This window comes from Antechinus flavipes, chromosome 1 (genome assembly GCF_016432865.1).
Source record: "Antechinus flavipes isolate AdamAnt ecotype Samford, QLD, Australia chromosome 1, AdamAnt_v2, whole genome shotgun sequence".
Lineage (NCBI taxonomy): Eukaryota > Metazoa > Chordata > Mammalia > Dasyuromorphia > Dasyuridae > Antechinus > Antechinus flavipes.
In genome coordinates, this window is record NC_067398.1 from 128,169,142 (window position 1) to 128,220,068 (window position 50,927).

General features: G+C 33.5%; 2 protein-coding genes across 6 annotated transcripts in view; both read right to left on the bottom strand.

The window, feature by feature from the left end:
- The window catches only part of TMEM267 (transmembrane protein 267), a 16,252-nt gene extending 7,260 nt beyond the window's left edge, over nt 1-8,992 (bottom strand). The window contains exons 1-3 of one of the 2 annotated variants that reach the window (XM_051990531.1): nt 7,420-8,991; nt 4,571-4,687; nt 2,067-2,454 (exon numbers count right to left, since the gene is read on the bottom strand). In XM_051990531.1, the coding sequence (XP_051846491.1) occupies nt 2,067-2,378 (312 nt within the window). In that variant the 5' untranslated portion in view covers nt 2,379-2,454; nt 4,571-4,687; nt 7,420-8,991. Of the gene's footprint in view, nt 1-2,066; nt 2,455-4,570; nt 4,688-7,419 lie in introns of both variants that reach the window. The other variant, XM_051990535.1, reaches the window with a different exon arrangement.
- Nucleotides 8,993-15,552: 6,560 nt separating this feature from the next.
- C1H5orf34 (chromosome 1 C5orf34 homolog) lies at nt 15,553-43,053 on the bottom strand. 4 transcript variants are annotated; one of them, XM_051990515.1, is made up of 13 exons: nt 42,869-43,048; nt 39,269-39,546; nt 39,026-39,115; nt 31,889-32,520; nt 30,859-30,948; nt 30,543-30,666; nt 28,300-28,391; nt 27,169-27,238; nt 24,039-24,194; nt 22,830-22,924; nt 21,906-22,007; nt 18,828-18,868; nt 15,553-15,790 (listed from the first exon to the last, which is right to left on the bottom strand). In XM_051990515.1, the coding sequence occupies exons 2-13, from the start codon at nt 39,461-39,463 to the stop codon at nt 15,591-15,593; spliced, it is 1,887 nt and encodes a 628-aa protein (XP_051846475.1). In that variant the 5' UTR covers nt 39,464-39,546; nt 42,869-43,048; the 3' UTR covers nt 15,553-15,590. The 4 variants fall into 4 exon arrangements, with proteins under 4 accessions (XP_051846475.1, XP_051846471.1, XP_051846486.1 ...); XM_051990511.1 differs by having other exon boundaries at nt 39,269-43,048; XM_051990526.1 differs by lacking the exon at nt 42,869-43,048 and having other exon boundaries at nt 39,219-39,307.
- Between the last annotated feature and the right edge of the window lie 7,874 nt (nt 43,054-50,927).

Here is a 50,927-nt window from a genome sequence, read left to right on the forward strand (position 1 = left end):
AAAAACTAAATCAATATTCGAATATTTGCTTGATGCAAAGTATTATGACAGGGATCACAAATTAAAAATAATTTCTCTAACATGTAATTGTTAAGAAATTAATCTATCATATTACTTTTAAAAAGAACAAAATCTCCTCATCTCTATCAGTCTTTGAAATATATTATAAATTGGCTATCATCAAAATAAGTATTAGACAAAAAAAAATAGAAAGAAATCTATGAGACCAAACAAAGATATCATATAGCTAATCAAATGTATATAAAAGATTAGTCTTTGATAAATTTTAAAAAGATTGAAGAATTCATTATTTAACAATTATCCCTGAAAAAATTGGTTAATAACTTATTTTAAAAATGTTTTAGATGCATCTTTTGTTTCACATGTTAGTGAATTTTAGCTGGATAATAGACAACCTTTTTAAAAAAAAACTATAAAAAGAATAGGAGAAAATGGAGCAACATATGCAAAGAACATTTTTTTCTATTAAACAAAAAGAAGAAATTACTGAAGGCAAAATGGAGGTCCTTAAAATCTGAATAAACAATTCTGTAAAATAAAAGCAAAATAATCAAAAGAAAAACAGATTGTCTATTTCAACTCTAATAAATGAAAATCGGACATCTAAAATATATAGAAAGGTGTCAAAATTTACAAATGTAATTAACTCCAAGTCTAAAATGGATACTCAAAGGATATAAGCAGACAATTTTCAAGAAGAAACACAAAATGACAAACATTATTTAAAAAAAAATTCAATCTTACTAATAACTAAAGCTGTTCATATGGAGGGGGAAATGTCAAGAATTAATAATGAAAAAAAAAAACCAAGAATGATGGAGGTCTGAAAATGTCAGATTTCAATTTATATTATAAAATAATAATTATCAAAAGTCTTTAGGAACTGGTTAAAAGCAGAAACAACAGATTAGTTCTATGACACCCAGAAACAAAACAACATAGTATTATTGTGTTTGAGAAGTCTAAAGACATCAATTACTAAGGTTAGGATTTAAAAGATGCTGGAATAACTTGAAAGCAATCTGGCAGAAATTAGTCTTAGGCCAACATATTATCCTATATATAGCAATAAACTCCAAATGGATATATGATTTATTACAGAAAAGTTAAGAGAAGAGATATTTTTAACAGTGTTTGCTAGGGACAGAATTCTTACATTACAAAGAACATAAATGATCACAAAAGAGAGAATGAGCAATCTGAATTACATTATTAAAAATGAAAAGCTTCTACACCAGCAAAATTAGAATCAGAAAGGGAATGATACAGAAAAAAAAAAAACAAAACTTCACAACAAATTTCTCTGATATATCTGGAATTTATATAAATATAGAAAACAAGAGCCATTCTCCGATAAAGGGTTAAAGAACACAGAGAGTTTTCAAATGGAAAAAAAAAATCAAAATAACAATATGAAAAATAACCATATATTTAAAAAGCTCCCAATCAATAATATGAGAAATGAAAACTCTCACAACATTTAGAAGACAAATACAACAAAAGAAGAAAATAACATATGTTAGAAGAGTTTTGGAAGGGCAGACAAAGTAACAGACTGCTTTAGAATAATGAATTTGTCCCATCATTACTGAAATTAATTTGGAATGCTATCCAAAAGTTACTTCACTGAATGTACATATCTTTTGATCCACATATACTAGTATTTTGTATATACTCAAAAACTGAGGGAAATGACCCATCTAGTACAAAAAGGATTTTTAGCAATACTTTTTGTTGTAGCAAAGACTGATTAGGAGAATAGCTGAACAAATTGTGATATGTGAATGTAACTGAATATAATTGCATTATAAGAAATTCTAACTATGACAATTTCTGAGAATCTTAGGAATGTCTATTGCAGAGAAAAATGATTAGGGCTTTTACAAATGCTATGTAATAACAGTTTTTATAACTGCATGTCATTAATATAAAGTAACTGAAAAGAAAAAAACAAGATAAGTGTAAAATTTTTAAGAACTGATGGGAAGAATATTTGGCTGAGATTATTTGGAAAAACAACAGGAAAATCGAAATATGTTTCTTACCTTTAAAGATAGAGATCCAGCTAGAAAAAAGTGGTCCACATCAATAAAAGAGGCTAGAAAGCCAGCCAAAATTATTTCTCCAAAATCACTCTTCTTCTTGAGTCCAATTACTATTGCCCATGACCACATTCCAATTATACCATGCACTGCATTATCAGAGAGGGCTCTAAGCCAGTCATTTTGCTGAATGGAGGAAAACTGAAAAAGTCTGTCTGCTGCAAAGCAGAATAAACCTAAACCAAGGCTAGAAATAACAGACAGAGTACTAAATGTCTGGAGGAGAGCAAAGGTCTTTTCCGTCTCAGTTGCCATCACAATTGAAATGTTGCTGTATTTTAAATGCCATCAGAGAACTTATAGTCTATTGTAGTTTACATACTCACATATCCTGTAACAGAATGTATAAAACATGATTAAGATTTGGTCCAATATTCACTACTTACACATAAGATAATATTACTAGGTTAATCTCATATGTGAGAGAGGCAACATGGAATATAGTAAATAGAGGGCCAGTTCTGGGAGCTAAGAGGCCCTGGGTTCAAGTTCTGTCTCTGACACATAATGGCTATAAGACCCTGAATACTTTTTTAATCTTAAAATGTAATTTTAAACTTAATCTCTCAGTGCCTTCAGGAAATATTCTAAGACTATATATATTGCATGATTGTTGTTGGTATGCATTGATAAAGGCAATGTCCTCACTGGAAGCTCCTTTTACCAATGAAATTACAGGTCCATTAAAAAATATTCATATATATGAAATATATACACCTATTATAAGCCTCTATATTGCCCTCTGAGTTATATTCAATTTTATATTTCAAAGATATTATACTCTATATTTTACTGTCATATAACAATACTGATTAATACTAAACAGGTCTTTACTTTTCTGGAAAACTCAGGATTAATAGAGAAGATTTATAATTACTGGAAGGTAATCTAACCTATTCCACTCCTTTCTATTCAACTCTGGACTGAACTTATTGTCTATCCATGCCATTGTCCCAGATATACAACAGCTTTACATATTGTTCATCTCTATATATGCTGATATAAGATATATCCATCCAGCTAGCTTTTCTTGTGTGAATTAAGAGACCAAATAACTATAAATATGAATAATTTTCTAGAGGTACACAGAACTCTTGGTCCCAGCATGCAGAGTTTGGGAAGGGCACTGAGAGTAACTTACTTATGAGACATTCTTACAAAAATACAGCATAGTATAGTGAAAAGGGGTGGAAGGAAGGAAGGCAATAAGCATTTATATAATACCTACTAAGTGAAAGGAATTGTGCTAAATGCTTTTATTTTTTAAACAAATATCTCATTTGATCCTCTCACCAACCATAAGAAATGGGTGTTATTTATTATCTCCATTTTTATAGCTGAGGAAACTAAGGCAAACAGAAGTTAAGTTGGTAAGTGTCTGAGGCTGAATTTGAACTCAGGTCTTCCAACTTGAGACCCAGGATTTTATCTACTGAATCACCAGAAGAATCTAGGTTTGCATCTTGCCTCTTCATATGTCATCTATGTGACACAAGTACTTAATATATAATAAAAACTACTTAACTTCTGAGACTTTAGTTTCATTATCTATAGAGGGACAACATAAATTAACTTAACTTACTGAAGAGTAATAACACCTGTGTATATAAAATACTTTGTAAAATTTAAGGTACTACATAAATATCCCTGGTGATGACTCCTATTTTCAAATACCATTAACTTGGGTTAAATATTGACAAAGGGCTGCTGCATACTTTGAAGATTAATTCATTCTTTATCTAAAAACAGAGTTTATTATTGCTTCAGATTATGTCCCTGGCTTTTACTTCAAATTAATCAGTGTAATATATGTTGTGAATATAACTAAATTTGAAATATGAATGCATAATGAAACCAAGAAATACATAAAAGTTCCATTGCATATATGGAAAGTTCATGATACTTTCAAATGGGTATCAGAGCTTTAACTACAAAATTTTTTCACCAGCGACAAAAACATTTTGGGGAATGGGAGGAAGTGGCAGCAATAGTGTCACAGAGGACAGTCTTACTAAATGAGAGTTGTATCAGGAGATAAGGCAGTTTAGTTCAAGTGTCTTAACTTGTATCTAGAGGAGTGCTAATAAGGAAAGGAAGAAGGGTCAGAGAGGAAGAAGGAAATCAGGGACTTTATGGTGATGAGACCTTGAGAATGGTAAATAGGAACAGTGAAGGGAGTAGGGTCTTGTCAGATAGCATAAACCAGCACAGAACCATGAGGCTTGGGGGACAGAAGTGTCTAGATCTTTAGGAGAAGAAATTTTCCTCCATGTCAGTGACCAGAGGCAAAACCTCAGTTACTCAATCCTATTAAGATCTGTAATTTATGTTAGACAAACAATTTAAAATTTTTTGATAAATTTGTAAAGTAATCGCATAAATCTGTTTCATCTCATTTTCTTTTTACTATCAATTATTTAACAAACTACAAAACTTATCATACTAACCTTATATATGTGTGAAGGTTGCAGACACCAAAAGGGTCTGGTAGCCGATGTGATGTCATGAGGGCATGAATTAGAACATCATTTACCATAAGAAATTGAGACCCAGTTTAATGGGAACTAAAAACATAAAAATGCTTATTTATAAGAACTCAGTGACAGAAGATATCTGATATCTGTGTTTTATATATGGAGATAGAAATGGCTTTTCCTTGCTTACATTGGCTTTCTACAATGATTTTTGTTGGCTGCCCTTAAGGTGAACAGAAATTCTAAGGAGCTTTAGTTGGACTGGTTAGAGACTGGCATTATTATTGGAAATGACAGTTCTAATAACATAGGAATTTAAAAAAAAAAAAAAAAAAGGGAAGAAGTTATCTTTGCCCCAACTTTCCCTTCATGGATGGGATAAGAAAAGTGAAGGATACTAGGAAATTGAGGGAGAGATCTGAATACCTGAATACCTGTCAGAAAGTGTGAAATTGCAGCTGTCAAAAGAAGATACAAAGACACATTAACTACTTATTAAGTATCTACTCTCTGTGATGGGCTGTTAGTAGTGCAGAGAGAAAATTAAGGCAAAGCTTGGGCCTTTAAGTACCTTATAATCTAAAAGTAGACACCAAATACTATATATATATGTATGTATATGTGTATGTGTGTGTATATATATACACACACACATACACATATATGTATGTATATATGTATATACAAACATACATGTATAATGATAACTTCCTTTATGATTTTCAGTGTGGAAAAAAGTTACCTATTCAACCCCATTCCTGTCTTTTCTCTCTGAAATGATTACTGGCTTAGACAGTCTTTCTGTGACTCTGAAAAACCCAGAGAAAAGTATTATAATAAATTTACATGAGCCAAAATCTCTGACCCATTAACCAAAGTATCAGGCATGATAATCTTATGTATTTTTTAAAAGACCTTTATTCAAGAATCTTAAAAATTTTTCTAAAGTACCAATTTAGGCAAAAAGAGAAATTATGGCTGGGGAATTTCCCATAACATAGCTAATCATTAACTATAAAAACAGTAAAAATAAATTAATTGGTTTTATTTTCATAGAATTATAAAGCCAGAGATTTAAAAAAAAAACCCTTATGATTGATCTGAATTCCGATTTCTGATGAATTTAACATGTCTGATTCTGGGGATATGTGTTTCTCTGAAAAACAATGTTAATGCACATTTCCTCTACCATGAATTGACCTTGTCTTTTTTACATTAGTTCAGCAATACATCTTTTTCTCTTCCTAGTCTTTATCATGCTTTTCCTATTTTTCTCTTTATAATTATTCTCTAGCTGATCCCATTACCTACCATGAGTTAAAAATATCAACACTATGAAGATGAAGTCTATATGCACTCCTAAATCACTGTTGAATATTTCCACTAGGATTTCCCATCAGCATCTCATTTTAAATGTTTAAGATGGAATTTCCTTGATAAAACTGCCCCTCCACATTTTCCTAATTCTGTTAAGGCTATCACCATCCTTCTAGTCATTCTAGTTCACTTCATCAAGGATATCCATAACACTTTTTTTTTTCATTGATGTCCACAGTTCCTAAGTCTTTCAACTCTATCTTCTCTTGCAACTGTCATCCTTTTCTTTCTACTCTGAGTTAATCACCCACCCTAGTTCAAACCTTCATTATCCTTTTTTTCTGGACTGATAGAAGAGTCTCCAATTTGTTTTCCTGCTTTTAAATACTCTTTCCCCACTCCGATTCGTTCTTCACATTACTGCCAAAATAATCCTAAAGTAAAAATCCAATCATATCATATATGACTCTACGCATGAATAGCTTCCTATTGTTTCTAGAATAAAAGGCAAATTATCCAGCTTGGCACTGAAGACCCTCCAAAACTGGATCTAGCTTTCTTTCCCAGATTTATTTCAATTATTTCTCTTCACTTAGTCTACCTTCTGTTCAAACCAGTCAACATTTTTTTTTCTAAATAAAAATTACCTTCTACTTATTTATACATTACAACTCTCAATAGAATATAAGCTTTTTGAAGTCAAAGAGGAAGGCAGCATAGTATGTCAGTACAGGACATGCAGTCTGAGGATCAAAAATGCACCTCTGACACATATTACTTGTGTGACCTTGTGCCTTGTCACCTAAGCTTCCAAGGCTTCAGTTGTCTCCTCTGTAAATGAAGGAGTTGGACTAGGTGGTTTTTGAGGTCCTTCAACTCTAGAGCATCTATAATGCTATTGGTTGTTTTTGGTCTTTGCTTCCAGTTTGTAGTAATATTTAGCATATCAAAGGTGCTTAATAATTGGTGAACTGAAGTTTATAAATATCTTTTTCATCAGTTGCTCCCAAAGGAATCTGAAAGAAGGTTTTTTGGATCTAAAAATTTGATAAACATGTCATCTATGTACCTTTACTAAGTTATGCACAGTGTCCCAAAAGTCTTAGTGCAGTCAAGCTCGAATAATTTTAATAGTTTAAAACTGCACAAAAACTTTTGAAACACTCTGTATATAAACAGCACAGGGTCAAATACAATCCTTGGGAATTCTAATAGAGAACGCCTTCCAAAATATTCCTATTAGTCCTAAACTACTTTCAGCCGATTCCCGTGAGAGTAACTGTTAAAAGGATATTTATAAACTTTGTGATATTTCGGAGTGAAACAAATTCTTAAAGTCAGTCCTCCAGAATAGCAGAAAACTTCGATAACCAAGTTTGTTTCTTTTTAAAAGCCGTGGGGTGGGGGGGGGGGGAAGGGGAGAGAAGGGGGGACACGAGGAAGTGTCAGGATTCAATTAGAATTTGAGCTCCTAGGAGAAAAGAGGACCCAGGGGATTCCCATACCTTGTACTCAGCCAATTAACTTCTGCAGCTTCTCCCGCAGCCTGAGGGGATGAGAGGCAACTGGAGATGGGGGAAGGGGAAAGTTTTCCCCGAACCCACCCCCCACGAGGCTGGAAGGGGTGGTGGTGGTGGGAACCAGCAGTCTCAAGCTCAGCTCCTTAAGTGCTGGACAGCTCCCGGGGACCTGAGGAGCCCAGCCCGCCCGGACCCGAGCTGGACCCCACTTAGACCTCCTTCTCCGAGAGGCAGAGCCGAAAAAGTAGGAAAGGCTCAGATGCTGCCCCGCGCCACTTGGGGCTTTCCCGCCCTCCCAACCCCGGGAGAGGCTCTGGGACCTCCAGCTCCAACTTCTCCACCGACCTCCCAGCCCTCCTTCCGCCTCCCAAGAGCGACCACCGAGGTCACCCCAGGTCCGTCCAGCTCTGAGTTGACGGTCCTATAGGAGCCGCCCGCCCTCCCGGCCGCGCCCACCGACCGAATAACTCCGGCGTTGTCGGTCCGTCTGTCTGTCCGCGGCCCCGGGTGCGAGAGCAACCTCGAAGGTGCGGAGCCGAACCCGCGGCTCTTCAGCTGCCCACCAACGAGACGTGCGGAGCCGGATAGAGAAGCTCCAGCAGCAGGCTGACGCTGCGCCGCCCAGGGGCCGACGGGATACCTGGCGGGACTCCAAAGAGGGAGGAGGAGGGAGGTGGTGAGTGAGAAGTAGTGAGTGGAAAAGGAGGCAGAAATAGGGGTAAAGGAGGAGAAAGAGGCAGAGAAGAGGAGTAAACTGAATTAGAGAGGGGTAAGGAGGAGAAGAGAGTAAGGGAAAGAGGATGAAAAAGAGGAGAAAGAAAGAAAAAGACTAGTGGAACGAAGTGAGAACCTAATTACTTTTAACTCTTCTTTCTAAATCACGAAATCCTCCTGTGCCCTTTGGAGTCTTAGCGGTTCCAGATTTGACAGTCCACTCGAGCATCTGACTTTTCAGTTGGGGAAATGCTCTCCGAAAATGAAATGAAAGCTTCCGAGATGTTTTGGCTGTCTTGGGGCTTAAGTGATCAGGACTCTTTGGGACCGTGATGAAAACAGCTCTGCCGGCTTTATTGTAGCAGGGAAGGCTTTGAGGAGAACCTATGAAGCACTGACCAAGAGCATTTTTTTAAGTGATGCTCTGAGCCAGGTACTCTGCCAAGCCCGGAAGATTCAAAGAAAGGAAAATAAAGTCTCTACATTTCTACCTCTTTTAGTTTCATCATATTGGATTGTTTTCATTGTTCAACCCGTGGCGCGGTATTTTTGGATCTGTCATCTCATATGTTAACTATTACTGCTAGTTAAATGTAATTTACAAATCTGACGAGTATAATGTCTAATATGCTTTCATCTAACTTATTGATTAAAAAAAAAAAAAAAAGAGCAAAGGCGTAGTCCTCTTCCAAGGTAATTGGATCCATTTAACCAGTTCCAAAATTATCTCACTGTACTATCAATCACCTAAATCCACATCTTTTCTTGAAATCTAGATTCTTAAAATGTTTGTCAGATACATAAACCTTAGTTAATGTGATCTTTAAACCAAGAGACCTGATAGCTTAATACTTTCAGGTTATTTTAAAAATGACTTTTCACTTGGTCTGAGCCCTTATTCAGAAAACAATGATTTAATTGTACAGTTCAAAAAGCTCTTTTTAAAGCATCCCAGGCAATCAAATATTTATTCTTACTATGTACCAGGCAGGTAGTTGGCAAAGTGGATAGATTGCACACCAGGCCCAAACACTTATCTTTCTGATTTCACCTCAGGTTTCAGATACTTACTAGCTAGCTGTGTGACTCTGGGCAAGTCACTTAATCCAATTTGCCTTAGTTTCCTCATTTGTAAAAAAGAGCTGGAGAAGAAAATCATACATCACTCCAGCATATCTGTTAAGAAAACCCCAAATGGAGTAACAAAGAGTTGGGCAGGACTGAAAAACAACACAACTACAAATAAAAACAGTTCCTGCCTTAAAGGAGTTTGCAAACTAATTGAGGAAGACAATATACAATTTTAAAAAACAGCTTAAGGAAAAATTCCAAAATTAGCACAATATATTAGGATGTAATTTTCCTCCAACGGTCATTTATAGATGAAAACCAACAGCTTCTACATACCAACCTTCATTGTGTTTCAGTGTCTTCTTGTTTGATGACGTTTTTGTATCTTCAAGTAGGGACTTATTTAAGGCCAGTCTTTTTGTCCTTGTTTTGTTACCGAGTTATGTGTGTGGATGGGTGGGAAGGGTGGTTATACAGATCCTGGACCCTATAATCATCTCAATCTGATATGTCCAAATGATCTATATATCACATCCTACTCAGATATGTCCTCCAGAGGGCCACACCCTGATTCTGTAAGAGTTGCCAGACCATCTCGATTCTGTTTACTTCCATGAGATTCTGGGAATGTTATATAAATAAAACAAATGAAAATAATGCTTTCTGATAATCATCACTTATAGACAGCTACTCAGAAACTGATTTCTCAACATGGGCAAAAAAAAAAAAAAAAATCGATTATTTTAGCCTGCCCCCATTGGGTGAAGGATGACTTCTAATAAAGATTAGGAGCTACCATATAACTCACTCTTTTCAGGAAGAGGAAATCTTTCTCCTTCCATCAATTACCTAGATATTGTCTATCTTCTCTGGGGAGGGAGAAAGTTTCTTGGAATAATTCAACAAAGAACCAAATATACTAGTAAAAGCTTCTTATTCTCTAAGGCCAGATTCATTGTGGTTCATGATTAAAGGGAACTTCTTTACTAGACATACCAGAGTTTGCCCTAGGAAATTCAGACAGACCTTATATGATCTTGGGTACAGGGACAAAGTTCTCTCTTATAGAAGATCTTGAGCCCAAACCCCTAGGCTTAGGGTCAGATATACAGGTCTTTGGGTGTGGAAGTGACTTTTTATCTAGCTGTCTACTCTATGCATGTGGCATTTAACTGTTTAGCTGGAAGTTCCCTGATTCCCCACCTCCAGTTCTAAGGATTCCCTTCAACTTCAATTCATTCAAAGAACTCTGACATACATCTTCAACAGATACAGCTTTTATCAAGTCATTAATGGCTTTGGAAACTCGTCCTTGCTTACACAAATCTGAATTCTCCTGTCTTGGCCCTGCCAAACTATCAAAAAGTATCATGGTTTAGTGGAAAGATGCTAGTCAGGGAACTTGGGCTCTCAGAGCTTTCACTATGTGCTACTTTGGTAAAATGTTTCTACCTTTCTAGGTCTTCATTGCTTCATCGATAAAATCAGAGTTGAACTATATGATATCTAAGAAGTTATCTTTAAGCTCCTGATGTATGATCTTATGATCAAGAAGAATTTAATCCTCAGCATGTATTCTAGCCTATGGAGTTGTCCTTTTCCTTGGGAGGACTCTGCTCACACAGATCCCATCTAACTTGGCAGGGACAGCCCAAATCAACCCCTTTAGGATGCCTTCTTTGGTTCTCCATTTCTCAATTCAATAATAAATTCTGCCTACTATGTATAAGACATTATGTTAGATTAAAAAAATGACATTGCCTTCAATGAAAACTCATACTATAAGATCCTTAAGAAAATTTGAGCAGGTTATGGCTTTTAATTAGGGGGGGATTAGGGAAGACTTAGATGGAGGAATGACACCTGCACTGGGTCTTGAACAGAGAGAACTATTTTAAGAGGAAGAGATGTGGAGAATGTTTCACATTAGAAAGACAGCCTGCATACATTTATAGTAGTGGGTAAATGCAGAAGATAAAGCAAGAGTTAATAGTCCAATTTTGCTAGATATGATATGAAGTCCAAAATTAAGACTAGAAAGCTAGTTAGGAGCCAGATTATGTAAAGCCTGAAATGCCAGGTTAAAATGTTTGCTATAGGCAATAGGGAAGACACTACAGGTTTTTAGTGGCAAAGTGACATGATCAAACTTGTGTCTTAGAATATTTTGGCAACTATTTGAAAGTTAGACTGAAGGAATGCCTAGAAGCAGAAAATCTAGGGAAATAGTCATATTTGACTGGGAGAGAATTGGTAAGTGCCTCAACTAGAACAAAGGCACCGAGAGTAGGGAATATGGGGAAAATTTTTATTTTCCCTTCTCTACTCTTAAAGAACTTAGTCATCTCCCTAGATACTAAACTCTGTCAAAAGACTTTGTCTTCTCAATAACTCAGAATGCTAAGCACCTAGCATGGTAGGTACTCAATACTTTGATCAATAGACAAGTTCCAAGGGCAACTGAAAGAAAAGTTGCCTTTATCTGTATTTGTCTACAATGTGCTATCAAGTTCTTCCTTTCTAAATGACAATTAAGAGAATTTTTACATGTGAAGGAGGAAACGGAGTCAGAGGTGAAAAGTCAACAGAATTCAGAAAGTGGAAGCAGATGTAGTAATTATAATTAGAATAAAAAATTTTAGAGATGAATGGGACATTGGAGAATTAGAACCCTGGGTTCTTCAAGTGCTATATTACTTCAGGCAATACTGACTTAAGAGGCCTCCCCTGTTTGGCTGAATTCCCCTTTCAGGCATGAAACATCATTTATTGCTTGTCTATTCCTTGATTTTCTGTCAAAATCAGTTTATTCTGTAAAGAAAAAAATGTCAAACACAGAACATTTTAACTTAAACAATTAAGTTGAAAAAAGTCTTGGACCAAATTCCAATTTGGAATTTATTAACCAGAGTATGTACTTACATGGATAGACAGAAATGAGCTAATTTACTAAAAAAACATTTTCATAATCAATTTGTCACTGGCCTAATGGCAATTTGGCATGATAATTATTAAGGGTAAGGAGGCTGAAACTAGAAAATTCCAATTGAATTTGAGTATCAAGTCCAGAATTCAAGATAGTCTGTTACTGGACTTCAGAGAACATATACAATATACATAGATGTTGAACTTGACTGCCTTTTGATGTCTTAGTCACTTAGTTACCTCTGTTATCATCATAATTACTGTAATTGCCACCTATGGGGTCTCTCTATATTGAAACTTCTGCCCTGAAAAGTCACTTTTGGGGACAACTATTGCAGTAAAAGTAACTATATGTAATTTCTGGCACCATGAAGCCTTTCTACTTCACCCAAGGAGTAGCAAGAACAGTGTAGCAGAGAAGCTGGTATCCACAGCTACTCATTAAGGACCAGGGCCCAGGTCTAAATTCCAGGCAACCTACTGCATATCCAGATGCTATTCAAAAAATAACAAGATTAAAACTTATTTATGAATACTCAATTTTCATAGGAAAGACTTTTACAAGGTTCACTACTCAATCCATGGGTATTTGTTGATTCTACTTAGCATAAAGTTTATTTCTAATCCCTTTCATTATTTTTGTCATTGTTGTATGGCTTCTGATTTCTTCAAATTCCTTTTAAAATTGCTTTGTTAAATCTGGAAAATAGACAACAAATTTATTTGGAAAGAATTTTCCTAGGTATTTTGTCAAGATTGTGTTGTTCCTAAAATTTTAGATTTGGGAAAAAACCCAAAATAAGAAAAGTATATATTAACCAAAAATGACAATCTAATTAGGATTAATGTTACCCCCAAAACAGAAATGTTACAACATTTCACTGAAAGACCTTAGACCCAAATGAGGTCATCTTTGCATTAATATAGTATAAATCACTTACCACATCCAAGGCACTAGAGGTATAAAGAAAAAAAACCCTAAAAGTGCTAACATTTTATTGAGAATACACTACATACACAGGCAAGTGTTATACAAGGTAATGTAAAGATGGAGAAAGTATTTAGAATGGATAGGAGTGAAGGACGGTCAGAAAGGGTTCATGATAAGAGTATACCTACTCAGACAGTCTCCAAGGAAAATAAGGATTTGCAGAGGAAGCTATGGTCGAACTTATATCCTATGAAGATTATTTTAGTAATTGTATAGATCACAAATTGGAAAGGGGAAAAACTGGAAGCAGAGAAAATCGATTAGGTTGTTATAGAACAGATGAAAACTCATAAATCTAAATTAGAACAGTGGTAACATGCAGATAGAAAAAAAGGGATACATGCAAAGGCTACATAGGTAGAATTGATAGGACAGGGCAGCTGATTTGTTATGAGCGAAAGGGGTAAAAACAAGGATTATTTTAAAATACCTACTACATACTGGTCACTGATAAATGCTTAAAGATAACTGGGTAATGAACCCGAATGACTGGCAGGATGATTATCATGTCCACACAAATAACGGAGTTTAGAGAAAGGGAAGATAGCTTTTTAGGGGGTAGGGAAAAAAGATTAGTTCAATTTTAGAGATATGTTGTTTGAAATATTACCTTAGGGTCAACTAAATTGTGTAACTATCACTAATCTAAATATGATTAGAGTTGCTGGGCCCTCTCCTCATAGGAATGCTTGTTAGCATTTCTTTTTCAATTGGTATTCTTCCTTTATGAATAGGTAATTGCTAGCTAAAAAAACATCAAGGGAAAGCTATAAATTTGTGATGGGAAAAGCCACACTGTCTTTTCACTATAGAACATGCCCTCAAGACTATTTTCCTAACCAGTGGTCATTATTTAAACAAAAATAATTCCTTTATGGATTCTCAAGGTCATGCTGATTTTTTATTTGTTCAATTTAAGTCCTGGATTCTTATGATCTACCCTGGGAACAAATGACCATTTTATGTAATGTATAATCTTTTTACTGGTAGTCATTTCTTCTTCAGTTATTTAAATTTTATACACAAAATTTGAGTACATCCTTAAAAAAAAAATAGAATGTTACAAAAATTAATTTTTAAAAAAATTGCCTCCTTATGTATTTTATATGCTATCCTCTATTTTTAAGTGGATTGTTCTCCAAATGTTTGTAAGTTGGTTGTTTAGAACTTAGAACACATTTTAACAATAAAATAAGTGAGAAGTGGTGGGTAAGTTTCCGGTTAAACCAAAGAAACCTATAATTTATGGTATGCTTAAAATGCTATACAAATGCAATTAAAAAAAAGTAGAAAAGTACTCTTGAAACAACATTAATAAACAAATTCTAAAACTGAATTTGAATTAAGAATTGTTTTTCTTTAGTTTTTTTTTTTTTGGGGGGGGGTGGGGGGAGAAGGGTGAAGAGGGAAACAGTCTTATCAAGAAAGGTAAGGCCATAAATAGATTCAGAAAATGCTTGTTGGCCACTTTCCAAGGATATCAGTAGTGACTAGTTCTTTATTATGCTAAATTTCAATCCCCAAAATGGCTTTCTTCCCATCCTGGCTATAGGGTGTCACTGGCATAAAACATTGAGACCGCTTTAGTTTTTAAAAGGAAATAAAATTCTGGCACTGAGGTATTTCATAGGGAATTTGCACAAATAGGACTGAATGATTTTTTCTATACTGAATTCTTTCCCACTGTTCTCTAATACATTTACAGGAAAAAAATTCACTGGATCAGCAAAATTAGGTGTAGGTAAATAAATCCTTAGTTCTGCTTATTTTGAATAAAGAAATATTGCAGGCTAGAAATATACTCATTCTCCAGTCCCAGCAGATAACAATATAATCACTAAATACATTTTCCTTATATATTTATAAACTTACTCAAGGGTAGAAACTGTCATACTCATCTTCGTCCTTCAACATGTAGCAAAAGCACATGCAGGCTATTCTTAATATCTGTTGCTCCATAAACAAAAGCTAAGTGGGAAATCAAACAAAATTATTTGTTCAGAAATTTCAAAGTTACTACTTGAAACAATATGATATTCATGATTAAAAATGAAAATTTCAAATATAACTTACATTGTCACACATTCATACAAAACTATTTATAAGCAGTGTGAAATACACTGACATTAAATTAGAAAAATTTTCATATAAGCCACTAGCTCAAGAGGAACAAATTTTCCTTTTTTTTTTTTTTTTGATGAAGTAATTGGGGTGAAGTGACTTACCCAGGGTCACACAGCTAGGAAGTGTTAAGTATCTGAATCCAGATCTGAACTTAAGGTCCTCCTGACTTTAGGACTGGTGCTCTATCCACTATGCCACCTATATGCCCTCCCGTTCAATTTTCATGATAATTTTGTGTACAAATAATTGAGGATAATCATTTGTACCAACAAAACACAACTTTAAGAATACGATGTAGTTAAAACCTTTTATTAAAAAAAAATTATTATTTTTACTTTTTGGAACTGGCTATTAGAGATTCAATGTCCTGAAGGATTTCTGAGGTTTTCTTCAATGCTAATGATACACTCTTTTGATTAACTTCTTCACAAAAGCTACAGGGTTCCGAAGATTGTGGTTTGGAACTACCAGAAGACTGCTTGGTTTTTTTAGTAGAAATCTGATTTAGGACACTGTTGTTCTCCAATAAAACTAAATTGCTTAATTAAGGAACATATTCTTTTTTTCATTTTTAGAAGTCTTTTGACTAACAAACTGCCTTTGAAACTTATGCTTTTAACTGTTATATAATATAGAAACTGCAGAAAAATTTTAAAGAGGAACATATGAAATCTATATAATTTTTATAATGTAAAGAAACATTAAAATCAAAATTTTGGATTAATGATTTGTTTTTTTTTAATGAAAAGATATTTTCTTAAATGGGAAAAATGTGTAAAGAATATGTTTACTTTGTATGAAAAAAGTCAGTATATCTAGGATAAAGGAAATAATGAGTTGGAGAGAGAAAAAAATCTTTGAATCATATGTTTCTGATAAGGTCTGATAGCCAATAGTTATTAGGAACAAACAGATCCGTAGGACCAAAAGGCATTCCCCAATATGGATATAGGGGTAAAAGGATCTGAGAAAAAAACAAAACAAAACAAAATCAAAAACAACTTTCAAAAGACCTACAAAGTATTAATAACCATATAGAACACTAAGATTCAAGTGTTAGCAAATTACAGCTGGCAGGCCAAAGCTAGCCACCTTTTGCTCAGGAGTTAAGAATGGTTTTTATATTTTTAAATAAGTCACTAATGATATTAAAGAGGAATGAAAATTAAATCACCTTTAAGTTTTACCTTACACCAAACAAAATTATGAAGCAGACATAATATAATTAATGCTGATTTCAAACTCTGCCCAAAGGGCTATCAAATTGTGCATATCCTTTGATCCAGCAGTCTCACTACTGCTTCTATATCCAAAGAGATCATAAAAGGATCATAAAAGAAGGAAATGGACCCACATGTGCAAAAATGTTTGTGGTAGCCTTCTGTAATGGAACTAGAAACTGAATGGATGTCCATCAGTTGTGGCACATGAATGTAACGTATATGAATGTAATGTAATGTTATTGTTTTGTAAGAAACAATCAGCAAGATGATTTCAGAAAGATGGGGAAAGACTTACATGAACCAATGCTAAATGAAGTGAGTAGAACCAAGAGAACACTGTACACAACAACAAGAAGATTATGTGATTAATAAGTGTGATGAACTTGTCTCTTTTCAACAATGAAGTAATTCAGGCTAATTCCAATAGACTTGTGATACAGAGAGCCAACTGCATCCAGAAAGAGGAATATGGGTACTGAATATGGATTACAACATAATATTTTCACCTTTTTAAAAATTGTTGTTTGCTTCATTTTTTCCCCTAATTTTTTTCCTTTTTTAATCTGATTTTCCTTGTGCAGCATGATAAATGTGGAAATATATTTAAAAGAACTGCACATGTTTAGCCTATATTGGATAACTTGCTGTCTAGGAGTGAGGTGGGGAGAAGGGAGGAACAAAATTTTGAACACAAGGTTTTGCAAGGGTGAATATTGAAAACTATTTTTGCATTCATTTTTTAAAGAAGCTTTTTACTTCCAAAACATATGCATAGATAGTCTTCATCATTCACCCTTGCAAAACCTTGTGTTCCAATTTTTTTTCTTCCTCCTTTCTCCTCATCTCCTCCTCAGAGAAGTAATTCAATATATGTTGAACATATACAATTCTCCTATACATATTTCCACAATTATTAATGCTTTGCATGTATTTTGAAAATAAAAAGCTATTAAAAGAAGAAAAAAATGAAAGTTGAAAACTATCTTTACATGTATTTGGAAAAATAAAATACTGTTGAGAAAGAATTTTTTTTAAAAAGAATAATCATTGCTAAAAGAGCTATATAAAGAGAAGCACACCAGTATATTTTGTTGATGAAATTGTGAAGCAGTTCATGCATTCCAGAAAGCAATTTGTAATTATGTGATACAATTAAAATAACTATTTCCTCTGATTTACAAATTCTCACTGTTAAGGCACATGCTTCAAAATCAATTGACTTCAAGGTCACAAAAATATTTGCAGTAGTACTTTTTGTAGTGGCAAAGAATTGAAAACAATCTGAGTGACAACTATTGACATTGGAATAACTGAAGTTGTAGAACATGAATGTAATGGAATGCAGAAGAATGAATTAAATATGATAAATACAGAGAAGCATGGAAAGATTTCTATAAATTGAAAAGATGTAAGCAGAACCAGGAAAACTATGTACACAATGTACAATGATTAATGTATATGGAAGAATAAAGATAAAATAAATGAATGTTGTGAAATTATACCGAGTATACCAAATACAAGATAAATGGGACTTTCTTCCCCTGCAGAGTTGAAAGGATATGGATGTGGTAAATTACAGATAATGTCAGATTATTCTCATGTGTTAGTTAATTTTGCTAAATTGTTTTCTTTTTCTTTTTAATTCTTTGTTACAAGGGAGAGGGAGGAAAAAGATAATTTGGAAAATGTAGGTAATGTTAAAAGACAAAAATTTCTTTTAAAAGAAGATTGTGCTCATTTTGGTAGTATATCCATTCACTGAAGAATAACACTTCCATGAAACGAAACGAACAGGGGAGCAGAAACCAACTGCATGTCTTCAAGGACAGTTTTCATCATGAAAAGTTTAAAATGTGTGTGTGTGTGTGTGTGTGTGTGTGTGTGTGTGAGAGAGAGAGAGAGACAAATTTATAGTAGAGTTAACATTTACTTCTGAGTACAATGATTCTGCTTAACCTGAACCTAAAGAAAGGTATAGTACATGTAGCTTTCATAAGGCCAAAAAATGTCTGAGAAAAACAGGTACAATGTGCACTTTACAAAAAGAAAAGCTGTTTGCTTTTCTTTCATCAACCCTAACAATGTGGTGCTGTGGAAAGAATACTGGATTTAGTGTCAGAGTTTGTGGATGTGTGACAGACAAATTACTGTTTCATCTGGACCTTAGGTTTCTCAAAATCAGGAAATTATAATACTATATGACCTTCAGAGTCCTTTTCAAGATCATAAAGTCCAATAAAATGTTAGCACTGGCATTAGAATGGAGAGTTACAGTCACAAAGTATTAACTCCTATTTTAAAGAGGTAATAGTGATGTACAATAAGAATTTACTTTGAAAGGATACAGTTAAATTTTCGCATTTTTTCAAGTTCAGAAGTAACAGACCTGCAACAACAACAACAAAGAATAAATTAAGATCAAGTGAAGTAATAGTTGTAAATGTACTTAACACAGAAGATATTTAATAAATGGTTTTTTCCCTTACACCCTCCCCTTAAAAGTTTAAAACTAAAAGGTTATGTGGTTATTTCACTAATGTATTTTTGCTCAATTTTACTAACAGAAAGCTTGCATATGTGATACTATCCTTATTTTTCTAATGAGTCATATGTACACAATCTTGAATATGACAATTCTATTGTCATTAACTGCTACTTAATATATCTTTTATTATTATTTAACTTTTCCAAATTAGTTTTTCATCTTTCCAAGTGGACTATGAGTTCTGTGAGGTCATGTTTTTATAAGCCCTTGCATCTTCAGGCGTGATTTATACAGGGGTTTGTATGAACAATGAATGCATTACTTTGAACAGTAATTGGTTAAAGTGTCAGGACTTTTAAAAACTTTTTTGATGGAAATCTTTCTAAAAGGTACACTTTCTTTTTTTATTAAACAGAATTTAAGAATCTTTTTGTTCTTCTTTTCAAGGTTTCAAACCACCAATTACTATGATGAAATATTAATGGAGACAAAGTGAGAATTAAGGATGAATAGATACTGACAAGTTATCCACTTGAATTTGATTTTATAATAAACCTTAATTTCAATATTCCTATTCAATTATATGCTGCTTTGTCATAAAAGACAGAATGAAGGGAAACCAGATCTTTACACAATTAAGTGGGAAAATCCTATGTAGAGCAAGCACAAGGCATCATTTTTTCCCATGAAATGTCTTCTGTAATTACATTTAACATTCTAGATAAAACCCAGTTTCCTGGTTGGATCAGTAAAGAAATACTGAGAGGTATGCAGATTGTAACAATATTGAGACACTGCCAAGGAGATCATTTGTCCTTAACTTATGCAGACGAGATTTCTTGTGCCTTCAAGCATACTGTTACATTCAATTTGAATAGTTATATACAATGTTGGTGATTATTTGCCTATTATTTCTCTTGGGCCTTCTAAAATCAGCAATAGGTATGATCTTAAAGCAATTATTTGAGTAGAAATTCAGGCAGCCATTTGCCTACATTCTATTTCTTCATTCCTCTCATGTTTCTCCACAGCATACAGCTGGTACTCCTCATTACTGCTCCCCACACTGGCCATTACTGTCATCTCTAAGACAGCTAGATGGTGCCAGGGGATACAGCACTGAGCTTGGAATCAGGAAGGCTGAGTTTCATGAGTTCAAATCTGGCCTCAGACACTTACTGGCTGTGTGATCTTGGGCAAATTACTTAACAGATTAGTTCCTCATCTGTAAAATGAGTTGAAAAAGGAAATGGCAAATCACTCCTGTATCTTTGTTATAAAAATCCCAAATGGGGTCAAATAGAATAAGACAGGGCTGAAATGACTCAACTATAAACTGCAATCTCTGCTGATTTTTTTTTTCAATTTCTTTCCTTATCCCCCTTGTCTCCTGTAATTTTTCATTATGTGCCCCCCAGTATCCTTCCACAGGTAAATTTTTTTTTTTTTTTTAAAAAGATTTGGTCCTTTAAACTATCCAACGTGAAGGATTCTTTTTCTTTTGAATGAAAGAAATTTCTAATATTTTGATTGTAACCTCTGGGTCTATAGTTTTTGTTTCCATTTTTTTTTGTTGGTTGCTAAGGATGGTGGTGGGGAAAATGATAAGAGGAGAAAAAGCAGGTTTGTTTGCTACCAAAAAGGTTTTTTTCCCCCAGTCACCTCTGGATTCACAAAACCTGCAGAACATTGCATCCTGAGTAGTCAAGGTTTTATTGGATGAAAACTCAATAAATTTGTTGGTTTTTATTTTGATCTAATAAACATGTGAAAAGAATTATGTCTGTTTGCACTCACTATCACCACTGTAGGCTAGGTCCAAAGAATCTCATACTTGAATTACTGTGTAAAACCTTCTACCTGGTGGTGACCATTACAACGTCACCATTACAACTCATTTTTCATTCTTCTGCCAGAATAATTTTCAACAATAAAATCTTCAATAACAATAAGTTCATCTACAAATACTACTCTTTTGCTCAAGAAACTATACTGATGACATTTCATTCAAATTCTCTATCTTACTTTTAAGGTTTTCCATCATCTGGTGCAATATTTTCTACTTAATTTTACCTCCACCATGATTTGACTCCAGTTAAGTTCTTCACTTAACTGTTTTTAAGGCAAGCTCATCTTGTTCCTCTTACTTTCAAAAGAATTTTTTCCACTCCATCTAATTAAAATCTTATCTTCAAGGCTAGGTGAATTCTCCATAAAACTTCATCCAATTAATCCACTGCTGATTTCCTCTTCTCAATTTCTAGTGCACCTAACTTTTTTCTAACAGTTCTATTCGTGTTTGTCTTGTTTTTCTAACTAGAAAAAATGTGTAAGAAAGAGGACAGTAAGAAGGACTCTCTCCTACTTCTTTTGCACCATTGAAAGCTCCTATAAAAATGTTGGGCAAGGAGCCCAATACTTGTGGATTTACTCATTTATTTTAGACAAGACAATCACATCAAAGTCTCTAAAAACACATAGTACTTCAGCCTGTATTTAGGATTTCCCTAATGCAGTCACAACATATGTAAAATCATATGATCATGGGATTTGGAATTGAAAAGAACTTTAGATTTCTGGTCTAAAACCTTGGCCTGCAGATTATTTTTAAAGTCTCTTAAATTTTGGCATAAAAGTGATAACTGAGTATGTCACATAGTTTTTTTTGCTATCAAGCATTTTAGTCTGAGGACTCCACTGCTAAATTATATAAAATGTCATTAGTAACACTTCTGTTTAAAATTCATTCTATAGTTTTTAGGTTCAATGAGCTATGAAAAATAAGACAACCACATTTAAATTACTCTAACAGATAATTTATTTAGGGAAAGGGGGAAAAAAAAAACTTCCTCTACATTCACAAATGCAGCTTTTTAAGCTTTCACTATTGATTATGTTCCCTACACACATAAAGTAGATAGAAAATTATTAAGAATACCAGTTTTCTTCAGTAATAGGTGATGATGGAGGATATGTGAAAATCTCCTGAAGATTAGTCTGAGTGAGACTCTTGCACCAAGCTACTACTGTTGTCACATACCTAGGTTGAATATAAGTGATTAGGAAAGGAAATCATTTAAATCACCTATTTCAGAGAATAGAAACTTACTCTTGCAGACTATTGGGGAAAAGACTAGTAATAAAAAAGCAGATAAAGTGTTAAGTGGTAACTTATCTAAATTTAATTCAACTTTCATTTTTATGCCATAATAAAAGATCCTTATTCACCAGGAGAAAAAAAAATAACTTGAAATATTCAACAAATTTTAAACAGAAAATCCAATTTCATTTATAAGATCATCCTCCCCAAATAAAATGAATTTCAACTTAATTGCTTTTTAAAAAAATATATTTTTATAAGTTTCACACAAAAAACTTTTAATAAATTTTAACATATTATATATGTGTATGAGATATATGTATATTTTAAAAATTAAAAATTTAATCAGTGCATATATAAATATCAAAAATGCCTGCTTCAGTCAGTTTGTCAAATAAATGTGAAAGTTGTGGCCTTAAAGGCTGTCTGGACAAGGTATTAAATTTGTCAAAAAAGTAATGGCATCTAGCTACATTTTTTTGTTGTTTAAGGTATGTTTTACCTTAGACAGTAATAATACTGTCAATATGAAAGAAAACTTTGCTATTTAATGAAATGTTTTCTTTTACCAATATCTAGTTTGGGAAGCTGTTAACAATTAGATGATAAAACTCAATTTTTGACAGACAGACAGACAAATAAATTTTAAATTTTTAAAATTATTTATATTTTTAAAGTTTTAATTTATACTTATATAACTAAAATATATTTATATTATAATACATGAATACATGAAGGAAAAGATAAGTTTTACTATAGTACCTTTCAAATTGTCCAGGATGTTCCATTTGAATTAAATGATCCTGTCCATCTGGGAGAGTTAATTTACACCAACCTAAGGTAACACCTTGATTTATCTAAAGAAAAAGTGAGGAGAAAGGTTTTTTAAAAGTTTCACAAGTCTAAATCTGATAAAATATTCCTATTTTATGCAAATAATAGAGAAATATTCAGCAAATAATTGAACCAGCAAAGAATTAGCAGATAATTTAAATGCAATTAATACTTTCACTTGGGATGTGGACACTACTTTGACAAATTATCCTTACATCAAGATAACCCAACAAAGAGAAATAAAATGAAGTTAATTAAATTATTAAAAGATATCAAGAAAACACAGTCCCTTCCAGATCTGAGTATTTTGTCAAGAAAGCAGAGTTAACATTACAATGTTTCTTCATTTTTTTTTTGTATTCTGGGGAAGAATGGACATCCATATTTCAATTGCAAAAGTACATAGTTCCCAACTTAGGAAAAACAATGATAAAAGTTAGCATTTACAGAGAACATTTAAAAGTTCACAAAATACTTTAACAAATAATATTTTTTTTTGATTCTTTCAAGAAATCCTGGGAGGGTGGGTACTATTGTTATTATCCTCATCTTAGAAATGAGGAAATTGGGGCAAAGAAAAGATCAAATCTTGTTCAAGATTATACCACTAATATAAAGATGAAGTCAAAGTTGAACCCACGTCCAATGTACTGAAAACAATTTGTCAAAGAAATAAATTACAATATTCAGGTTTTCAACTAACCTACAGAAGAATGTTTAACCTGTTGAAACACAATACTTTGGTTTCTCTAATGGGAATTATATCTTGGAACCTGGACTGTCCATCCCATACAAAAATTGATTCCTTTTTTTTTTTTTTGGCTGCTCAAGACAAATAAAAGGGACTCCCTCCCGCCCCCATTTTTTCCAATGTGGTAATGCTAAGCTAAGAAGGGATTCAACAGCATTTGCTAAAGACTAGGATGGCAGAAGCTAGAGGTTTTTTGATAGGTTTTATTCAATTCTTTATCTTTATCAAACTATTCAATTCAATTTTTTGATAGGTTTTATTCAATTCAATATTGAAAAATAATAGCAGGAAAAGATGTTTCATATTTTTACACATATAATGTTGAAGAGAAATACCTTGTTGGAGAACCAGAATAAAAAAGGCAAATTGCCCTGAAATACATTTACCTGTGTCTTTCTGAAATTCCAAATTAGGGTTAGGGAAACACCATCCAAAAAGATAGCAAATACTTTATCATCAGAATACACAAAAAAACTTCCTATCATGGGAATGAGTGTCTCCCTCAAAAGCATTGGCATATTCCCTTTATTTGATCCAGAAACCTAAAACCAAGTAAGATGAAAAAAGAACATTAGTTATTCATAAACAAGATTTAAATAGTCAACTAAAAGCCATTTTAAGACTCTACCCCTCCATGCCCAACTCTGATTAAAAAATGGCCAATCATGATTCCAAAGAACTGATGAAAATGGTAGGCTCAAGATGCAGAATGAAGCATTAAACACACACACACACACACACACACACACACACACACACACACACACATACACACACACACCCCAAAACTAACATGGAAATTGGTTTTACTTGACCAAGCATATCTGTTACAAGGCTTTTTCCAGAGATGAGGTTTGTGAGACTGAGAAATTAATCTTCTATGCAATCTCCAAAGAAAATCCATTAAACTTTCTCAGTGCCTTCCATAGATTATTTTTAGTATTTTGTGACTCTAGGTTCTTTAAGGCTATTGTAGCAAACTATAGGGCTTGGCTGATTTCAACAATGGAAAAACTTTGATATGGCCTGGATGAAAACCTGCTCTCTGAAGACCAGATCCACTCATGATGGAAAGGCTTAATTGTTAAGTACAAAAATATTTATAATAGCTTTTTTGGCAAGGGCAAAGGATTGCAAATTAAAGGGGGATTCATCTATTAGGGAATGGCTAACCAAGTTGTGATATACAAGTGTAGAAGAATGATACTATATAATGAAAAATGATATTTCAGAAAAACCTCTGTATGAACTGACAGAGGTTTGTGAGATTGAGAAATTAATGCTTATTTGTTAAAAAAATATATTTTTAAAAAGAGGCTTAACAACAAAAGACTGGTTACTCATGTAATACATGAAATTCAGGAAACAAACTTGTTTTGTCTCTTTCTGCTTCTACAGTTAAGAGTGAGGGGGGGAAAAGGATACTAATAATAATTCTAAGACCATCAATGAATGTTACTTTATCTTAATTTGTGACTTTTGTCCAATCACAAAATTTCAAATATAAATTATAACTGAACAAAATAATATCATACATAAATATAACGGAACATCCAGATTGAAATTCTTGCTATAAATGAAAACCAAAGACATGAATTAGTTTTAGTTAAATTTAAGTGTCACATAATAAGTTCTTCTCTGAGATAAAGGAGTTGATAGTATTGGATTCATTGAATGTTCAAAGATAACAAACATAATTTCATGGGACATTTAACTATTTTGGAAAGCAATTTTCACAATGAACTTCCAATGTACAGAGATCATAACAATAATTACTTTTAACCCAAACACAATACCATATATCTAGGAACCAACAAGAGTTTACTGAATTTGCCACAAAATTTGCCACACATAGAGTCCCCGAGGGAACAGAAAGGCAGCTTATATAAGTTTCAGTTTAGCCACGAGGTGAATTAGGTATGGGATACCTTAGGACTGGAGTTATTCCTGCAGGAAGGAAAACAGGAATGGGAATGTAATATCCTTTGATAGAATAGGCTTATTGCTGGCTAATAACAGAAAAGATTCCTTTTCAGATTAGCTATCTCATGTAATCTCACCCCAACAGATAATATCATTTCTGCTGTTTCAGCTTTAAGGGAAAAAAAAAAAACAAAACTCAAAGACAGGATGGTGATTCAATATAAAGAGGGCCAAAGCCAGTATAGAAGGGGACAAAATGCTGGTGTTTAAATATTTTTTCCTGTTATTCACAATTCCTCTCTTACACTGTCATAACATTTTTAAAAAATAGGTTTTTATTTTGTTTTCCCTCTTTCTCACCTCTCCAAGACTAAAAAAGCAAAAAGGAAAACCATTGTAACAAATGTGTAAATGGGATTGCTTAAAAGGCACAGTTCCAAACTGTCCTTCAGAATGGCTCAATTCATGGTTTCACCAATGTGCAATTAATGTACCTGTTTTGCTATAGCTTTTCCAACATCTGTCATTTTCTTTTTTTGTCAACATCACCAATATATGATTGACATGAGGCAGAAGCACAGAGTTTCTTTAATTTGCATTTTTCTAATTATTAAAGCTTTGGAGCATGTTTTCATATGACTAAATATGTTCTCTGAGAATCAGAAGGTATTAAAATATGGCAAGCACTAAAATATATCACAAAATATGGAATGAGTACATCATAACAGACAAGTTAACTGGTAATTAGTTATTAGTTATTAGGTTATTAGTCATTTACAAATAAGATATCTGTGTGAAGTTAAGACCAGCAATTGGCCTTGAAGGTCAAAATCTAGTCTAAAACAAGATAAAAATGAGAAATTACTAAATTTGATAACAATAGTTCCTATTCAAGTCTACTGAAACAAGCTGCAGATTTTGAAAGATGGAAAATATTCAAAAGATTTCTGCTAATACTTATAAGGGTGAAAAATTTCAAACATTGTGTCTGTCTGTCTCACACACACACACACACACACACACGTTCTCCTTTGCTTGGTGGAGGAACATGGAAACCAAGAAAATTACACATTTGGAGCCTAAGTTTATCTGTAAAATATCATGGAAGAGTATGATTGAAATATGAGCATTATCACTTTAAAAATAGCAAAAAAAAATTGAGAAAATGACTTTGAAAACAACTACATATAAAATACAAATAAGTTAGATTATCCTAACATGATTGTGTTTGAAATTAGAATAAAAACTAATGTGAAATAATAGTTTCATTAGCAATTCTAGGGTTCTATTCTTAGTAATAGTAATGATTATCACCAGCAGGCCCAGAAGCTATTCTATACAGACTCTACAACTCATTATTTGATATACTAGGTAAAGATATGGCAATAGCACTTCAAAATATGAGACCACTGCTCACACCAAACAAAAAAAACACAGAAAGAATCTGAACTGGAGTTGAGTACCAAGAGATCTGTTTATTTTTAAATTATCTCCAAAAGAAGAACATTCTAAAAGAACAGAAGAGATCAGAGGTGGTAGATGGTACTTTGAGGATTAAGGCAATTATTTTGTTCTGTTGAGCCAAGTACATACCATTTTCCAGCAGCATATATTATAATTATGGCTTAAAGAAAGTCTAATTTTGACACAATGTTGAAGAATTCTGAAAATATGAAAAAAAATAGTTAAATATAAGCAACTCAAGTTGCACATTTTAGTTCTTAATAGTACTTCATTCACAGGATCAAACAATATTTCAGATCAAAAGCAATATTTGCTTGCATTAGAGTTTGCCATAATCTTTTATTTTCCCCACGATTGATAATTAAGACCCAAGAAGGGAGTTTTAGTTGCTGCCTTTTCATCTAATATTTCAATCAGGAGATGTTCCTCTTAGATTGTCATAATTATTAAAAAAAATGGTTTGGATCTGTGATTTCTTTAGTATGAGGAGCTTCTGATATAAAAATTCTTTTCAACAATGCTGACTGTCTACATAAATATAATTTATAAACTTGACAGTTTTCTGGGGGTAGTGAGAGGTTAAGTGACTTGTCACTTGTCAATCAATAATTACACAGCCAGCATCTGTTAGAAGATATCAGGTTCCTCAGTCTTTCTATCTCTTATGTCATGCTACCTCTCAATTCCCTTTGATAGCTATGCTAGAGATTTTAGTTTCATCTATGAAATGATTCCAAATTGGACTGGTCAATCAGATACCTATCTCTTTAAGGAAGAGCCACAATCAGCTAAAGAGAAGTCATGAAGCACAGCAATGCCTGGAGACAGCGGAAATAATGTCCTCAAAGGACTTTTAACCTTCTTTATGCTAGAGTTTACTTACTAGGAGGAGAAAAATATTAATGTGAAACATATATCTCTGAGACTTGTATTGCTTAGGTTTTTTTCCTGGTTGAAGCTCTAAATGGCAGATAGAAAATGTAAAGATATACTTATGTCCTAGGCATGTAAGTATTTTCCTATTGATATGTCTAACAATGTATTTTTTTGGTTCAAAAATATACTAAGTCATTGAATTTTAGAACTCAAAGATCAGAAATTAGTGACTTTAGACTTTTACTTATGGGAAACTAAAAGGTAAAGTTGTTTACTCAAGATGAAACCATTTCATAGTATCTACCAGCTCCAGATCTTATTCCCTAAGTAACACAAAAATGTCTTAGTATAGTATTTCATAAAGCTGAAAAGTAGATAGCTTACCTGGTGGCCTGTGTAATAAGGGAGCAAACAGAATAGGAATTCCCTGGTCTATCTGGAGGAAGGTTTTTTATTGAATACATTTTCTCTTCTCTCTGAAATGTAGTTAGAAATATATTAGTTCTAAATTGGCACAATTACTGACAATTAAAAAGCATGTGATTATTAGGCCATTGCACTCTCACTGAATTTTACAGAAAATGAAGTTTTTAATCACAAATAACAAGGCATAACATTTCTATATCATTATATCTCTCCAATTACTCAACTGGAAATTTCAAACTCTTTGCCCCAGGGACATCTCAAACTCAACATGTGCAAACTTAATTATCTTTCCCTCTAAAACTTTTCCCTCTTCCAAACTTTACTACTTCTGTGGGAGGCAGTACCATTTCCATTCTCCTCGGTTCTTAATTCTCCCTCACTCTTCACATACAATCAGCTGTTAAATTTAGAACTTTCTGTCTCCACAACATCTCTTCTAACTGATCCCCTTCGTTATCTTCACAAAGCTTATTGCAATTATTAGACTACTGTAATAGTCTACCTAATTCAAGCTGCTTCCCACTTTTGTTTATCCAAGATTGTTAATGATTTTTGTACTTTGAGTATATTACATTTCTACTGAAATCTATTCCAGTACGTTCCTTTTATCTTTAGGAGAAAACCTAAACTCCTTTGGCTCTGAAAGACCTTCACAGCCTGTCCTGAACTTATTTTTCCAACCTCGTTGTACCTCATTCTTCAACCTGCTCTATGAATAGCCAAAAAAGCTTTTTTTTCTGTTCTTCATTAAAATACTCTATACTTCATGTTTCCATGCTTTTGCATTGGTCCTGCCCCTATGTTTGAAATAAACTCTCTTCTCATCTTGTCTCATAAAATCATCAAATAATGACAATACAAAAAAATCATCAAAAAGATCAAATTTAGATAAGTATTTGTCCCCTGAAGTTTTCTTTTGAAAATGTAGTTTCATTTTCAGTGCTTTAAATTTAGTGGGGGAAATTGTTATACGATTACAGCATTATATTGAATTTTTCAGGTAAACATACGAAATGCTACTATAAATTCAATATTTTTTCTTCAAGTAGCTCAAACATCATCTTCTACATTAAGTCTTTCTTGTTGTCCTCTGTTAGTATCTTCCCAAACTAATCACTTTGTATTTATATTTTTGAATAATTTTAAATCTTAGCTTACTAAAATCCAATTATGCCTTAACCCTTTCCATTTAAATATAAAAGTAAACTTAAACAGGGAGAATAAAACTTTAATTGAACAAGAAAGCAAAATTGCTTTGTTATAGCTGAACTTTGCATAAAAGGGCACATATTACTATTTTATAGACTAGGATACTCCTTACATCTATGGCAGCTACTGATACTATAGATAAAGAATATTAGACTTGGATCAAATCCTGTTTCAGAAACTTCCTAGCTGTGTAGAGAACTTCAAAACTTAAAAAACTATACAAATACTAACTATTATTGTTATTATATGTCATAATAATATTTTACTTTTATATTTGTTTACACTTTACAGGCTAAGATTAACTTAATTTTCAACTATCTCTCCCGCTGGTTTTATTAAGCAATTTATCCAATTTTCCATTCTACTGTAGATAGTAGGAAAATTCTCTTTACTATGATTGCAAAGAAAAGTAGGACAATATAATGATATCTCTTAAGAGAGAGATGGCAAATGTCTCCTGGGTAAATTAAAGTCTATTATTTAAATATATTTTATCATTCTATGTCCACTATAATCTTCTACAAGTACTAAGCACGATCTATCACATTCTTCATGCATTCATCTGATCAGAAAATTCAAAAAGAATAATTTTAATTAATATTTACTGATATTTTAAAAATCGTGCTAAAATGATACTGGTTTATAAACTTTTATCATATGCTAGAGGAAAATATATGTTTTCAAGCAAGACTGCACAGACAAATCAAGTACAGTAGGGTGAAAGGATACTGTCAGTGAGCTGCCTAAATCTATGAAGAACAACTTATATCCTATAAGAACAACTTATTAAAACAAAATTTTGCAATTTGGATGACAATGCAGTTTGTGCCATGACTGAGCAATATACCACAACACAATGAATTGTAAGACAATTTATTTCATGAAGTATATCTTTACAATTTAAAAAGCCAAACAAAAGTATCAGAAATATCAGAAACACCTACTCAACCAACAGTATTGTTGTGTGGAGATAATGATTATTAAGACCTTACTTGTCCTGATTCTTTGTGTGCTGGAGAGAATGTGAAATAGTTCCCCAAAAAAGTTCCTTCTGATTTGAGAATGGATCCATCACCAGGAAAAATTTCTATTAAGTTCACAGTTTCAAGAGTTAATCTAAAGAAGGATCAATGTTAAACCAAAATTAATTTTTTTTTCTTATATACATAAGAACATAAAGATAACTATGAAAAAATATAAATCCTTTGCTCAGCTGGGATGAAATTTTTATTAAAAGGAACATTTTTTCAGTTTAGTTCAAATTTAGTTTTTTAAAAAATGAACAATGTTACTACATGAATATCTTACCTAAATAATGTACCTTTATACCATACTACTTTTGCAAGTTCAGGATAGGTATATTCTTGTTCCTGCAAAGATGAATCAGAGAAATTCCATCTGTTACAAAGTAAAAACAAATATGGAATTATTTATAAGAGTACTCCATATGTTTACCTGAAAAAGTCAACATAATGTTATAATCATATAATGATTTCCCCTATGAAATTTAGAGCATGAAAAATCAAACTACATTTTCAAAAGAAAATTCCAGGAGACAAATACTTATCTAAACTTAACTTTTTTGATGATTTTCTGTATTATCGTTATAATAAATTCTAATATAATTAATTATACAGTCAAGCCAAATCAGCCTGGTGGAAAATTGGCCCCAAAGACATGAGAATGCACCACTTTCTTTCTTTATAGAGGTGAGTTGACTAGAATAATGAATCAGACTTGCTTGAAAATGAAAATTTCCTTCCTTTTTTGTATTCTATATTTGAAAGAACAACTCTCTGGGAGGGAGAGAAATATACAAGTGATATGAAAGGGAAATACAAGTAATATAAAAAATAAAGATAGCAATAATTTTAAGAATCAGTTTAGATGTTTTAATTATTTTAAATTTCTTTTGATGAATTCTTTTATTCCAAGAATCTCAAAAAGTTTTGGTACATTATTGTCATAAGAACTAACCATATTTAGGGGCTTTAAAGTGGCTTCTATATTTTTTTCTGCATTAAAATGATAAATCTTCAGGATTTACCATCATTATAGCATGTCTTTTTTAATATTGGTGATAGGTGATAGATAAGATTTCAACCATCTACTAGACATCGTTTTCTTGTGAAAAGAGCATTGGATTACTAAGTATGAACGGTATGGAATAATTGTTGGCTTGGGATTTTTTTTGGGGGGGTGCAAAGCTAGAACTTTGAGGGCAGATATAAATTTTATTATATCCATTTTAAGATTTGAAACTTAATATTTAAGAGTTTTAGAATTTTTCAAAATATGAATATGGTAGAACTCTTCTGAAAAGCAATTCTTTCATTACCTGTGCAGATGTGGATTATGACAACTGAGGGGAAGAGCTCTGGGAAGAACAGAAACCTCGTCATCTTCCTTTGAAATATCAGATGCTGAAACTGGGATCTGTTTAACATTCTGATCAGCTTGAAGAAAGTCAAGTGCCAAAGATAAAGGATATTTCCATTGTTCTGGACATGACTCCACTGACCAGCACTGTTTCACCCACGTGTACACAAATGTGTATTTCTTGTGAGACAAAGGTGTCATCTCTTTCCCTTCAGATTCATTTACAAAATTATTTGCTCCCAATAATTCCTTGGATTTCATGATATAGCAGTGTGAATTATTTTCCTTATTCTGCAAACTTTGTCCATCAAAAGTTGTTTGAACCATACAGTTTTTGCTTGCTTTTTCCCATTGGTGATGTACTTTTTTAAAATCATTATTCTTTTTTTCTGGTAGTACCATTAGTGAGTGAGACTTCTGGCTGATTTTGCATAAAAAATGTATAGTAAATTCATGCTGCTGTTTAGGTAGACAAAGATAAGCATAACCATCTAAAGATGAAATCTTCACAGTGCCGTCATCCATACAAATCACTGCATCATGAGTATCACGACTGGGCCACCTGACTTCTGAGATATCAGTATAAATAGACTGTTTTTAAAAAATAAAAGAAGGATTATAATAAAGATTTTCTATAAACAATTCAACTCTTCTACTTAAGTGTTGACAATACACTCAATATTAGAATTAGAGCTTAGTAGACTAAAGACCTTGGCTCTGTGACAAATGATTCCTCTGAGAGATGCTTATAAAATTAGCTTAAAACCAATTCAGCTTCCCTTTTAGAGCTCAAGTCACTGTCCCACTCCTGGTAATATAAGTTAGTGGAAGACAACTAAAACCTCAGGGCTCTAAAAAGTCTCTTCCAATGCTATACTCTCATGGCTTAATTATTCCCTGTACTTTCATTCCAACTGACTCCAGATCCTGGCGATATTGTCCCTTTGATTATTTATTTTTCCTTTGGGATCCCCTTCTTTAATGTCAGCATACTCTTCCATTCCTATAGTCCTTACATTTTCTTATGGTAACTAAAATTTTACTTTTCAAAAAAAGTTCTCAAATCTTTTCTTATATCAAAGACCCAGAGTTACAAGTCAAAAGTGATCCAGTCCAACCCCCTATTTTACAGATAAGAAAACTGAGGATCCCATAATAATAACCTGAAAATAGCAAGTAAGTGGTAGATCTAAGATTTTAAATTGGGTTCCATAACTCCATTCTACTGTCTTATAACACCACTGGTTCTACAACTTTTTTCTCAAATTTAGTTCCTGTTATCTACTGTCTCTGGAAGACTCTTCCTGAATTCTTCACTCTTTCTCTTCTTTCTGAACTTTGTTGTCTTTTATGGCAACTAATTTTCTCATTTCTAAGTCCCTTTTAACCCCCTGGCCTTAACTCCTACAACTGCTATTATTTCCATCTTCACCTTACTTGTTCCACCCAACAAAGTAAATCACATTCTAGACTTCATTATCATTCAAACTGCTCACTGACAAGATTTTTAACTTTGAAAATCCCTTTTCAGAGTACTGCTTTTTAAAAAGTCCTTTACTTCTGAACCCGTACTTTATCTTAATCATAATGTCAATTTTCTCTATTTCTTACTCATCTCAGTCCTTCTCATATGCCTAACTTCTAGCTTCTCTTCCTTCTCTCTCTTCAGTCTTAAATGGCCAGTTGAACAATATGTTCTATTGTTGAACAATATTAATATTGTTCTATTCTTAGCAATAAAGTAAGAACTCTAATCTTAAATGCTTCATCCATCGTACCATGTTTTCTTTATTGTTTAACCAATTCCTACTCCGCTTCTCCTTCCAAATAACTTAGCTAATGTTAGAGATATGATCCTATCTTTTCCTGTTTCCTCTGAACCTTTGCTTTTCTGTCTCTTTCATTTTTAATTTGTCAACTCTTTACTAGCTTGTTCTATTCTGACTATCATATGTAGATGATGAAGGTAAATAAGACATATTAAAAGCAAGGAGACAAATCTAACCTCATGGATATGAATCAGCCTTAGTGGGAAGGGACTAATGAATGGAATATGGCCCTGAAAGGCTTATTCATTGGGAGCAGAAAAAAAGGGGGAGTGGAATAGAACTGAGTAATATTAAATATTTCTGCTCATATGAGTAATTCAAAAAATTCAAGTACCAGTAAAAGCACTTGGGAAAGGATCAGCAGAAGGAAAATACAAATGATACTGTTCTGATAAAACCACCAAGACAGAAGGAAGAAATACATGAGTTTAATAAACAGATCACAAGCCTGCAAAAAAGTGACTGGATAATTTCATTTTATCAACTTCTGCTAAATTACTCCCTAAACAACTGATTTTCTTTAAATGACTGAGGAAATGGGAGGGGGAACAAGTATTTATTAACTACTATGTGCCAGGAACTGTGCTAAGCACTTTACACATCCCACCCATTTGCAGTACTCAATAACTTTGTGCCATTATATCATATCTATCACATATACTATCTTTTATGATCCTCACAAAAACTCTGAGTTATAAGCTAATATCTGAGCCTAATCTAGTCTGAAATAGTACCTGAGGTTGGATTTGAACTGTTCTTCATCTGCTTTAACTGCTATTCTCAGACCAAGAAGGAAAAAAAAAAAAAAACTGGTTGATAAAGTAGAAACATTAACAATAGTTGGGGGAAAAAGGAGAAATGACCAAACCATCTTATAGTTCATGAAGTAAAAAGAAAGAAAATCCTAGTCTGATATGTATCCTAGATTTTTGGGAGAATGGATTTCAAAGGGTATATTGAAAGGATAGTTAAAACTCCAATACATAAGATTGTATTAGGGAAATCAATGAAGAAAGGGCAAGAAGCTCTCAAGAATTAAAAGTCGGAATAAATGGAAATAATTTCAATAAGGAAGAATATGGAGATGTGTAAAAAACTGATATGCGTGCATGCAGAAAGTTATTAAACCCTGGAAATTTTTAAAAAGACTGAAAAGATAGAAGCAAAGGAAAAATGCAAAAGCAAGGTATGATTATATAAGAATGTCTAGAATACTAAAGTAGAAATTGGTGATGAATGCTAAGGACAAAAAGAAGATATTAGATTTTTTAAAGCTTTGTTGAGGGAAAAAAAGGATCAAAAGGGATAGTGGAAATTTTGGTAGATGCAATGATAATAACAGACACCAGTCATAATAATTCCTATTTTCTCTGCCACCGAGAATGATTATCAGATTGGAAATGACAGGACACAAATGGCCTATTGGGAATTGTAACTCAAGATAGTTAATGATGAGAGAATTATCTAATTAGATTATCTAATCCTAAATAAATTTGTTACCAACTCTACATCCACAGATATGGAAAGAACCAACAGACAGGATTCCTTAGGTAATCAGAGTAATATTTACAAGATTGAATCATTTTGGACTTATTCATAAAAACTTCCAGATCTTTTCTAGATGAACTGCTATCTTCACAAGTTTTTGTCATCTTAAATTTGTTGTGTTTCTTGAACCTAAGTGTAACTCCTTACATTAATCCTTATTAATGTCTTTTTTTTTTTTTTAAACAGTATTGTGGTCTGTAGAGTTCTTTCGAATTTTGATTCTGTCATCTATATCCACTATCCAATCTAGTATTTTTACTTTCTACAAATCCAAGTCATTAATCAAAATATTAATCACGGATTTGAAATATTTCACTAGAAGCCTTTTTCCAACCTGGTATTAAACCAATTTTTTTCAGAAAAGTTCTTCTTTCAGTCATGGTACTTGACCTACAGAATATACCCACTATACTATACCCACTTCTCCTCTCTCCCCTTTTAAAGTCAAAACACTTGCCCTGCAACATCTATCTCTTCTGTTCTCTAAGATCTTTCAAAGAATACTCACAGTGGCTGGACAATCACATCTGCTAGAACTTTTAGTAACTTGAGATAGTTCATTTGCAGCTAGTAGCATGAAGTTATCAAAAAACATGTTGCTAATTCTTCCCCTCCCCCCAAGTTTAGATCTATCCTACTTTAAAGCAAAAAACTTGTTAAAAACAAAAAAAACCCACCTCTTTTTATATTTTGATGCCACTTTTCCCCCCTTCATTTCTGATCTTTTACAAAGACTTGTTTACACTTATTGGATCTGCTTCCTTAACACTATCCCAAATCCTTGTAATATGGGTCCCGGCTCCTAAGTAAATAGCTTTCTATAAATTTAGCAATAACCATCTGAAATACTAGATTTAAAGGCTTCACGCTAGCCTTCATCCTCTTTGACTTCTCTACATGTGCTATTATGAACAATTCTCTTCTTTGATTTTCTTTTCTCCTTTACGTTCCAAGACTTTGCTGCTTCTTGCTTCTTTTTCTCAGTGAGTTATCTTTTCAAAATCTTTTTCTAACTTCTTCCTTTTTCTATGGTGCTGTTTGACCCTGTTCTGTTCTCTGCTTTCCAACCTTATCTGTTTTTTACAATTTCAATATTTAACTTTCTAGAGATCAACCTCAAATTGATTCCTATTATCTAGGCCCATTCTCCCAAGTACTAGTCTTAATTTCCAACTGCCTGCCCTGCCTACATATATGTACCTCTCCCTATCAACACTTTAAATTAAATGCTTAAAACCGAACATCTTTTTTCCCCTCAATATCTACTAATTCTTTAGTTTCTGTTAAAAGTATCATCACATTCTTCTAGGGATCTTGCAAATAAATTTCAGCATCATTTTTGACTCACAACCACACCTTCCCTTCCCCCCACTAATCCAATTAATTGCATAAGTCCAAAACAATTGGTTTCAGTCATACTGGCCAACACTGTGGAAAGAATAAGAAAGAAAAGGGAGAGCAGTCAGGTTAGGAGTGAAACCATCAATAGAGGGGCAGGACCTTTAGGGTATAGATCCAAGAGGCAACACAGGGGAGAATCAAATAGGAAGAAGAACCTGTGGAGAATAGCACAATTTAGTTGCAATGGGCAACTGCTATAATGGGAAGAATTACACAGTACCGGGGAAGGAGGTACAGGATCCTTCAGGCAAAAGGTGGGTTGTTCCAAGGTGCTCCTTTGTGATGATGCTAGGTATGGGAAGCATAGGGAGAAATCCTTGAGAAACTGCACAGTAAGGTAGAATAATGGCTTCTCTATCAAATTACAGATAAGACTATAGAAAATGGCCTAATAGTCTTTTGAACAATTCTTCTAAATACAGAGAAAAATAGCATGAACAACAGAAAAATCCAAAGATAGGGTGGCCATTTGAGTTGGCATGTAGGCTAAATGGAAGGGAGAAATAAGAATGAAGGAATATTTTTCTCTCTCTCAGAAAATACTAATAAGTTAATCTCTAATAATAATAAGTCAACTATAATGTAAGCAAGAATCACTTTAGACCCAATACCCCTGGAATAAATTCATGAATGATGAGTGATACAAATATTTATCTTAGTGGTCTTCCAGAAAATACATTTTTAAGAAAAAGTATCTTACATTTTTCTTTTGACAAGCCTTTTGACATTTCATCAAAGTTTCACTAACTGCCTACTGTTGTGCACATTCAACTTTAAGGGACTAAATCTCAAATCAACATGTCCAAACTGAACTCATCTTTGCCCCAAAACATACCTTTTCTGCTGACCTATTTGTTTATTCTAATTCTTCACTTACAATTTAAATAGTAGTTATCTTTTCTTCTTTCTTTCCCATATCAATGGACCAAAATATATCTGTCTTTTCTTCTCAGTATCTCTTGCATCCAACTGCTTCTTTTCATTATTATTGATATAATCTACTTCATAAAAGTTACTGTGAGGCTCAAATAAGGATGTATGAGAAAGGGCTTTGAAAACCTTAAAATACCACCTCTCCATAACAACAGATTAGATAGAGATGGATATATATCTATTAATAATTATCATCATTATACTGGCTCAATTCCTTGTTATACCTCTTGCTTGGACCACTGTGCTTCCCCAACTCAAATCCATTCCATTCACTGATAACTAATTCAACAGATATTTCAAATTATCATTACTCTGTTTTAAAAAATTTCTGTTTATCAAATATTCAGTCCAAACTCCTTTAACTGACATTCCAGGACCTACACAATCGACTCCATTCTGGACTCAGATTCAGAGGACCCTAGGTTTCATTCCTGGTTTTGTTATATACTGTCTATCATTTGATTTTTCTGGGGTCAATTTCTTCAGCTGTAAAATGAGTAGTTTAAAATGGAAAATTTCCATAAAGGTCTTTTTAAAGCTGTATTTGTAATCTCTTCTAGTTTTAAATTTTAGGACATTATTTTTATTTCAAACTACTCTCTTTCCATATATTTTGCTTCAGACTTAACAATAAACCATTCAAACTATCTCAAACTAGTTGTATTCTATACAATCTCCATGTCTTTAGCTTTTTTCCTAATGTCTGGAATGAATTTTTCCCATCAGTCCTTGTAGAAATTCTACTTAATGCCCATATGCAGCCTTCTTTGTGAAACCTTCCTTGACCTCTTTTCGGAACTCTCATGCCATGTTGTACTCACACATTTATACGGCTGTAATCATATTATATTTATTTGTGTCTATCTTATTTCCCCTACTAAATTGCAACTCTTTACAGGAAACAGACTATCTCATTTGTCTCTGGAACATTCCCAGGGCCTTCTTCAGCACTTGCAAATTAGATAATTGTTCCACAGAGATCAAAATGAATATATAAAATCAATACTTTCTAGAAAAAACTCACTGCTAAAAATATTAAAGGAACAAGAAATATTAGGATTGTAAACATCTTTTCAAATGTCTATTTTACCTCAAAAGACCTTACAATTCGCAGTGATTTTCCAAGAATTAAAAAGATGGTCATCTCTTGTGAAAAGTTAAGGTTTGGCCTAAGGATAGGATGACAGGTCACATAACTCTTCTCCTAAATATGAAAATGCTTACATCTGTTATTGCATGGAAATCTACAGGCTTATATAAGCCACACTCATGATTCTATTTCCAAGGGCCACAACAATGAAATAAAACAATTAATGTAGAGGAATGATACCTAATTTATTTTTTCAGGTTATATTTAAGAAAATCTGAGTCAAATAAAAGCTTACCTGTTTTCTTTCAGAAGGTATAATGCTTTCAGGTAAAAATGGACAATTAGAAAAGCAATTTCTAAAATCTAGGGCCTGCAGTAATTGCTCCTATGAGAAAGAAAAACAAGTAAAATCTTTGATACATTTGATACATTTCTTAATGAAGAGAATGAGTTATCCAGAGATTTAATTATCTTTTATCTTCACTAACCTCCCTCCATGATCTGATAGTATTATAAACAATGTCCCACACTGACTCACTCTGTAATTACTAATAACAAATTGGGTCCTTTGACGAATTCTTTCTGGTTGCTGCAAAGGATGTGCTGAAATAGGAGGTGCCTTTTCAAATAGGAATTCGGAGCCACATGGAGAAAGCTGTAATTTGGAGCCATCAAGATAGTGTACTTCTACTGAATCATCTTCATAAAGTACCATGCGTTTTTCAATCTCCATTGCTAATGAATGTAAGAGTTTTCCAAGAACAAACCTATATTAAATAGGTCATAACAGCACAGTTTTCTCAATGCATATTAAACCTGTTAAAATAAAAGAACAAATTAGTTTTATAGATTTAGAGCTGTATAAGACCTGAGATTATTTAGTCCAGCATCTTCATTCTTTACAGATTAGAAAACTGAAGCCAGAGAAATTAACTGATTTTTCTGAAAATACCAAGGTAATAAATGGCAGTACCATAAAGAAATCAGATACTCTGGCTCCATTTCTACTGTACTATAAGAACTATATTCAAATTAGAGATTAGGATTTTCCATGGAATTCCTTATTTTTTCAATTTTTGACATGGAAATAAATGGAACAGAAGTTCTAATGAGTTGATCAGTAAGTATTTACTGAATGCCAACTAATATCCCAGGTACTCCGCTATATACTAAGGATTTAAAAAAGATTGAATCTTCATTACCATGTATGTTTACATTGTTACGATCTCCCCCAACCTTTTTTTTTTTTTTAATATAAATTTAAAACTCAGAAATTTTTTGCTTCTCAGTGAGGTAGAAACTTTAAAAAACCTACCTGAACATAAATTAATTTTTCAGAACTTCATCATATTTTTATCTCCCTATAGCCATCAATTATCAAAAACTAGTTTTCTGAAATTCTGTATCATTTTTCACAGAATTTACAGGTATGTGAAATGATATAAGCTGTTTTCTCTCAAGGGTACATGCATTTAGGTGGTCCCAAGTAGTTTGCTCTTAAAGAACAGCTTTTTGAAAGTACCTATTATTCTAGCTGAACTGACTTGGTTTATTCCACAAAGCAAATGCTTTTTCCTCTGTATTTATTTGAAAATACACACACACAAAACTACTATTGGGGATATTTACAGGACACATACTAGTTTATGCATTTCTTAATAGAGCAGTTAACTATGCCATCCGAAGGCAATTCTACTCCTGATCATCATTTATTACAAGAAAATCTAAGAAACAAAATCTAATATGTAACCCAGAAACAAGATGAGGGCCCATTGATTGGGCTGGAAAAATCTATGGAATAAGAATTATAATGACATTACTATGCAGTAAAAAATAATTTGAAGAAACATGGCACTGCAGAAGAAAATAAGAGAATAAATACACAAAAACAATGTAAAGAAATCACTTAAAGGTAATCAAATTGATTAACTACAAATATTAATGAAGGTCAAGGAGCACAGATAAGAAAACATATCTTCCCCATCAAAGCAGTGGTGGAAGTATATTAGATTGTAATGTTGTATAAATTGATGTGGTTATTTTTTTTTTTTTTTTGCTTCTCTTTGACTCAAGGAAGAGTTCAATATAGAGGATGGGTTGAAAGAATTATGACAAAAATTAAAAAGGTATCAATAAAACATTTTTTAAAAAAGTAATTAATATTTCATTTAGGTGTTATCTGAGACTTGAACCATTATTACAGTTTGATTTGCTTTGGGGATAACATCCCTCAAATAAGTACATTTTCCTGGGGGGAAAATATTACTGCTTAGTTTACCTGGCAATAAATAATGTTTTACAAATAAGTGCAAATACAAATATGTATTCAATAGGCAATTTCCATGCCAGGCTGCTTTTTTTTTTTTTTTAAAGTGCTCCACAAAATGTTTAATGAATAGCATTGATTGACCACAAACAAAAGTGGAGACTGGGTATCAAAAAACAGATTAAGAAAGGAGCTCTCCAAGCTGGAGGAAAAAGAGTGTATGCTAACCCACTCATGCCTCAGAACAGTGGATGACATTACACAAATATTTAATCCTTAAACTAGCATGTTTAAAACACAGCTAGTTCTGCATACTTTGTTTTGGTTTTGCTTGGTTACAAAAAGAACCATTTGGTGTGGGAAAGAGGAGTATATTTTGCAATGGAGGTGATGTAAAAACAAAAGATAATAAAGATATAGTTTTTGAAGTGTTGTGATAAATGTTAATAAACTTGTAGATTTAATTAACAAATACATAAATAGATTTAATAAATCTAAACCAAAGGCAATTAGACTACACCAAGAAAGCATTCTGAATTAGTGCATCAGTTTTAATATGTTTAATAAGTTATCTATATTTGACAAAATTGGGTGTCTCATTTCCATCTATAAATCATTAATAAAATAGCCATCTTTCATTCAAAAAGTTCTAAGAATTAGATTTCTCAGACTTCTTCTCTATATATTTTACCTGGCTTCAACTATCCATATTTATGTAATTGACTTAATTTGCATGTTTGATACATTTCCAAATGTTTATTGAACAACTTCACATGTATGTCCAAAATGCCTCCTTTCCCCTCCTTCCTATGCATTTCCTTCTAATGACCTTACTTTTGTAATTGCACTACCACATTTCCAGGCATATGGGATAAAAACCTGGAGTCGTCTTTGTCTCTTCTTAGCATCAAACTCCTATTGATTCTACCTTTCCAGAACTGTAACAGTCCTTCTCTATGACACCAAAACCTCAGTTTAGCCTCTCGTTAATTCCTACCCGATTGTTTGCAATAATTTTCTAATTAGTCCTGGATAAAATCCACTCCTTCCTTATCCTGATATTCATGACCTTCACCACCTGACCCAAGTTCATCTTTTCAAACTGTTTAATCCCCCATGGAAAAAAAACAACACATTCCAAGTGCAGTCCAGTGACTACAACTCATCATTTCTTAGTCAGGGAGTCTGGATAGAAATTCCCGTCCTTACAACTCAGTATTCCTGTGACTACGTGAGCTTATTTTCCGCACCTGAATCCTGGAAATAAAGCCGCTGTTGAGTTATTGGTATTAAATCAATGTGAGTTAGGAAAAATTTCCCTTTCCCAGTTCTCACGACTTCCCACTTCCATACCATCCCTCTAGGGTCCCGCGTCCAGGTCCTGACAATGCCACCTCCCCACAAAGCCCCACTTTTTCCCCCAGGAAAACAATTTCTCGCCTGGTGACTCAGAATATGTTGCTGGAGGACGGTTGCTGCCAGTTAGCCTTTACGTCGGTAGTTTTTAATGTAGAGTTCGCGAACTCAATATTTTGTCGTTAATTTTTGTTAACTTTATTCCGGTGTAATAGATGAGCTTCATTAATATTTATAGACGCTGCCTCTCCTGCCCGCCACTGGAGTCTGGGTCACGCGACAGGCAGAGAAACAAAACCCAAAACAAAGAAAACCAAGTATTTCCACTATAAGCAGGAAATAACGATAGCGGCCAAACACCCCTAACCCCAAGTAATGTGATTACAAGATCTCCACTCCTACATCCTTCTTTGCACTCCCCGGAACTTCTGAGGGACTGGAAGGAAGGGGACGGGATCACGTGATTTCTTTCAGCCTCGGTTTCCTTCCCTGAAAAAGGAAGGCTGTTCTGCCTACCGTTCCAGGTCGTAGATAATACTTCTTTGAAACAGCTTTGCACGCCAGCATAAACAGAAACTACCAGAAGCTGGAGAAGGATAAAACCACGTAAGGAGGAGAAGCTTCCACTCAGCAAACTCTAGAGGAATAGAAGCTTCCGACTTTCCACGAAAGAATTTAACCGTCCCGGGGTTGAAAGCAGGAAGTCCCGCCTTCTCCCTGGAGCTACGCTGCTCATTGGCTAGCTCGAATAAGAGGCGGAGAAACACTCCGGGGCAGACGCCGCTCCGTGGAAGTTGCCAACCTAAGTCAGGCAGGCACCGGAAACACCCGAGGTTCAGTGGCTCCCTTTTCACCATCCCTGTTTCCTGATCGAATTTATGCACTTTGCTCCAGCAGGAGCCTTCCTATATTTTCTCTCTGGCGCACTCAAAGATCACTGCAAGTGTGTGTAGCAAACCATGATAAATGTGTAGTGGTCACGAGTGGGAGTGTGCGGCTATTCCACCGAGGAAAATCATTGGTAAATTAAGTAATCAACATGTTTCCAATAAAACAATAGTCCATTTCTTCTTTAGAAGCTCAACAATGTAGGCATCCTAATTATAAACCGTGTGACTTTCTTATCCCGATAATAAGTGAGTATAATATTCTGAATAAAAACAACATTGTGGCAACTCCTTTACAGTCTTCATTGAGAACGCATCTACAGAAATTTGAGGGCTTAGTAAAAAATTAGAACTCTTGTTTCAGATACACCCTTCATCCAAAATTAAACAATGCATTAAAGCAACAATGAAAGAAATCTGAAGAAATTAGTGGGAAAAGTTTTTCCTATTATAAATAAACCTCAATTTCTTTTTAATTCTACATCAAGGAAAAGGGGAAGTCACCTTACTACAACTAAAACTTTCTCATATATAATAGGTCTTGATTAGTCATCAGGATGTAGGAGGAAGTGACCTGAGCCACCTTATTTAAAGTGAAGAAGGCAGTAAATAGCAGACCTGGGTTTCTTTTTTAATTGTTTTGAAGTCAGATCTTCTGACTTAAAATCCTGAGCTGTAGGATTGTTCTATCCAGACCTGAAATAAATACATAATGGGTGAATATGTCATTGTCCAGAGACTATGTTGGAGGGGCAGTTCCTAATGGAAAATTTACAAAAAAGCCCCATTTACCAAATGAGTTGTAGGTATATCCTGCAACAGATGATGTGTGATGAACTGGATGCTGTGTTGAACTGAGAGGGAAAGAATGTAATCTAAGAAATCAAATAGTACTGTCAATGAACTCTAGATTTTCCTCAAAATAAAAACCTCATCTTTAAATATGATTATTAATTCAGGGCTAGGTGGAATCATGGAATAGAATTTCAAAGGAATCAAAACTGCTATCACAAGGCAAGGTAGTAAGAGACACCCAGAAGGTATAAAAATGCTGCAGTATGTCAATGAAAAATTATATGTCACAAAATCAAAGAATTATGTGACCAGAAAAGAAGTGGGTTGGGCCTGAAGTAAGTGATAACAAATAGAAAGCCTGAGTGTTGCTTCATCTGTACAATAGGAACACCTGAAGCAGCCATAACTCGGGGTTGTTAAGTTCAAATATGATAAAGTGTTTTGCAAGTCTTAAAATACAATATAAATGTTGCTATTATGACTGTTGCACTGACTCCAATGCAAATAATTTATTATTTCTAAATTTCTGAATCCAAACTTGTCAATATCAGAAATGTTTTAACAGATTTAACAAATATTCCAGGCACTGGAAGCATTGAGAAAAGAACGTCTCTATGTGTGTGTGTATAGTTTTGACAATTTATAAAAGGCTTTTATTTACAAAGTTACAAGACTTGAGGTTATTATCAAGGACAATTATGTGTATTAAGTTAAAAAAAAAAAGTAGAGGGAAGATTCTGGAAAGATGTTGGCAAGCTCTTCAGATTTCCCCCACAAACAGAACAAGTTTGATCTCAGGATGAACACAGGCCAATGTCAAAACAAAACAAAACAAAAAAACAGGGATCCCCTGGGGACACCTGGAGAAGACCATAAAAAAGGCCCCAAGAGGGTATTGACCAGTGTGAAGTGCAAATACTTCAAGACTAGCCCCATAGAAATAGCAAGCTGAAGCATCCTTCTGGACAGCATGGAAAATCTGGGGTCTGAGTCCGGAACACTGAGGAAAAAGCCAGGCCCAGCTGTGCTGCTGAGATGTGACCCTGGAAAAGGAACCAGCACACGGGTGAGTGCAGAAGCTTTAGGGCAGGGACACTGCTGGCACTTGCAAATGGGTGGAGCTTTTAGTTTGGGATTCTAGGTCAAAAGGCAGAGAAATGAAGCTAGAAGGCACCATCCCCCCAAATCCAATTATGGAGATTAAAAAAAAAAAAAAAAAAGGGGACAGGTAAAGGAAAAAAACACAATCATAGAAACTCATTATGGGAATGGGGAATACCAGGGTTCATCTTCAGAGGACAGTGGGGAAAAAAAGCCTCCAAAAAGTAAGGTTAAATACTATTTGCCCAGAAAATTTATAGTACTCAAAAAAGGCTTTATAAATCAAGTGGGAGACTTCACTTCTCAGACTGGTTGTTAAGAATGAAGGAAAAAATGATAAATGTTGGAAGGGATGTGAGAAAACTGGAATACTAATGCACTGTTGATAGTCTTAAAACGATCCAGCTATTCTTGAAGAGCACTTTGGAATTATGCCCAAAAGGCTATAAAATTGTGCAAACCCTTTAATCCAACAGTCTTTACTGCGTCTGTATCCTAAAGAGATCATAAAAGAAGGAAAAGGACTCACATGTGCAAAAAATGTTTGTAGCAGCCCTTTTTGTAGTAGCAAGGAACTGGAAACTGAGTAGATGCCCCTTAGTTGAGGAATGGCTGAATAAATTATAGTATATGAATGTAATGAATATTATTTTATAAGAAATTATAAGGAGGTTTATTTTAGAAAATCCTGGATATGAACTGATGCTGAGTGAAGCAAAAACAAGAGAACATCGTATACAATAACAAGATTATGTGATCGACTTGGCTCTTTTCAATAATAAGGTGATTCAAAACAATTCCAATAGATTTGTGATGCAAAGTGTCATCCACATCCAGAGAAAGAACTATGGAGACTGAATGTGGATCAAAGCATAATAGTCTTTTCACCTTTGTTATTAGTTTGTGGGGTTTTTTTCCTAGTGTTTTTTTGTCTTTTGATCTGATTTTTTTTTTTTTAACACCTGAATAACATGGAAATATGTTTAGAAGAATTGTATATGTTTAATCTATTTCGGATTCCTTGCTATCTTCAGGAAGCAGGAGGGGAGAGGAGAGGAAGAAAAATTTGGTTCACAAGGTTTTGGAAAAGTGAATGCTGAAAACTCTTTGCTTGTATTTGAAAAAAATAAAATACTATTAAAATTTAAAAGTGAAAAAAATAAAAAAATATTTAAAATAAAATTTTTCAAAAGGAAAAATAATCAAGTGAGAGAGAATGAGGAAAAATTAAAAAACAAAACAAGAACCATCCAATAAAATAAGATTATGAAAAAAGACAACTAGAAAAGGAAGTAGAAATTTCAAGAAGAAAATAATTCTTTGAAAATTAGAATTGGGGGAGGATTCTGCAAAGATAGTGGAGTAAATTGGTAAATTTCAAGTTCTCCAGATTTCCTCCACAAATGGAACAAATTTGTGCCTCTGGGGGAATTTAGATTGGCGAAAAAAATCAAGATTTCAGGCGTCCGGGTACTACTCAAGATCTGATGAAAGCTTCCAGTGGGTGATTAGCACTTGTAAAATGCAAACACCTCCGGCCTAACAGTAAGGAAACACCAAGTGGTAACCCCTGGGGCTGTCTGGGTGTGAATGGAGCCTTCGCAGCAGCCACAGACACTTTCACCTCTTGGACTGAGTCTGAGTCCAGGAAGACTGAGGGAACCGGCTAAGTTAAGATCGTTAGGCCCAGCTGGGGCCCAGCTGGAAGCCCAGCTATGCTTCAGAGATGTGACCCTGCATGAGAAAGAACTAGCACACCTATGAGTTGCAGAAGCCATGGGGGCCGAGAGGCTGCTGGTCGTGGGTACTTGCAGAAGAGTGGAACTCTTGATTTTGGGTTTTAGAGGAGAGAGAGCTGAAATGAAAGTTGAAGCACCATCCCTCACACTCTATGATTAGAGGTGTTTATAGGATTACCTCTTATTAAGGGGGAAAAAAAAAAGAACTGACAAAGAACCCCACCACAGAAATTTACTATGGGAACAGAGAAGACTGAGGTTCATCTTCAGAGGAGGACAATGGAGTAAAAAAAAAAAGCTTCTACTCCAAAGAGTAACATGAAATGAGTCCTTGCCCAGAAGGAATTTATAGAAGAACTCAAAAAAAGAATTTAAAAATCAAATGAGATTCACTGAGGAAAAACTAAAAAAATATATATATATAGTAAAAACCATCCAAGAAAAACAAGATTATGAAAAGTTAATCAACTAGAAAAGGAGATACAAAGTCTCAAAGATGAAAAAATTTTTTTTGAAAATTAGAATTGGGCAAGGGGAAGCCAGTGAACAAAACAAACTATAAAGAATGAATAAACAGAATAGAATGTGATACATCTGACAAAAAAAACAACAGATCTAGAGAACAAATCAAGAAAAATGTAAGAATAACTGGACTGCCCGAAAGTTGTGTCCAAAAAAAAAAAAAAAAGAATCTAGCCACAATAATGCAAAAAATAATCCAAGAAAATTGTTTTGAAATGATCGAATATGAGGTTAAAGTAGAAATAGAAAAAAATCCACCCATCACCACCTCAATGAAATCCTTTGTGGAAACATAGAAGAATATTATTGCTAAATTTCAAAACCTCCAGATCAAAGAAAAAATTTTGCCAGAAACAAGACAAAAACAATTCAAATAAGCTGGAGTTACAATTAGAATTGTACCCAGATTTATCAGCAGCCACGATAAAAGACTGCAGATCCTAGAATTATATCTGCTGACAAACAAAAGAACTAGGCCTGTGGGCCAAAAATATATCCAGCAAAATTACAATATTGAATTGAAAAAAAAATGGATATTCTACAAACTTGCAGATTTTCAAGACTTTCTATTAATCAAATCCAAATCAATTTCAAGAAACTCAATATAGACAAATCAAAAAATTTTTTTCAATTATGGGAAATGTATACCATATGTTTAAGACTGACATCAGCAACAGGGTAGCTCAAAAGAAAAAGTGGGACAGAGTTAAAACAAAAATAATAATCATTTTATGCAAATGAGGTGCAGAGGAAGAATAGACAAAGAGGCATTAAAACAAGGAGGAGGGCCCATAGTTCTGAAAACCTATTCATATCAGGAATGGGCTAAATAGACAACAGGGTATAGCATCCTCCAAAATCTAAAGAAATGAGAGGTAGAGTGATGGGCAGATAGAAAAGTAAAGGGTGAGGAAGGAAGCCAAGGGAAGGATCCAAGTTAGGAGTAGAATTAAAGCAAAGAGTCAGGAAGGATAGGAAAGATATATGTATGTGTTTTTTTTGTGTGTGTGTGTGTGTGTGTGTGTATGTGTGTGTACATAAACATATCCTTTCTTAACTATAATCTGCTTGGGCATGTGGTGGGGCATAAAAAGGGGGAAAAAAAAGAATAAAACAGTTGCACAGCAGAGAACAAAAGAACAATTTACAAGGAAGTAAAGAAAAAACGGACACTCATGAATATAATTTCTTCTACTAATATATACTTTCTTGAACTGGTAGTTTGTTGTTATATATTTTGAATCCCCCTGATGTTCTGCTAGACACATGATAACATTCCCTTTTGCTTCATTTTATTTTGTATTCCTTTTCTGTTTTTCTTTTTTCTTATTCTGTTTAATTAAAAAAAAAAAAACACAAAGAAAAGAAAAGAAAATCAGAATTGGGCACAGGGAAGCCAGTGAAGTAGTAAAAGACCAAGAAATAACAAAAGAAATTATAAAGAATGGAAAAAAACAAAATATGACAAGAAAAACAACAGATCTAGAGAACAGATCAGGAAAATGTAATTATTAGACTATCTGAAAGCTGTAACAAAAAAAAACCCTTGACATAATAATGCAAAAAATAATCAAAGAAAATTGTCTTAGTGATAGAACAGGAGGAAGGGAAAGTAAAAATAGAAAAATACATTGATCACCAATTCAAAGAGATCCTTTGTGGAGAACACATAGATATTAATGCCAAATTTCAAAACCCCCAGATCAAAGAGAAAATTCTGCAGAAACAAACAATTCAAATATGTTGCAATTACAATTAAAATTGTATAGGATTTATCAGTAGCAATAATACAAGACTACAGTTCTTGGAATAACATATAACAGCAATCAAATAAAACTAGGCCAACAGCCAAAAATATATCCAGCAAAACCAACTATAATATAGAATTTTTTTTGAAAAAAAAAATGAGCATTCAGTAAACTTACAGATTTTCAGAACTTTGTTTCAACCAAATCCAAACTTAGTAGAAAATTTAACACATAATAGCCAATATCAAAGATTAATTTCAAGGAACTCAATATGGACAAATCTTGTGCTTTTTTTTTTTAACATGAAAATGTGTATCATATGTTTAAGATTGACATCAGTAAGTAATTGAGTAGCTCAAAAGGAAAGACTGGAGAAGGGTTTAGTATGATCTGATTCTAAAAAGTAAAACTGTCTAGGAAAAATTGTAATTATGTTATACAAATGAAGTGCAGAGGAAGAACTGATACAGAGGCATAAAGAAGAAAGAGAGGTGTAGTTCTGTAGTTGTATAACATGATTATTATTTTTATCTTAACTCTGTCCCACTCTTTTCTTTTGAGTTACCTTATTGCTGATGTCAGTCTTAAACATATAGTATACATTTTCCATGTTAAAAAAAATTGATTTGTCTATGTTGAGATTCTTGAAATTGATTTGGATTTGATTAATAGAAAGTCTTGAAAATCTGCAAGTTTGTAGAATATCTCTGTGTGTGTGTGTGTGTGTGTGTGTGTGTGTGTGTGTATTTATGTACCTCCTCCAAAATCTATAAAGAAATAAGGAGGGAGGGAATAAGATAAGGTGGGGTATAGAAGGTGTTTATATTAACAGGAGTGGGATAGAGTATATAGATCAATGGGAATATGATAAAGAAGAATCCAAGGCAAGTTAAGGAACAGAATTAAAGTGGAAGTCTTAACAGGAATAGGGAATAGGAGTTATATACAAACACTACACAAGGATCAGGAGTAGAATCTATTAGGAAAAAATGTTAAGATTAGTAATAACTGATCTTAAAATCAAACTTAAAGATTCAGTCAAGAGAGAAATCTACATTTTATGTCAACTACACATTAATATTGTTTTAAATGCATGTTTACGTATGGGTAAATGCATATGTACATATATGTGTTAGATTATACGTGGATATGGGTGCATGTAGATGCATGTATGTGTATATAGATCTATATTGTGTGAATGGACATGAATATATGTACATACACACATAGATATAATTATGTTTAACTGTAGCCTGCTTGGGGGAAGTGGGAAAATGAAAGGGGGGAAAAAAGGAAGGGATAAAGTAAAACATGCACAACAGAGAACCAAAGAATAACCTATAAGGAAGCAAAGATGGACACTCATGAATATAATCTCTATTATTACACATGTTTTCTTGAAATGGAAACTGTTATATTTTTTGAATCCTCCCTGATGTTCTGCTGGGCACATGACAATGCTGTATTTTGTTTCTTTATTTTCCTTTTCTGTTTTTGTTTTTTCTATCTTGTTTTTCCTTATTTTGTATTTTGTTTATTTAAAAAAGAAAAAAAGGAGAGCTTTGATGGATTATATCTATCTACATATATATCTTAAATAGAAGAAATATTTAACCTTTGTCAGGTTATTTAAAAAAAATTTCGTACAGGAAAAGAAGACAATTGTTTGCTTCAATCTAAAAAAAAAAAAAAATGAGGCTTTTTCTAAAAAAGAGGAACAAAATGTTCTGAGAAAGAAGCAGAATGTTCTCCATGAAATGATAAAATGGAGTCATTGAAGCAG

Excerpts from the sequence above, each read along its gene's own strand:
- C1H5orf34 (XM_051990515.1), bottom strand. The coding sequence starts at position 39,463 with ATGGAGATTGAAAAACGCATGGTACTTTATGAAGATGATTCAGTAGAA. Across the intron at positions 30,667-30,858 it reads TATAAAGGTACATTATTTAG|ATTAACTCTTGAAACTGTGA; the intron begins GTAAGATATTCA and ends ATCCTTCTTTAG. Across the intron at positions 15,791-18,827 it reads AAAAATGCGAAAATTTAACT|TTTTATTGGAGAACAACAGT; the intron begins GTATCCTTTCAA and ends TAAGCAATTTAG.